Source organism: Aegilops tauschii, chromosome 5, assembly GCF_002575655.3.
Source record: "Aegilops tauschii subsp. strangulata cultivar AL8/78 chromosome 5, Aet v6.0, whole genome shotgun sequence".
In the NCBI taxonomy this organism is placed as follows: domain Eukaryota; kingdom Viridiplantae; phylum Streptophyta; class Magnoliopsida; order Poales; family Poaceae; genus Aegilops; species Aegilops tauschii.
The window spans coordinates 111,081,452-111,153,540 of NC_053039.3; positions in this window are offsets into that span (position 1 = coordinate 111,081,452).

Sequence of the window (72,089 nt, forward strand, 5' to 3'; positions counted from 1 at the left end):
CTGTACCTAGGGTTGGGTCCTAGGCCTGACCTACATGCCATATCTAAGGACACTACACAAAGAAACCAAGACCTATAAAGTTAGAAAGGAGGTGTCGACTAGAATGACCGCAGCGCGGAAGTCACTCGACAGAAGACCCACTCGGTTACCCCACCGCCACTCGACTGTCGTTATTCACTCGGAGTATCTGCTTTCACTCGAAGACAGGAGAACTAGAGACACTCCGGAATGGCAACGGTCAGGCAACCAGTTCGTTGCTGTAAAGATCATTAAATATAGGCGTTACCAGTAATGCTCGCTGAAGGAAATATGCCCTAGAGGCAATAATAAAGTTATTATTTATTTCCTTATATCATGATAAATGTTTATTATTCATGCTAGAATTGTATTAACCGGAAACACAATACATGTGTGAATACATAGACAAACAGAGTGTCACTAGTATGCCTCTACTTGACTAGCTCGTTAATCGAAGATGGTTATGTTTCCTAACCATAGACATGAGTTGTCATTTGATTAACGGGATCACATCATTAGGAGAATGATGTGATTGACTTGACCCATTCCGTTAGCTTAGCACTTGATCGTTTAGTATGTTGCTATTGCTTTCTTCATGACTTATACATGTTTCTACGACTATGAGATTATGCAACTCCCGTTTACCGGAGGAACACTTTGTGTGCTACCAAACGTCACAACGTAACTAGGTGATTATAATGGTGCTCTACAGGTGTCTCCGAAGGTACTTGTTGGGTTGGCGTATTTCATGATTAGGATTTGTCACTCCGATTGTCAGAGAGGTATCTCTGGGCCCACTCGGTAATGCACATCACTTAAGCCTTGCAAGCATTGCAACTAATGAGTTAGTTGCGGGATGATGTATTACGCAACGAGTAAAGAGACTTGCCGGTAATGAGATTGAACTAGGTATTGAGATACCGACGATCGAATCTCGGGCAAGTAACATACCGATGACAAAGGGAACAACGTATGTTGTTATGCGGTTTGACCGATAAAGATCATCGTAGAATATGTGGGAGCCAATATGAGCATCCAGGTTCCTCTATTGGTTATTGACCGGAGACATGTCTCGGTCATGTCTACATAGTTCTCGAACCCGTAGGGTCCGCACGCTTAAAGTTTGATGACGGTTATATTATGAGTTTATGTGTTTTGATGTACCAAATGTAGTTCGGAGTCCCGGATGTGATCACGGACATGACGAAGAGTCTCGAAATGGTCGAGACATGAAGATTGATATATTGGACGACTATATTCGGACACCGGAATGGTTCCGGGGGTTATCGGATATATACCGGAGTGCCGGGGGGTTACCGGAACCCCCCGGAGGTTATTGGGCCTCATGGGCCCAAGTAGTGGAAGAGGAGAGGCGGCCAAGGGGCAGCCGTGCGCCCCTCCCCCCCAAGTCCGAATTGGGCAAGGAGGGGGGCGGCGCCCCCCCTTTCCTTTCCCCCTCTCTCTCCTTCCCTCTGCTCTCCTACTCCAACATGGAAGGGGGGAATCCTACTCCCGGTGGGAGTAGGACTCCTCATGGGGCGCGCCAAGGGTGGCCGGCCTCCTCCCCCTCCTCCACTCTATATACGGGGAGGGAGGCACCCCCTAGAGACACAACAATTGATCCCTTGGATCTCTTAGCCGTGTGCGGTGCCCCCCTCCACCATAATCCACCTCGGTCATATTGTAGCGGTGCTTAGGCGAAGCCCTGCGTCGGTAGAACATCATCATCGTCACCACGCCGTCGTGCTGACGGAACTCTCCCTAAAGCTTGGCTGGATCGGAGTTCGAGGGACGTCATCGAGTTGAACGTGTGCTGAACTCGGAGGTGCCGTGCGTTCGGTACTTGATTGATCGGATCGTGAAGATGTACGACTACATCAACCGCGTTGTGCTAACGCTTCCGCTTTCGGTCTACGAGGGTACGTGGACACACTCTCCCCTCTCGTTGCTATACATCACCATGATCCTGTGTGTGCGTAGGAATTTTTTTGAAATTACTACGTTCCCCAACAGTGGCATACGAGCCTGGTTTTATGCGTAGATGTTATATGCACGAGTAGAACACAAGTGAGTTGTGGGCGATACAAGTCATACTGCTTACCAGCATGTCACACTTTGGTTCGGCGGTATTGTTGGATGAAGCGGCCCGGACCGACATTACGCGTACGCTTACGTGAGACTGGTTTTACCGCCATGCTATGCACACAGGTGACTAGCGGGTGTCAGTTTCTCCAACTTTAGTTGAACTGAGTGTGGCTACGCCCGGTCCTTGAGAAGGTTAAAACAACACTAACTTGACAAACTATCGTTGTGGTTTTGATGCGTAGGTAAGAACGGTTCTTGCTCAGCTCGTAGCAGCCACGTAAAACTTGCAACAACAAAGTAGAGGACATCTAACTTGTTTTTGCAGGGCATGTTGTGATGTGATATGGTCAAGGCATGATTCTATATTTTATTGTATGAGATGATCATGTTTTGTAACCGAGTTATCGGCAACTGGCAGGAGCCATATGGTTGTCGCTTTATTGTATGCAATGCAATCGCCCTGTAATTGCTTTACTTTATCACTAAGCGGTAGCGATAGTCATAGAAGCAATAGTTGGTGAGACGACAACGATGCTACGATGGAGATCAAGGTGTCGCGCCGGTGACGATGGTGATCATGATGGTGCTTCGGAGATGGAGATCACAAGCACAAGATGATGATGGCCATATCATATCACTTATATTGATTGCATGTGATGTTTATATTTTATGCATCTTATCTTGCTTTGATTGACGGTAGCATTATAAGATGATCTCTCACTAAATTTCAAGATAAAAGTGTTCTCCGTGAGTATGCACCATTGCCAAAGTTCGTCGTGCCCAGACACCACGTGATGATCGGGTGTGATAAGCTCTACGTCCATCTACAACGGGTGCAAGCCAGTTTTGCACACGTAGAATACTCAGGTTAAACTTGACGAGCCTAGCATATGCAGATATAGCCTCGGAACACTGAGACCGAAAGGTCGAGTGTGAATCATATAGTAGATATGATCAACATAGTGATGTTCACCATTGAAAACTACTCCATTTCACGTGATGATCGGTTATGGTTTAGTTGATTTGGATCACGTGATCACCTAGATGATTAGAGGGATGTCTATCTAAGTGGGAGTTCTTAAGTAATATGATTAATTGAACTTAAATTTATCATGAACTTTGTACCTGATAGTACTTTGCATGTCTATGTTGTTGTAGATATATGGCTCATGCTGTTGTTCCGTTGAATTTTAATGCGTTCCTTGAGAAAGCAAAGTTGAAAGATGATGGTAGCTATTACACGGACTGGGTCCGTAACTTGAGGATTATCCTCATTGCTGCACAGAAGAATTACGTCCTGGAAGCACCGCTAGGTGCCAAACCTGCTGTAGGAGCAACACCAGATGTTATGAACGTCTGGCAGAGCAAAGCTGATGACTACTCGATAGTTCAGTGTGCCAGCTTTACGGCTTAGAACCGGGACTTCAACGACGTTTTGAACGTCATGGAGCATATGAGATGTTCCAGGAGTTGAAGTTAATATTTCAAGCAAATGCCCAGATTGAGAGATATGAAGTCTCCAATAAGTTCTACAGCTGCAAGATGGAGGAGAGTAGTTCTGTCAGTGAGCATATACTCAGAATGTCTGGGTATAACAATCACTTGATTGAACTGGGAGTTAATCTTCCAGATGATAGCGTCATTGAAAGAATTCTTCAATCACTGCCACCAAGCTACAAGAGCTTCGTGATGAACTATAACATGCAAGGGATGGATAAGACGATTCCCGAGCTCTTCGCAATGCTAAAGGCTGTGGAGGTAGAAATCAAGAAGGAGCATCAAGTGTTGATGGTCAATAAGACCACCAGTTTCAAGAAAAAGGGCAAAGGGAAGAAAAAGGGGAACTTCAAGAAGAACAGCAAACAAGTTGCTGCTCAAGAGAAGAAACCCAAGTCTGGACCTAAGCCTGAGACTGAGTGCTTTTACTGCAAGCAGACTGGTCACTGGAAGCGGAACCGCCCCAAGTATTTGGCGGATAAGAAGGATGGCAAGGTGAACAAAGGTATATGTGATATACATTTTATTGATGTGTACCTTACCAGAGCTCGCAGTAGCACCTGGGTATTTGATACTGGTTCTGTTGCTAATATTTGCAACTCGAAACGGGGACTACGGGTTAAGCGGACACTAGCTAAGGATGAGGTGACGATGCGCGTGGGAAACGGTTCCAAAGTCGATGTGATCGCCGTCGGCACGCTACCTCTACATCTACCTTCGGGATTAGTATTAGACCTACATAATTTTTATTTGGTGCCAGCGTTGAGCATGAACATTTAATCTGGATCTTGTTTGATGCGAGACGGTTATTCATTTAAATCAGAGAATAATGGTTGTTCTATTTATATGAGTAATATCTTTTATGGTCACGCACCCTTGAAGAGTGGTCTATTTTTGATGAATCTCGATAGTAGTGATACACATATTCATAATGTTGAAGCCAAAAGATGCAGAGCTGATAATGATAGTGCAACTTATTTGTGGCACTGCCGTTTGGGTCATATTGGTGTAAAGCGTATGAAGAAACTCCATACTGATGGACTTTTGGAATCACTTGATTATGAATCACTTGGTACTTGCGAACGATGCCTCATGGGCAAGATGACTAAAACGCCGTTCTCCGGAACTATGGAGCGAGCAACTGATTTGTTGGAGATCATACATACTGATGTATGTGGTCCAATGAATGTTGAGGCTCGCGGCGGGTATCATTATTTTCTCACCTTCACAGATGATTTAAGCAGATATGGGTATATCTACTTAATGAAACATAAGTCTGAAACATTTGAAAAGTTCAAAGAATTTCAGAGTGAAGTTGAAAATCATCGTAACAAGAAAATAAAGTTTCTGCGATCTGATCGTGGAGGTGAATATTTGAGTTACGAGTTTGGTCTACATTTGAAACAATGCGGAATAGTTTCGCAACTCACGCCACCCGGAACACCACAACGTAATGATGTGAACGAACATCGTAATCATACTTTACTAGATATGGTGCGATCTATGATGTCTCTTACTGATTTACCGCTATCGTTTTGGGGTTATGCTTTAGAGACGGCTGCATTCACGTTAAATAGGGCACCATCAAAATCCGTTGAGACGACGCCTTTTGAACTGTGGTTTGGCAAGAAACCAAAGTTGTCGTTTCTTGAAGTTTGGGGCTGCGATGCTTATGCGAAAAAGCTTCAACCTGATAAGCTCGAACCCAAATCGGAGAAATGTGTCTTCATAGGATACCCAAAGGAAACTGTTGGGTACACCTTCTATCACAGATCCGAAGGCAAGACATTTGTTGCCAAGAATGGATCCTTTCTAGAGAAGGAGTTTCTCTCGAAAGAAGTGAGTGGGAGGAAAGTAGAACTTGATGAGGTAACTGTACCTGTTCCCTTATTGGAAAGTAGTTCATCACAGAAACCGGTTCCTGTGACGTCTATACCAATTAATGAGGAAGTTAACGATAATGATCATGAAACTTCAGATCAAGTTGTTACTGAACCTCGTAGGTCAACCAGAGTAAGATCCGCACCAGAGTGGTACGGTAATCCTGTTTTGGAGGTTATGTTACTAGACCATGACGAACCTATGAACTATGAAGAAGCGATGGTGAGCCCAGATTCCGCAAAATGGCTTGAGGCCATGAAATCTGAGATGGATCCATGTATGAGAACAAAGTGTGGACTTTGGTTGACTAGCCCGATGATCGGCAGGCCATCGAGAATAAATGGATCTTCAAGAAGATGACTGACGCTGACGGTAATGTTACTGTCTATAAAGCTTGACTTGTTGCAAAAGGTTTTCGACAAGTTCAAGGGGTTGACTATGATGAGACTTTCTCACCCGTAGCGATGCTTAAGTCTGTCTGAATCATGTTAGCAATTGCCGCATTTTATGATTATGAAATTTGGCAAATGGATGTGAAAACTGCATTCCTGAATGGATTTCTGGAAGAAGAGTTGTATATGATGCAACCGGAAGGTTTTGTCGATACAAAGGGAGCTAACAAAGTGTGCAAGCTCCAGCGATCCATTTATGGACTGGTGCAAGCCTCTCGGAGTTGGAATAAACGTTTTGATAGTGTGATCAAAGCATATGGTTTTATACAGACTTTTGGAGAAGCCTGTATTTACAAGAAAGTGAGTGTGAGCTATGTAGCATTTCTGATATTATATGTGGATGACATATTGTTGATCGGAAATGATATAGAATTTCTGGATAGCATAAAGGGATATTTGAATAAGAGTTTTTCAATGAAGGACCTCGGTGAAGCTGCTTATATATTGGGCATCAAGATCTATAGAGATAGATCAAGACGCTTAATAGGACTTTCACAAAGCACATACCTTGACAAAGTTTTGAAGAAGTTAAAAATGGATCAAGCAAAGAAAGGGTTCTTGCCTGTTTTACAAGGTGTGAAGTTGAGTAAGACTCAATGCCCGACCAATGCAGAAGATACAGAGAAAATGAAAGATGTTCCCCATGCTTCAGCCATAGGCTCTATCATGTATTCAATGCTGTGTACCAGACATGATGTGTGCCTTCCTATTAGTTTAGCAGGGAGGTACCAAAGTAATCCAGGAGTGGATCACTGGACAGTGGTCAAGAACATCCTGAAATACTTGAGAAGGACTAAGGATATGTTTCTCGTTTATGGAGGTGACAAAGAGCTCGTCGTAAATGGTTACGTCGACACAAGCTTTGACACTAATCCGGACAATTCTAAATCGCAAACCGGATACATGTTTATATTGAACGGTGGAGCTGTCAGTTGGTGCAGTTCTAAACAATGCGTCGTAGCGGGATCTACATGTGAAGCGGAGTACATAGCTACTTCGGAAGCAGCAAATGAAGGAGTCTGGATGAAGGAGTTCATATCCGATCTAGGTGTCATGCCTAGTGCATCGGGTCCAATGAAAATCTTTTGTGACAATACTGGTGCAATTGCTTTGGCAAAGGAATCCAGATTTCACAAAAGAACCAAGCACATCAAGAGACGCTTCAACTCCACCCGGGATCAAGTCCAGGTGGGAGACATAGAGATTTGCAAGATACATACAGATCTGAATGTTGCAGACCCGTTGACTAAGCCTCTTCCACGAGCAAAACATGATCAGCACCAAGACTCCATGGGTGTTAGAATCATTACTATGTAATCTAGATTATTGACTCTAGTGCAAGTGGGAGACTGAAGGAAATATGCCCTAGAGGCAATAATAAAGTTATTATTTATTTCCTTATATCATGATAAATGTTTATTATTCATGCTAGAATTGTATTAACCGGAAACATAATACATGTGTGAATACATAGACAAACAGAGTGTCACTAGTATGCCTCTACTTGACTAGCTCGTTAATCGAAGATGGTTATGTTTCCTAACCATAGACATGAGTTGTCATTTGATTAACGGGATCACATCATTAGGAGAATGATGTGATTTAATTGACCCATTCCGTTAGCTTAGCACTTGATCGTTTAGTATGTTGCTATTGCTTTCTTCATGACTTATACATGTTTCTATGACTATGAGATTATGCAACTCCCGTTTACCGGAGGAACACTTTGTGTGCTACCAAATGTCACAACGTAACTGGTTGATTATAAAGGTGCTCTACAGGTGTCTTCGAAGGTACTTGTTGGGTTGGCGTATTTCAAGATTAGGATTTGTCACTCCGATTGTCGGAGCGGTATCTCTGGGCCCACTCGGTAATGCACATCACTTAAGCCTTCCAAGCATTGGAACTAATGAGTTAGTTGCGGGATGATGTATTACGCAACGAGTAAGGAGACTTGCCGGTAACGAGATTGAACTAGGTATTGAGATACCGACGATCGAATCTCGGGCAAGTAACATACCGATGACAAAGGGAACAACGTATGTTGTTATGCGGTTTGACTGATAAAGATCATCATAGAATATGTGGGAGCCAATATGAGCATCCAGGTTCCGCTATTGGTTATTGACCGGAGACGTGTCTCGGTCATGTCTACATAGTTCTCGAACCCGTAGGGTCCGCACGCTTAAAGTTTGATGACGGTTATATTATGAGTTTATGTGTTTTGATGTACCGAAGGTAGTTCGGAGTCCCGGATGTGATCACGGACATGACGAGGAGTCTCAAAATGGTCGAGACATGAAGATTGATATATTGGACGACTATATTCGGACACCGGAATGGTTCCGGGGTTTATCGGATATATACCGGAGTGTCGGGTGGTTACCGGAACCCCCCCGGAGGTTATTGGGCCTCATGGGCCCAAGTGGTGGAAGAGCAGAGGCGGCCAAGGGGCAGCCGCGTGCCCCTCCCCCCAAGTCCGAATTGGACAAGGAGGGAGGGGGGCGGCGCTGAGGGAGTTCTGGATTAGGGGGTCCTCGTACTGCCGGACTATATACTTTGGCCGGACTGTTGGACTATGAAGATACAAGATTGAAGACTTCGTCCTGTGTCCGGATGGGACTCTCCTTTGCGTGGAAGGCAAGCTTGGCAATTCGGATATGTAGATCTCCTCCCTTGTAACTGACACTGTGTAACCCTAGCCCCCTCCGGTGTCTATATAAACCGGAGGGTTTAGTCCGTAGGACAACAACAATCATAATCATAGGCTAGCTTCTAGGGTTTAGCCTCTACGATCTCGTGGTAGATCAACTCTTGTAATATTCATATCATCAAGATCAATCAAGCATGAAGTAGGGTATTACCTCCGTCGAGAGGGCCCGAACCTGGGTAAACATTGTGTCCCCCGCCTTAGACGCATAGTTCGGGACCCCCTACCCGAGATCCGCCGGTTTTGACACCGACATTGGTGCTTTCATTGAGAGTTCCACTGTGCCGTCATCATAAGGCTTGATGGCTCGTCTTGTTTTCAAGGACAACATCACCTCTGGGGAGCCTTGGCTGTAGGCCAAACCCTCCGACTTGGCGGCTTCGTCATGACCGCCCGTTCGGCTTTTGCGCCGACGATGACTTCTCGGGTCATCAAAAACGGCTTCCACGTCGGCACGGGATTCGCCGAGCAGATGGATCCATTGGAGCTCTCTTCCCTGAATGAGCTCTTGGATCACATTGCCGCCTTGGGATCGCTACGGCTATGATCGGATTAGGCTTAAACCCGACCAAAGGGAGATTAACTCTCCGCCGGTCACCCATCAGATAGCGGTGGTGGAGGAGCAACGCATCGATTCTTCCTCTATCTTGAGGACGAACTATGTCCGGATTCCCGAGCTCTCCGAGCCGGATACCCGTCTACGGGAGGACATGGCCCCAGTTTTGAACCTAGAATCAGACAGCGGGCCGGACCTATTGGGTAACATCCCGGAGCCCGAACTTCCAAGATCGGAAACTTCTCCGCCCCTGGGTCTCAGATCGGGTCAGGGTTCGGACCTAAATATACCCACCCACCCAGATATAAGTGATCTTTCCCACATTAGACAAGAGCCCCAAGAGACAGTACATCACTATTGGGCCAGATTCGTCCTTGTAATGAACAAGGTAAAGGACTGTCGAGAGGAAGACGCAATTTCATTCTTTTGCAATAATTGCACGGACTAGGGAATTCTGACCGCCTTAAGTCGACGTGACATAGCACACTTCGCTGACTTGGCAGCCATAGTACAGAAGTACTGTGCGATGGAAAGCGCCTGGAAAACCCATACAAAATTCTAGGATCCTCCGGCTCTCACTAGACCCCCCCGTCCGAACTAAAAGGGTATACTCTAGTAAGTCACCCAATACAATCACAAAGAAACCAAAGCCCAATACAGGGCGTGGAACTATATTGGAGGGATGGCTCAATGGGCCATGCAAAATTCACAGTACACCGGATACCACGCCAACACATAGCCTTAGAGCATGTTGGATACTCCGGCAGGTGGCCAAGAGCGGTGAGAATCTCCTCATCAACAATACCCCAGAGCACCATCCCATGGACAATAACAATACAGTATTAACAGTCTTCGAGACCTTCGCCTCAAATAATAGGCGCAAGCGAGCACTCCGCAGCCTTGTTGAAGTCTGCCACGCTGCAGCAATAAATCCATGGAACGACACGGCCATAACCTTCAATGCCAGTGACGAACCTCAATTCAGAACAGCCCGAGCACCAGCCGCTTTGGTCCTTAATCCAATCGTGGATGGCTTCCGGCTTACTAAAGTGCTCATGGACGGCGGCAGCGGGTTAAACCTCATCTACGAAGAAACTCTTAGCAAAATGGAAATAGACAGGAGCCGCATTGAGCAAAGCAGCACGACCTTTAGAGGAATCATCCCTAGTCGGGAGGCACGCTGTGCGGGAAAAATCACACTAGATGTGGTATTCGGCACGCCGGAGAATTATATGTCCGAAGAAATCAGATTCCAAGTGGCCCCGTTCAGTAGCAGATACCACACCCTTTTAGGGCGGGAGGCATTCACGATCTTCCAAGCTATACCCCATTACGGGTACATGAAGCTCAAAATGCCCGGGCCCAAAGGAATCATCACTCTAGCTTGTGATCCAGACATAGCATTATCCGAAGCCCTCACGGCCGAAGAACTAACTGTGCTGCGCTCCACAGTGGACAGGGACGACGTGATACTCGGGAAAAGATCCAAGTCCACCTCCTTTAAACCAGCGGATGAAATAGTCAAATTCCAGGTCCATCCAACGTACCCCACAAAAACAGCATCCATCAGGGCGCAGCTGAACCCCACAACAGATGCCGCACTACGGGTGTTCTTGCGCGAGAATTGGGACATCTTCGCCTGGCATCCTTTAGACATGCCACGAATCCCACGCAGGCTGGCTGAGCATAGCCTTAACAGTCTAAAGGGGTTCAAGCCAGTCAAGCAGACTCTTCGGCGTTTTTCTGAGCCTAAGCAACAAGCCATGGGAGAAGAGCTAGCCAAGTTACTCGAGGCCGGATTCATTAGAGAAATAAAACATCCGGACTGGCTAGCAAACCTGGTGATGGTACCAAAGTAGGACAAATCCTGGCGCCTGTGTGTCGATTTCAAGGACCTTAACAAGGCTTGCCCCAAGGATCCCTTCCCCCTCCCCCGCATCGATCAAATTATTGACGCTACCGCGGGACACGACTCATTGTGTTTCCTCGACACATACTCCGGATACCATCAAATTAAGATGGCGGAGTCCGATCAAACCGCAACGACATTTATCACTCCATACGGCCCCTTCTGTTTTAACACCATGCCTTTCGGGATCAAAAACGCCGGTGCAACCTATCACCGCATGATTCAGACATGCCTGGAAACACAAATTGGCAAAACAGTGGAGGCATACGTAGACGACGTGGTCATTAAAACCAGACACATCAAATCCTTAATAGACGACTTGAGGCTCACGTTCGACAATCTCCGAACATATGACATCAAGCTCAATCCGGAAAAATGTGTTTTCGGCGTGCCCGCCGGAAAGCTCTTAGGCTTCATCATCTCCAGTAGAGGAATTGAAGCACATCCGGCTAAAATCCGAGCTCTGTCATAGTCGGCTATCCCAACAGACCTCAAGCAAATCCAGAAATTAACTAGATGTGTGGCTGCCTTAAGCCGCTTTATCTCCCGATTAGGAGAAAAGGCACTACCCCTTTATCGCCTTCTTCGACGCACCAAACACTTCGAGTGGACGGACGCGGCCACGGCCGGATTGGAAGAAATAAAAGCCGTTTTGGCCACCAACCCAATCTTGGCCGCACCAAATGTCGGCGAACCAATGCTGATATATATAGCGGCTACACACCAAGTTGTAAGCGCATTGCTCGTCGTCGAACGAGAGACGGACGGAGATAAGTTCCCGCTTCAAAAGCCGGTATACTATGTATCCACTGTCCTCACTCCATGCAAATCACGGTACCCACACTATCAAAAGATAGCATACGCGGTCTTCATGGCATCCCAGAAATTACGACACTACTTTCAAGAGTGTTCAATTACGGTGGCCTCCGAAGTACCACTCAATGACATAATAAATAACCGCGATGCCACGGGCCGGATTGCTAAATGGGCTATTGAGCTCCTCCCGTTTGACATAATATACAAACCACGGCAAGCCATTAAGTCACAAGTACTGGCTGACTTCGTCGCCGAATGGACAGAAGCCGAACTCCCTAAAGAGTACGGCGCGTACTCCAATTGGATCATGCACTTTGACGGCTCTAAGATGCTGGCTGGTCTGGGGGCAGGCGTCGTCCTGACATCCCCCACCGGAGATACAGTCCAATACGTACTCCAAATATTATACACAGACTCCAACAACGCAGCAGAATATGAGGCCCTGTTGCATGGTCTCCGGATGGCAGTCTCCATGGGAATTCAACCCCTATAGGTGCGTGGGGATTCGAACCTCGCAATATCTCAGATTAATGGAGACTTTGACGCCAAGGACCCAAAAATGGTGGCTTACCGCAACGCCGTCCTCAAAATGTCAGCTCGGTTCGAGGGGCTTGAATTCCACCATGTGGTCCAGGAAAACAATCAAGCAGCGGATATCCTCGCCCGCATCAGCGCTAAGCGCGACCCTGTCCCACCTAATATCTTCTTGGAAAGGCTGTTTAAGCCATCCGTGGTATGGGAAGGAGAGACCGGCAACAACAGTCCGGACCTGGCCACAACACCAGATACCGAACACCCCGACATAATCGGAGGCTCTGCCACCGAAATAACGCCTTTGGCCCACGTGATTATGGCTGTCATCGCCCCGTGGACAGAACCCTTCTTGGCCTAGCTAACTAGGCAAAAACTCCCTGAGGACCCAAATGAGGCACATTGCATTGTGCGGCGGTCTAAAGCCTACAAGGTCCACGAGGGAGAGCTTTATAAGAAAAGCGCTACCGGAGTACTTCAAAGGTGCATCTCCGAAGAGGAAGTATGGCAACTTTTGGCAGAAATTCATGCTGGACTGGGCGGCCACCACGCCGCAGCTCGGGCCCTTGTAAGCAAGGCCTTCCGCATAGGTTTTTACTGGCCGACGGCCCGAGCAGACGCACAGGACCTCGTTCAATGTTGCGTCGGTTGCCAGCTTTTTGCAAACCAAAGCCATATGCCACCTACCGCTCTCCAAACAATCCCCATTACTTGGCCCTTCATGGTCTGGGGACTTGATATGGTCGGACCCCTTAAAGGGGGAAGCCATCAGAAAAAATACCTATTGGTCATGGTGGATAAATTCACCAAATGGATAGAAGCCAAACCAGTTAAAATGGCCGAGTCCGGACCAATGATAGACTTCATATCCGGGGTTGTACACCGTTACGGCGTCCCCCATAGCATCATCACCGATAACGGCTCGAACTTTACAGCCGACGAGGTAAAAATTTGGTGCGGCAACATGGGCATTAAGCTCGATTATGCCTCTGTTTATCACCCTCAAACTAACGGTCAAGTCGAGCGAGCTAATGGTCTTATCATGAGCGGCATTAAACCCAGATTAGTGCGATCCTTGAAGGAATCAGATACGCACTGGGTCGAGGAGCTCGACTCCGTACTATGGGGGCTGCGGACCACGCCGAATCGCACTACTGGATACACACCATTTTTATGGTGTACGGCGCAGAGGCGGTACTGCCCTGCGACATCATTCATGACTCACCTCGAGTGCGCATGTACGAAGAGAAAGAAGCCGAGCTTGATCGGCAAGACAGTTTGGACGCCTTGGAGGAGGAGCATGACGTGGCAAAAGCTCGCTCCGCATTCTATCAGCAACAGGCTCGACGGTATCAAAGCAGAGAAGTACGGGCCAAAACTTATAACATTGGCGAACTCGTTCTACGCCTACCAGAGAAGAAAAAGAACAAGCTCAAGCCCAAATGGGAAGGTCCCTTCATTATTGACAAAGTTCTGACCGGTGGAGCGTACCGTCTGCGGGATGCATCGGACAATCGACTCGAGCCAAACCCATGGAACGCGGCCAGACTCCGAAGGTTTTACGCCTAGTGCCGGACTCTCTGTTCATCTCCTTACCTCCGTCAATTTTTTTTATCTATATCCGTTATCTGTCTTTTCTTTCTTTCTTCTCCCTTTTTCTTCACGGCCTTAAAAGGTTAGAATGTGTCTTGATTACACACCCTTGACGCGCTAGACGAGCTCATTATACCTGGGGGCTTCTTATAGAGAAGCTTAATATAACTATGTTCCGGGCTCTATGCCCCCCGCACATGTGTTACTTTTCCACATGTGCCTTTTCTTTGCCATTATATGCATCTATATGACTTAAGTTTTGGCCAGGCTGGGTTGCCTGGCTCTTGTGTTTATGCCCTACGTTCCCGTTAATTCGGCTAGGGCATAAGGGGAGCACCTCTGCGATTGTTACTGCCGGGTCAGCTGGATGTGTACCTCAGACTGGGTGAAGCCGAAAGCTAGCGTTCTTAAGGGAATATTAGATCGGTGAACGAAAGATGACTCTTACTTATTGTACCACATACCCCCAGATGTTTATATCCTGCGTCTCCTTTCGCAGATCGGACATGCACATTAATGCATGCGTACCCAGGGAAAGGAACCCTTAACGGAACTATTCTCCCTGGAAGATGTTTCTTACTATCCATGTAATATAACATACTAGTTGGGTACTTGTCTGTTCAAGCACTTATGACCCCTACGCTTGGTTGCCACGCGTACCCCGGTTTTTACATAACTGAGCGGGTATTTGGATACACTCCAGACTGTCGGGTCCGGAGGTCGAAGCGAAAAGGTCTGCCATGACAAATGATTTACAATCCGGCTAGGGACAATATATGTCAATTGAAGTACAAAGTCACTTAGACTGACTAAATTCTTCTTCTATACCATCCAACAGGCTGTCTAGCCTACAATCCTATTGGAAATACTTTGCGGCTAATTTCGCCTGGTCATACACCAAACTAACGGGGATCTCTTTCCCGTCAAACCCCACAGGTCCGACTTCAGCCATATGGTTCGGGTCACCCTTGGTATATCGAGTCTTCACCATAGCCTAGGCTTCCCTCGCACCTTGTCGGCAGGCAGATATCTTCCTTAATCGGAAGCGCCGCCGCACTCCCTTGAGCATCTCTACGAGCTCCCCCATGCCTCCTGGCAGGGAGGCGGATGTCCACAAGGCCTGGGCAATGCCTTGCATCACCTGCCGAACTTGTTCGTGCAGTTGTGAGAGCTCGGGTAGAAGATCACCTGCAGACCCGGGCATCTCCTCTACGGGACGACCCGTCAGCATACCTATAGATAAAACTCTTTTAGCTGATTTCTTCGCCGAACTCAATAAAAAGTTTGTTCAAGCACTTACTAAAAATGCCGCGTCGAAGCCTGTTATTCTCCTTTACGGAGTCAGCAAGTTGGGCCCGAACATCTTTCAGTTCAACACTCAGCTGGATATTGGCATCTTGGAGATCGTTTTTCTCCCGCCTAACCTGCTTAAGCACGCGCTCGCCAGCCTTTAACTGTCGTTGAGCATGTTGCTCATCCCCTTGCAGTACCTCCGGATTAACCCCGGGATCATCTGCAGAATCTATTGTTAGATTTGCATGCATGCCGCATACTAACCGGTACATGTCATTCTTTTTGATAGAGACAAGTGTTACTAGAGGGGGCCTTCTCGGACTCCTTCATTGCGGCAACTGTGGCCCGTAGCTGGGCTTTGCACTCTTCCAGCTCTTGAGACAATTGGGTATTCTTCTCCGTAAGAACCTACACAAATAATGATCCTTAAATCAGTTGTGTCAACTGTTTCAAGTCTCAGGGGCTACTGATATACGTAATTATCAAATTTTCTTACCCGTATCCTTTACATACTGGTCCGTGGCTCTGGCAAGACCATTTTGGGCAGCTCGGATGTACGCGTCTCCTGAGTTGAAGGCATCGAACGCCTCTTGAGAGAAACAAGCGTCACGGAGTATGGCCCGGCGACGCCTGTGATTCATGGCACTCTCTAGTTCGGAATTCGTAGCGGACAGCCTATCCGCATCCTCTGTAGGAGGAACATCCGGTTTTGGCCCCACGTTAGCGTCCGCCTCTAAGTCCGGCGCTGGAGCCCGGCTGGTGGAGGCGTGGCCGGCAGGCTCTCCGGATATAGTCCGGCGAGCATTTTTTCTGCTAAAGAAACATGGATGTTATTATATTATGAAAGACGATAACCACGAAGCGGGGTTCTTTTTCATACCTCTGCGACGGCGTCTCAGTCCTGTCCGCCTTCCTTTAAGCCTACCCGGTTTCGGTGCCCGTTGTTGGTGGGCCACTGCGGGTTCGGCATGGCGTCCAGAGGGCCTTCCCTGTAAGACACCAAATGTGTGCGGTAGGTGAAGTGCAAAAAATGGGATCCTTCTCGGAAGTTGGGACTCCGGTTTTACTTACATGCGATGCAGGGAGCAGTCCGGGATAATCGGCTATGATGGCCACCAAGGCACCGTCGCAGCTCAATTGATAGAACATCCTGTCGATGAGTTCCACAAATGTGTCCGGATCTTCTTCGAGTCCGGGGTCGAGGGCCCGGTCAGGGTCCTCTGGCTGTGGACCTCCCTCACGGCTTTTCGCAGTTCCTACTATGAAATAGAAAGGTAAATATTTACGATAAAGAATGCGGGAAGGTCTGGAGTAAAAAGTAGCAGCTCACCCAGTTTGGGGGGTTGTACATGGAGAATCCATCCCGTGGCTTAATGCGGATGAACTCCTCTTCCTCTCCTTTATATAAATCAGACAGTATTTTCGCTAGAGCAGCGACTGAGTCCGGACCTTTACGACCGCAGCGGGTGGCATCGTCTTCTCCATTGAAGTGCCACATGGGTTGTCCCCGATATTGAAGTGGCTGCACCCCCCGCATTATACATATTGACATAACCTCGATTATTGTCAATCCTGATTTGGCCAGCATTTGTATCCGGCCCATCAGGTACAGGACCTCCCTGTTATCTTCCTCCTTGGGCTCCGAGGGCGCCATCTGCGGCGTTTCTTCAAAGGGGCGTTATCAAACTCAGGAAGGCCCCTCCGAATAGGGCCTGGAAGGGGGACGTCCTCCATATAAAACCATTCCGAAGGCCAGTCTTCGGATGTCTTCTTCGGAGTACCGGACAGATATCCGGTCCAGGCGATGCGCCATATTTCGGCTCCGCCTACTTGATATATTGACCCCTCCTGTGTACGGGGCACGAGGCAGAATAGCCTCTTCCATAGCTCGAAATGAGCTTCGCAGCCCAAAAACAGCTCGCAAAGGGCAACATAGCCTGCGACGTGTAATATGGAGGCAGGAGTAAAATTATGCAGCTGGAGGCCGTAGAACTCCAGGAGCCCGCGGAGGAACGGATGGATTGGAAATCCAAGTCCCCTTAATAAGTACGGGACAAGGCATACCCACTCCCCCATAGATGGGTTGGGAAAGCTCCCTGCTTGCTCCCCGCCATTGTAAGTGGCTAGTCCAGCTCGGACGGGGACCATATACGCAGGAGGGAGAAACCCCTGGGTCTGTAACTCTACTAACTGTCTGTGGGAGACGGAACACTTCTTCCAGTTGCCTGGCTTAGGGCTACGGGAGCGAGAGGAGGAGCTGCGATGACCGGCCATGATAGGATGGAATTTTTCGGGCGCGCTCCGATGGATACTCGCTATGGGAGGATGGTGTGATCTGGATCTGAGGATCCCCGGCTCTTTAAATAGACAATTTACTCACATGGCTAGGGTGGAAAATGTAAAAATGCCCTGGCTTCTCGCATTCGCTCGACACGTGGAAGATAGCCATTATTAGGCGCGGAAGGCAAGGAGTGCAACATTTATGGGAAGCTGGACACTACTCAACAGGTACTCAGAATTTGGAGAAGAACCCGCCTTGCAATGCCGTAGACAATTTGCACGCCGGACTCGTCGTCATTGAAGCCTAGTTCAGGGGCTACTGAGGGAGTCCTAGATTAGGGGGTCCTCGGACCGCCGGACTATATACTTTGGTCGGACTGTTGGACTATGAAGATACAATATTGAAGACTTCGTCCCGTGTCCGGATGGGACTCTCCTTTGTGTGGAAGGCAAACTTAGCAATTCGGATATGTAGATCTCCTCCCTTGTAACCGACTCTGTGTAACCCTAGCCCCCTCCGGTGTCTATATAAACCGGGGGGTTTAGTCCGTAGGACAACAACAATCATAATCATAGGCTAGCTTCTAGGGTTTAGCCTCTACGATCTCGTGGTAGATCAACTCTTGTAATACTCATATCATCAAGATCAATCAAGCAGGAAGTAGGGTATTACCTCCGTCGAGAGGGCCCGAACCTGGGTAAACATCGTGTCCCCCACCTCCTGTTACCATCCGCCTTAGACGCATAGTTCGGGACACCCTACCCGAGATCCGCCGGTTTTGACACCGACAGGCGCCCCCCTTCCTTTCCCCCTCTCTCCCCTTCCCTCTCCTCTCCTACTCCAACATGGAAGGGGGGGAGTCCTACTCCCGGTGGGAGTAGGACTCCTCATGGGGCGCGCCAAGGCTGGCCGGCCCCCTCCCCCTCCTCCACTCCTTTATATACAAGGAGGGAGGCACCCCCTAGAGACACAACAATTGATCCCTTGGATCTCTTAGCCGTGTGCGGTGCCCCCTCCACCATAATCCACTTCGGTCATATCGTAGCGGTGCTTAGGCGAAGCCCTGCATCGGTAGAACATCATCATCGTCACCACGCCGTCGTGCTGACGGAACTCTCCCCCAAAGCTCGGCTGGATTGGAGTTCGAGGGACGTCATCGAGTTGAACGTGTGCTGAACTCGGAGGTGCCGTGCGTTCGGTACTTGATCGGTCGGATCATGAAGACGTACGACTACATCAACCGCGTTGTGCTAACGCTTCCGCTTTCGTTCTACGAGGGTACGTGGACACACTCTCCCCTCTCGTTGCTATGCATCACCATGATCCTGTGTGTGCGTAGGAATTTTTTTGAAATTACTACGTTCCCCAACACTCGCACCTTTTACAGTCTCATTGAACCCTTGCATAACGGAAGTTGATGAGGGGTCAACATACTGTTTATAAGCTGCCCCTCTCCTCCTTCACAAGGGTTCGCACCCCCCTGTAACTCAACCCTCCATACAACAAAGCTCCCACAGCACCGAGACATAGGGTCTTCACCTCCTCCGAGAGGGGCTTGAACTCGTAAGTCTGAGTGTACAACTTCGCCGTAGCTAGGCTCTGCCTCTCAAACGTACCCCTAACATCTGCTGTGAGATCTGTTCCCACGACAGTTGGCGCCCACCGTGGGGTCATACATCTCCAATGTATCTACAATTTTTGATTGTTCCATGCTATTATATTATCTGTTTTGGATGTTTAATGGACTTTAATATGCTCTTTTATATTATTTTTGGGACTAACTGATACGTCTCCAACGTATCTATAATTTTTGATTGTTCCATGCTATTATATATTCTGTTTTGGATGTTTAATGGGATTATTTATACACTTTTATATTATTTTTGGGACTAACCTATTAACCGGAGGCCCAGCCCAAATTGCTATTTTTTGCCTATATCAGTGTTTCGTAGAAAAGGAATATCAAACGGAGTCCAAACGGAATGAACCTTCGGGAGAGTTATTTTTGGAACGAACGTGATCCAGAGGACTTGGAGTGGACGTCAAGAAATCACCGAGGAGGCCACGAGGTAGGGGGCACGCCTACCCCCCTGGGCGCGCCCTCCACTCTCGTGGGCCCCTCGTGGCTCCACCGACCTACTTCTTCCTCCTATATATACCTACGTACCCCCAAACCATCGAGGAGCACCACGAAAACCTAATTCCACCGCCGCAACCTTCTGTACCCGTGAGATCCCATCTTGGGGCCTTTTCCGGCGCTCCGCCGGAGGGGGCATTGATCACGTAGGGCTTCTACATCAACACCATAGCCTCTCTGATGATGTGTGAGTAGTTTACCTCAGACCTTCGGGTCCATAGTTATTAGCTAGATGGCTTCTTCTCTCTCTTTGGATCTCAATACAAAGTTCTCCTCGATTCACTTGGAGATCTATTTGATGTAACTCTTCTTTTGGGGTGTCTTTGTTTGGATCCGATGAATTGTGGGTTTATGATCAAGATTATCTATGAACAATATTTGAATCTCCTCTTATGTATGATTGGTTATCTTTGCAAGTCTCTTCGAATTGTCAGTTTGGTTTGGCCTACTAGATTGATCTTTCTTGCAATGGGAGAAGTGCTTAGCTTTGGGTTCAATCTTGCGGTGCTCGATCCCAGTGATAGTAGGGGAAACGACACGTATTGTATTGTTTCCATCGAGGATAAAAAGATGGGGTTTATATCATATTGCATGTGTTTATCCCTCTACAACATGTCATCTTGCTTAAAGCGTTACTCCGTTCTTATGAACTTAATACTCTAGATGCATGCTGGATAGCGGTCGATGTGTGGAGTAATAGTAGTAGATGCAGGCAGGAGTCAGTCTACTTGTCACGAACGTGATGCCTATATACACGATCCTACCTAGATATTCTCATAACTATGCTCAATTCTATCAATTGCTTCTTATGCTCTTGAGAGAAGCCACTAGTGAAACCTATAGCATATTAATCTTCCAACAACAAGCTATTTCTATTACCATTTATTTTGCTTTCTTTACTTTTACTCTTTATCATAAAAATACCAAAAATATTATCTTATCATCTCTATCAGATCTCACTCTCGTAAATGACCGTGAAGGGATTGACAACCCCTTTATCGCGTTGGTTGTGAGGTTCTTATTTGTTTGTGTAGGTGCGTGGGACTTGAGTGTGGCCTCCTACTGGATTGATACCTTGGTTCTCAAAAACTGAGGGAAATACTTACGCTACTTTACTGCATCGCCCTTTCCTCTTCAAGGGAAAACCAACGCAGTGCTCAAGAGGTAGCAAGAAGGATTTCTGGCGCCGTTGCCGGGGAGTCTACGCACAAGTCAGGACATACCAAGTACCCATCACAAACTCTTATCCCTCGCATTACATTATTTGCCATTTGCCTCTCGTTTTCCTCTCCCCCACTTCACCCTTGCCGTTTTATTCGCCCTCTCTTTTCGTTCGCCTCTTTTTCGCTTGCCTCTTGTTTGCTCATGTGTTGGATTGCTTGCTTGTCACGATGGCTCAAGACAATACTAAATTGTGTGACTTTGCCAATACCAACAATAATGATTTTCTTAGCACTCCGATTGCTCCTCTTACCGATGCTGAATCTTATGAAATTAATGCTGCTTTGCTGAATCTTGTCATGAAATATCAATTCACCGGCCTTCCTTGTGAAGATGTCGCTACCCATCTAAATAGCTTTGTTGATTTGTGTGATATGCAAAAGAAGAAAGATGTGGACAATGATATTGTTAAATTGAAGCTATTTCCTTTTTCTCTTAGAGATTATGCTAAAACTTGGTTTTCGTCTTTGCCTAAAAATAGTATTGATTCATGGAATAAGTGCAAAGATGCTTTTATCTCTAAGTATTTTCCTCCCACTAAAATCATCTCCCTTAGAAACGATATTATGAATTTTAAGCAACTTGATCATGAACACGTTGCACAAGCTTGGGAGAGGATGAAATTAATGATACATAATTGCCCTACTCATGGTTTGAATTTATGGATGATTATACAAAAAAATTATGCCGGATTGAATTTTGCTTCTAGAAACCTTTTAGATTCAGCCGCGGGAGGTACTTTTATGTAAATCACTTTAGGAGAAGCTACTAAACTCCTAGATAATATTATGGTTAATTATTCTCAATGGCACACTGAAAGATCTACTAGTAAAAAAGTGCATGCGATAGAAGAAATTAATGTTTTGAGTGGAAAGATGGATGAACTTCTGAAATTATTTGCTAATAAGAGTGTTTCTTCTGATCCTAATGATATGCCTTTGTCTAATTTGATTGAGAATAATAATGAATCTATGGATGTGAATTTTGTTGGTAGGAATAATTTTGGTAACAACGCGTATAGAGGAAACTTTAATCCTAGGCCGTTCCCTAGTAATTCGTCTAATAATTATGGTAATTCCTACAACAATTCTTATGGAAATTTTAATAAGATGCCCTGTGAATTTGAGACTAGTGTTAAAGAGTTTATGAATTCACAAAAGAATTTCAATGCTTTGCTTGAAGAAAAATTGTTTAAAGTTGACGAATTGGCTAGGAACGTGGATAGAATTTCTCTTGGTGTTGATTCTTTGAAGCTTAGATCTGTTCCACCTAAGAATGATATCAATGAGTCTCTCAAATCTATGAGAATTTCCATTGATGAGTGCAAAGAAAGAACCACTAGGATGCGTGCTAAGAAAGATTGCTTTGTAAAAGCGTGTTCTTCTAATTTTTATGAGAATAAAGATGAAGATCTAAAAGTTATTGATGTGTCCCCTATTAAATCCTTGTTTTGCAATATGAATCTTGATGATGATGGGGCTGGAGATGAGTCAACTTTAGTTAGAAGGCGTCCCAAAAATTTGGAGTTTTTAGATCTTGATGCTAAAATTGGTAAAAGTGGGATTGAAGAAGTTAAAACTTTAAATATCAATGAACCCACTATCTTGGATTTCAAGCAATTTAATTATGATAATTGCTCTTTGATAGATTGTATTTCCTTGTTGCAATCTGTGCTAAATTCTCCTCATGCTTATAGTCAAAATAAAGCTTTTACTAAACATATCGTTGATGCTTTAATGCAATCTTATGAAGAAAAACTTGAGTTAGAAGTTTTTATCCCTAGAAAACTTTATGATGAGTGGGAACCTACTATTAAAATTAAAATTAAAGATCATGAATGCTATGCTTTGTGTGATTTGGATGCTAGTGTGTCCACGATTCCAAAAACTTTGTGTGATTTGTTAGGTTTCCGTGAATTTGATGATTTTTCTTTAAACTTGCACCTTGCGGATTCCACTATTAAGAAACCTATGGGAAGAATTAATGATGTTCTTATTGTTGCAAATAGGAACTATGTGCCTGTAGATTTCATTGTTCTTGACATAAATTGCAATCCTTCATGTCCTATTATTCTCGATAGACCTTTCCTTAGAACGATTGGTGTAATCATTGATATGAAGGAAGGAAATATTAGATTCCAATTTCCGTTAAGGAAAGGTATGGAACACTTTCCTAGAAAGAAAATAAAATTACCTTATGAATCTATTATGAGAGCCACTTATGGATTTCCTACCAAAGATGGCAATACCTAGATCTATCCTTGTTTTTATGCCTAGCTAGGGGCGTTAAACGATAGCGCTTGTTGGGAGGCAACCCAATTTTATTTTTAGTTTTTTGATTTTTGGTTCTGTTTAGGAATAAATCTTTGATCTAGCCTCTGGTTAGATTTGTTTTTATGTTTTTATTAGTGTTTGTGCCAAGTTAAACCTATAGGATCTTCTTGGATGATAGTTATTTGATCTTGCTGAAAATTCCAGAAACTTTCTGTTCACGAAAACAATTGTTAAAAATCACCAGAACGTGATAAAATACTGATTCCAATTGCAGTAGATCAATAAACAAATTATCTAGGTCGTCCTATTTTGGTAGAGTTTTCTGAATTCCAGAAGTTTTATTTAGTTACAGATTAGTACAGACTGTTCTGTTTTTGACAGATTCTGTTTTGCGCGTGTTGTTTGCTTATTTTGATGAATCTATGGCTAGTAAAATAGTTTATAAACCATAGAGAAGTTGGAATACAGTAGGTTTAACACCAATATAAATAAAGAATGAGTTCATTACAGTACCTTGAAGTGGTGTTTTGTATTCTTTCACTAACGGAGCTCACGAGATTTTCTGTTAAGTTTTGTGTTGTGAAGTTTTCAAGTTTTGGGTAAAGATTTGATGGATTATGGAACAAGGATTGGCAAGAGCCTAAGCTTGGGGATGCCCAAGGAACCCCAAGGTAAAATCCAAGGACAACCAAAAGCCTAAGCTTGGGGATGCCCCGGAAGGCATCCCCTCTTTCGTCTTCGTCTATCGGTAACATTACTTGGAGCTATATTTTTATTCACCACATGATATGTGTTTTGCTTGGAGCGTCTTGTATGATTTGAGTCTTTGATTTTTAGTTTACCACAATCATACTTGCTGTACACACCTTTTGAGAGGGACACACATGATTCAGAATTTGTTAGAATACTCTATGTGCTTCACTTATATCTTTTGAGCTATATAGTTTTTGCTCTAGTGCTTCACTTATATCTTTTAGAGCACGGTGGTGGTTTTGTTTTATAGAAACTTTTGTTCCCTCATGATTCACTTATATTATTTTGAGAGTCCTACAAAACAGCATGGTAATTTGCTTAAATTGAGAAATTAGTCCTAATATGATAGGCATCCAAGATTAGTAAAAACTTTCTTATAAGTGCGTTGAATACTAAGAGAAGTTTGATACTTGATAATTGTTTTGAGATATGAAGATGGTGATATTAGAGTCATGCTAGTTGAGTAGTTGTGAATTTGAGAAATACTTGTGTTAAAGTTTGTGATTCCCGTAGCATGCACATATGGTGAACCGTTATGTGATGAAGTCGAAGCATGATTTATTTATTGATTGTCTTCGTTATGAGTGGCGGTCGGGGACGAGCGATGGTCTTTTCCTACCAATCTATCCCCCTAGGAGCATGCGCGTAATACTTCGTTTCGATAACTAATAGATTTTTGCAACAAGTATATGAGTTCTTTATGACTAATGTTGAGTCCATGGATTATACGCACTCTCACCCTTCCACCATTGCTAGCCTTTCTAATACCGCGCACTTTTCGCCGGTATCATACACCTACCATATACCTTCCTCAAAACAGCCACCATACCTACCTATCATGGCATTTACATAGCCATTCCGAGATATATTGCCATGAAACTTATCACCGTTCCGTTTGCTATGACACGCTTCATCATTGTCATATTGCTTTGCATGATCATGTAGTTGACATCGTATTTGTGGCAAAGCCACCATCCATTATTTTCATACATGTCACTCTTGATTCATTGCATATCCCGGTACACCGCCGGACATTCACATAGATTCATATCTTGTTCTAAGTATCGAGTTGTAATTCTTGAGTTGTAAGTAAATAGAAGTGTGATGCTCATCATTATTAGAGCATTATCCCAAGTGAGGAAAGGATGATGGAGACTATGATTCCCCCATAAGTCGGGATGAGACTTCAGACGAAAAAAGGAGAGGCCATAAAAAAGATAGTCATATTTTTTATACATGTCACTCTTGATTCATTGCATATCCCGGTACACCGCCGGAGGCATTCACATAGAGTCATATTTTGTTCTAAGTATTGAGTTGTAATTCTTGAGTTGTAAGTAATAAAGGTGTGATGATCATCATTATTAGAACATTGTCCCAAGTGAGGAAAGGATGATGGAGACTATGATTCCCCCACAAGTCGGGATGAGACTCCGTACGAAAAAAGAAAAAAGAAAAAAAAAGAAAAATAAATAAAAAAGAGGCCATAAAAAAGAGAAAAGGCCCAAATAAAAAATATATGAGAGAAAAAGAGAGAAGGGACAATGTTACTATCCTTTTACCACACTTGTGCTTCAAAGTAGCACCATGATCTTCATGATAGAGAGTCTCCTATGTTGTCACTTTCATATACTAGTGGGAATTTTACATTATAGAACTTGGCTTGTATATTCCAATGATGGGCTTCCTCAAAATGCCCTAGGTCTTCGTGAGCAAGCAAGTTGGATGCACACCCACTTAGGCCCTGTTTGGTTAAGCTTTTATCGATGGATTCCGCTGCCGCGCAGCAGAATCTGAACCAAAGGGCGAACCCAGCATAATCCGATTCCAGAAATCCGCTGCCAAAATCTGAACCAAAAGTGGAAGCTGCCCAGGACGTGCTTTCCAAAATCTGATTCCGCTGCGGGCCAAAATATGAAAAAGCTGTATCAGCTGGTTTACCAAATGACCTACATCTTTTTCACATCAGATTTTCTACAGCTGTTTTTCCATAGCAGATTTTTCACAGCTGCTTTTAGAAATCCACAGCCGAACCAAACAGGGCCTTAGTTTCTTTTGTTGAGCTTTCATACATTTATAGCTCTAGTGCATCCGTTGCATGGCAATCCCTACTCACTCACATTGAGATCGATTAATGGGCATCTCCATAGCCCGTTGATACGCCTAGTTGATGTGAGACCATCTTCTCCTTTTTTATCTTATCCACAACCACCATTCTATTCCACCTATAGTGCTATATCCATGGCTCACGCTCATGTATTGCGTGAAGATTAAAATAGTTTGAGAACATCAAAAGTATGAAACAATTGCTTGGCTTGTCATCAGGGTTGTGCATGATTTAAATACTTTGTGTGGTGAAGATAGAGCATAGCCAGACTATATGATTTTGTAGGGATAACTTTCTTTGGCCATGTTATTTTGAGAAGACATGATTGCTTTGTTAGTATGCTTGAAGTATTATTATTTTCATGTCAATATTAAACTTTTATCTTGAATCTTTCAGATCTGAACATTCCTTCCACAATAGAGAAAATTACATTAAGAATTATGCTAAGTAGCATTCCACATCAAAAATTCTGTTTTTATCATTTACCTACTCGAGGACGAGCAGGAATTAAGCTTGGGGATGCTTGATACGTCTCCAACGTATCTATAATTTTTTATTGTTCCATGCTATTATATATTCTGTTTTGGATGTTTAATGGGCTTATTTATATACTTTTATATTATTTTGGGACTAACCTATTAACCGGAGGCCCAACCCAAATTGTTGTTTTTTTGCCTATTTCAGTGTTTCGCAGAAAAGGAATATCAAACGGAGTCCAAAAGGAATGAAACCTTCGGGAGAGTTATTTTTGGAACGAACGTGATCCAGAGGACTTGTAGTGGACGTCAAGAAATCACCGAGGAGGCCACGAGGCAGGGGGCGCGCCCTCCACCCAGGTGGGCCCCTCGTGGCTCCACCGACCTACTTCATCCTCCTATATATACCTACATACCCCCAAACCATCGAGGAGCACCACGAAAACCAAATTCCACCGCCACGACCTTCTCTACCCGTGAGATCCCATCTCGGGGCCTTTTCCGCCGCTCCGCCGGAGGGGGCATTGATCATGGAGGGCTTCTACATCAACACCATAGCCTCTCCAATGATGTGTGAGTAGTTTACCTCAGACCTTCGGGTCCATAGTTATTAGCTAGATGGCTTCTTCTCTCTCTTTGGATCTCAATACAAAGTTCTCCTCGATTCTCTTGGAGTTCTATTTTATGTAACTCTTCTTTTGCAGTGTGTTTGTCGAGATCTGATGAATTGTGGGTTTATGATCAAGATTATCTATGAACAATATTCGAATCTCCTCTGAATTCTTCTATGTATGATTGATTATCTTTGCAAGTCTCTTCGAATTATCAGTTTGGTTTGGCCTACTAGATTGATCTTTCTTGCAATGGGAGAAGTGCTTAGCTTTGGGTTCAATATTGCGGTGCTCGATCCCGGTGATAGTAGGGGAAACGACACGTATTGTATTGTTGCATCGAGGATAAAAAGATGGGGTTTATATCATATTGCATGAGTTTATCCCTCTACATCATGTCATCTTGCTTAAAGCGTTACTCTGTTCTTATGAACTTAATACTCTAGATGCATGCTGGATAGCGGTCGATGTGTGGAGTAATAGTAGTAGATGCAGGCAGGAGTCGGTCTACTTGTCACGGACGTGATGCCTATATACATGATCATACCTAGATATTCTCATAACTATGCTCAATTCTATCAATTGCTCGACCGTAATTTGTTTACCCATCGTAATACTTATGCTGTTGAGAGAAGCCACTAGTGAAACCTATGGCCCCCGGGTCTATTTTCCATCATATTAATCTTCCAACAACAAGCTATTTCTATTACCGTTTATTTTGCTTTGTTTACTTTTACTCTTTATCATAAAAATACCAAAACTATTATCTTATCATCTCTATTAGATCTCAGTCTCGTAAGTGACCGTGAAGGGATTGACAACCCCTTTATCGCATTGGTTGCGAGGTTCTTATTTGTTTGTGTAGGTGCGTGGGACTTGAGCGTGGCCTCCTACTAGATTGATACCTTGGTTCTCAAAAACTAAGGGAAATACTTACGCTACTTTACTGCATCACCCTTTCCTCTTGAAGGGAAAACCAACGTAGTGCTCAAGAGGTAGCACTAACCTATTAACCGAAGGCCCAGTGCCAGTTTCTGTTTTTTTTGCGTATTTCAGTGTTTTGCAGAAAAGGAATACCAAACGGAATCCAAATGGAATGAAACCTTCGCGTTGATCTTTCTTGGAACAAACGCAATCCAGAAGACTTGGAGTTGAAGTCTGGAACTCCGCGAGGCGGCCACGAGGCAGGAGGGCGCGCCCCCACCCTCGTGGGCCCCATGAAGCTCCACCGACGTACTTCTTTCGCCTATATATACTCTTATACCCTAGAAACATCAGGGGGAGCCACAACACCACTTTTCCACCGCCACAACCTTCTGTACCCGTGAGATCCCATCTTGGGGCCTTTTCCAGCGATCTGCCGGAGGGGGAATCGATCACGGAGGGCTTCTACATCAACACCATTGCCTCTCCGATGAAGCGTGAGTAGTTTACGACAGACCTTCGGGTCCATAGTTATTAGCTAGATGGCTTCTTCTCTCTCTTTGATTCTCAATACAAAGTTCTCCTCGGTGTTCTTGGAGATCTATTTGATGTAATACTTTTTGCGGTGTGTTTGTCGAGATCCGATGAATTGTGGATTTATGATCAAGATTATCTATGAATATTATTTGGTTCTTCTCTGGATTCTTATATGCATGATTTGATATCTTTGCAAGTCTCTTCGAATTATAGGTTTAGTTTGGCCTACTAGATTGATCTTTCTTGCAATGGGAGAAGTGCTTAGCTTTGGGTTCAATCTTGCGGTGTCCTTTCCCAGTGACAGTAGGGGCAGCAAGGCACGTATTGTATTGTTTCCATCGAGGATAAAAAGATGGGGTTTATATCATATTGCTTGAGTTTATCCCTCTACGTCATGTCATCTTGCTTAATGCGTTACTCTGTTCTTATGAACTTAATACTGTAGATGCATGCTGGATAGCGGTCGATGTGTGGAGTAATAGTAGTAGATGCAGAACCATTTCGGTCTACTTGACACGGACGTGATGCCTATATTCATGATCATTGCCTAGATATTCTCATAACTATGCGCTTTTCTATCAATTGCTCGGCAGTAATTTGTTCACCCACCGTAATACATGCTATCTTGAGAGAAGCCACTAGTGAAACCTATGGCCCCGGGGTCTATTTTACATCATATTAGTTTCCCATCAACTTGCTAATTTCTGTTGCCGTTCTTTTATTTTGCAATCTTTACTTTCCAATCTATACAACAAAAATACCAAAAATATTTGCATTACTATCTTTATTAGATCTCACTTTTGCGAGTGACCGTGAAGGGATTGACAACCCCTTTATCACGTTGGTTGCAAGGTTCTTGATTGTTCGTGCAGGTACTAGGTGACTTGTGTGTTATCTCCTACTGCATTGATACCTTGTTTCTCAAAAACTAAGGGAAATACTTACGCTACTTTGCTGCATCACCCTTTCCTCTTCAAGGGAAAACCAACGCATGCTCAAGAGGTAGCAAGAAGGATTTATGGCGCTGTTGCCGGGGAGATCTACACTCAAGTCAAGACATACCAAGTACCCATCATAAACTCTTCTCCCTCGCATTACATTATTTGCCATTTGCCTCTCGTTTTCCTCTCCCCCACTTCTAAAACGATTTTCGAAAACCTTTGCCTTTTCTTCGCCTCTTTTCCGTTAGCTTGCTTCTTGTGTCCTTGGGTGTTTGTGTGCCTGTTTACTCTGATGGCTTTACCAAAAAGCGTTGATCCTCACCTTAGAAGGTTGGAAGAAATTGAAAACAACGTTAGAAGCTTTATGTCTTTGCAGTTTGAGCATAATAATTTCTTGAGAAACGAGCTCAAAGAACAAAAAAGTTTCATGGAGTACATGAATAAAGAGCTTGATGATATGTCTAAGGAATTTTATGGTTTAAAATCTCAGTTTGCTCATCTTGAAAATTTAGTAGTCCAAATTTCGGATAAGCAGGCCACCTTAGTTAATAAGATGGCCGCTAAACTGGAAGATCTAGATGTTAATAAAGATGAAAATCTAAAAGTGATTGATGTGACTCCTATTAAATCTTTGTTTTCCAATATGAATCTTGATAAAGAAGGGACTGTAGATGAGTCAACTTTAGTTAAAAGGCGTCCCAATGATTCGGAGTTTTTAGATCTTGATGCTAAAATTAATAAAAGTGGGATTGAAGAGGTCAAAACTTTACATAGAAATGAACCCACTATTTTGGATTTCAAGGAATTTAATTATGATAACTGCTCTTTGATAGATTGTATTTCCTTGTTGCAATCCGTGTTGAATTCCCCTCATGCTTATAATCAAAATAAAGCTTTCGCTAAACATATCGTTGATTCTTTAATGCAATCCTATGAAGAAAATCTTGAGCTAGAAGATTCTATCCCTAGAAAACTTTATGATGAGTGGGAACCTACTATTAAAATTAAGATTAAAGATTGTGAATGTTGTGCTTTGTGTGATTTGGGTGCTAGTGTTTCCACGATACCAAAAACTTTGTGTGATGTGTTAGGTTTCCGTGAATTTGATGATTGTTCTTTAAATTTGCATCTTGCGGATTCCACCATTAAGAAATCTATGGGAAGGATTAATCATGTTCTTATTGTTGCAAATAGGAATTATGTGCCCATAGATTTCATTGTTCTTGATATAGATTGCAATCCTACTTGTCCTATTATTCTTGGTAGACCTTTCCTTAGAACGATTGGTGCAATTATTGACATGAAAGAAGGAGATATTAGATTCCAGTGTCCGTTAAGGAAAGGCATGGAACACTTTCCTAGAAAGTAAAATTAAATTGCCTTATGAATCAATTATGAGAGCCACTTATGGATTGCATACCAAACATGACAATACCTAGATCTATTCTTGCTTTTATGCCTAGCTAGGGGCGTTAAACGATAGCGCTTGTTGCGAGGCAACCCAATTTTATTTTTGTTCTTTGCTTTTTGTTCCTATTTAGTAATAAAAAATTCATCTAGACTCTGTTTAGATGTGGTTTTATGTTTTAATTAGTGTTTGTGCCAAGTAATACCTTTAGGATAGCCTACGGTGATAGTTAATTTGATCTTCCTGAAAAACAGAAACTTTTGCGCGCATGAAAATAATTTTCATAAATCACAGGAACGTGCTTTTTAGTTGATTCTTTTTGCAGAAGATTAATAAACAAATTGCTTAGGACTTCCAAATTTCCCAGGAGTTTTGGAGTTACAGAAGTATTCGGAAGTTACAGATTGCTACAGACTGTTCTGTTTTTGACAGATTCTGTTTTTCGTGTGTTGTTTGCTTATTTTGATGAATCTATGAGTAGTATCAGGGGGTATGAACCATAGAGAAGCTGGAATACAGTAGGTTTAACACAAATATAAATAAATAATGAGTTCATTACAGTACCTTAAAGTGGTGGTTTGTTTTCTTATACTAACGGAGCTCATGAGATTTTCTGTTAAGTTTTGTGTTGTGAAGTTTTCAAGTTTTTGGGTAAAGATTTGATGGATTTTGGAATAAGGAGTGGCAAAAGCCTAAGCTTGGGGATGACTGTAACACCCACGATGCGGCTATATCTCCCTCGTGTCGAGGCACGACTTAGAGGCATAACCGCATAGTGGTTTTGTCGCAAGAAGGGTCATCTTCACACAATCCCATGTAATGAACAAGAATGGGATAAAGAGTTGGCTTACAATCGCCACTTCACACAAAACATAAATATAATTCATACATCATCCAAAATACATACATATAGACCGACTACGGTCAAAAACCAGATGAAAATAAGACAAGCCCAAATGCTAGATCCCCAATCGTCCCAACTGGGCTCCACTACTGATCATTAGGAAAAGACACATAGTAACGACCACGTTCCTCATCGAACTCCCACTTGAGATCGACCCCATCATCTGCACTGGCATCGTCGGCACCTGCAACTGTTTTGGTAGAATCTGTGAGTCACGAGGACTCAGCAATCTCACACCCGCGAGATCAAGACTATTTAAGCTTATAGGAAAGGATGGTGTAATGAGGTGGAGCTGCAGCGGCAATAAGCATATATGGTGGCTAACATACCCAAAAGAGAGCGAGAAGAGAAGCAACGGAGCGGTCGTCATCTAGCAATGACCAAGAAGTGATCCTGAACTCCTACTTACGTCATACATAACACAAACCGTGTTCACTTCCCGGACTCCGCCGAGAAGAGACCATCAGGCTACACACGCAGTTGATGTATTTTAATTGGGTCAAGTGACAAGTTCTCTACAACCGGACATTAACAAATTCCCATCTGCCTCATAACCGCGGGCACGACTTTCGAAAGATAATACCCTGCAGGGGTGTCCCAACTTAGCGCATCATAAGCTCTCACGGTCAACGAAGGATAAACCTTCTCCCGGAAAGACCCGATCAGTCTCGGAATCCCGGTTTACAAGACATTTCGACAATGGTAAAACAAGACCAGCAAAGCCGCCCGAATGTGCCGACAAATCCCGATAGGAGCTGCACATATCTCGTTCTCAGGGCACACCGGATAAGTCAAGCTACGAGTAAAACCAGACCTCGAGTTTCCCCGAGGTGGCCCCGCAGGCTGCTCGGTTCGGACCAACACTCGAAGGAGCACTGGCCCGGGGGGGTTAAAATAAAGATGACCCTTGGGCTCGCGAAAACCCGGGGGAAAAGGCTTAGGCGGCAAATGGTAAAACCAAGGTTGGGCCTTGCTGGAGGAGTTTTATTCAAGGCGAACTGTCAAGGGGGTCCCATAAATCACCCGACCGCGTAAGGAACGCAAACTCAAGGAACATAATACCGGTAAATCAGTAACTAGGGCGGCAAGAGTGGAACAAAACACCAGGCATAAGGCCGAGCCTTCCACCCTTTACCAAATATATAGATGCATTAATTAAATAAGATATATTGTGATATCCCAACATAACCATGTTCCGACATGGAACAAACTTCAACTTCACCTGCAACTAGCAACGCTATAAGAAGGGCTGAGCAAAAGCGGTAACTTAGCCAAACAATGGTTTGCTAGGAAAGGATGGTTAGAGGCTGACATGGCAAAATGGGAGACATGATATAGCAAGTGATAGGTAGCGCAGCATGGCAATAGAGCGAACAACTAGCAAAGCAAAGATAGAAGTGATTTCGAGGGGTGGTCATCTTGCCTGCAAGATTCTCAGAGTTGTCGAAAGCTTGATCCTCGTAAGCGTACTCGACAGGTTCCTCGTTCACGAACTCGTCTCCCGGATCTACCCAAGACAAGAACACAAACAAACGGAACCACAATCAACCACGAGAAATGCACAAGCAACGTGATGCAAAACATGTATGATATGCAAGATATGATATGCGATGCATATGCGTGCTCCGGAAGGAAAATGATGAACAAGGCAGTAACTTGGCAAACCAAGCATTCCACTGGAAAGATGAGATGATTTCGGTCGAAATCGATATAAAGATCACCGGAAACGGATGCACGGTTTGCAAATGGCAAGCAAAACAAGAATGACACGAAACTGCGATTAACAGCATGATAGCACTTAAAATGCAACAAGAAACAAAGCTACAGCACTCCAACATAGCAACAAAGCATATGACAGTAATCTACAGGAGATGCTTGACAAAATATGAACACTGAGCTACGGCTAGTTCACAACATATCAAGCTCAAACAAGCATGGCAAAAGTGCAAAAGATAACAGGATCACAGACTTGGTAAAAAAACTGGACATGGCAGAAAACAGCATCAGGTAGCAATGTTCAGAGCACGAAATCAACATTCTACAAGAAGTTAACATAGCAAAACAAGGCATGGAAGTATTCTACTAAATGCATATGACAAAAGTCCCTTACTGACCATAAGCCAAAAAGGAACAGAAGATATGATGGGAAGCATGTAAACATAGCAAGTTTCGTTATCAGGTTTCAGACTTAGCAGAAAACAGAGCATGGCAGAAATAATAATATGAAGGCCTCTTTGTGAGCTTGATGCACTCACTACAGAGTAATGCATGACAAAACAAGCATATCTACAGCAATATGGCATATTTATGAAGCTATCCATGGCAAGAACAAGAGCATAGCATGTATGGATCAACTACAACAAGCTTGGCAAAAAAGAATATCATGTTAAGAATCTGCCAGAAATATTTTATAGCAAAAGTAGATCAAGATTGCGTCATGCTATGGCACTCTATAATTGCAAACAAGGGCAGGAATGGATTCATTACAACAATAGATACAAAACATCCTTACTGAATATCTCCAAAATATGCATGGATCTCTCGATAGCATCAAGTTTACATGGCAACAAAATAACAGCAGACAAGGACTTAGTGAAGTCCCTGAAATCAGAAACATTACGGAGCCTACTTTGCATGCTTGTGCTAGTCACCACAGAGATCACAAAAATACATGGCATACACCCTTGGGAAGATGGCATGGCATACAACAAAACACATGTAGAGCTCATGCCCATAAGATGCACAGATTAAATGATGCAAAAATGACAAATCTCCAAGTTCTGATAAGAACCAGAGGATAACAGCAACTAGCCCTCTTGCAACAGAGATTTGGGCATCAAGATGACCTCTAATTAACATGGTGCAATTGAACAAAATGTAGAGCATCACGAGGCGAACAATTTGACGTATTACACGCACGAATTGGAGCTACATGCAAGGAGTTGTGTAACGATGAACAGGGCAATATGCTGTAAAAATTTGAGGACTTAGGAATTTGGGGGGTGAGGAAAAAGTCTAACTACCCACGATCTCGATCTGTCCCGAGCTCGGGCGCCGGGCTGTTCGCCGGAGAGGGTGCGGCGGTGGCCGGAGGAGGCCGGGGAAGGAGGCGCCGACCGGATATGGAGCCGGCGGCGGCAATGGAGGAGAGGGCGGCGCGGGTCGCCGGAGTGGGCGGCAGCCCCGGGCGCGGCGGCGGAGAAGGCCGCGGCGGCGGATGGCGGCGGCGGCGGGCGGCGGCCGGTAGCGAGCGGCGAGGCGGCGGCGCGGAGGCGCGGGGCGGCGCGGTGCGGGTGCGCGGCGACGGCCGGGCCGGGAGGGCCGCGGGCGGGCCCCGGCGCGGTACGGGCGGCGGCGGAGGAACGGACGTGTCCGGCTCTGCCCGGACGTGTCCGGCGGCGGAGTGGGACGAGGGCTAGGGTTTGACTGCGTTTCGTTTTCGGGAAGGGATGCTCTTTTATAGCTAGAGGGAGCTAGGAGGCTCCAAATGAGGTGCGGTTTTCGCCCACACGATCGTGATCGAACGACCTAGGACATGGAAGAGAGTTTGGTAGGTTTTGGGCTGGTTTTTAGGGGGGGTTTTCTGGACATTCAAATGGACTTTGCGGATGCCCGATTAACCGTTGGAGTGCCAAACGACCTCCAAATGGACCGAAACTTGACCGATGGTCTCCGGGTGGTATAATAAGGCCACTTGACAAGCCTCGGTCCATTCCGAGAACGTTAGACACCCGCACACGAAAGAAAACAAGAGGGGTGCACCGGAGGAGATAGGAGCGCCGGATTGCAAAACGGACAACGGGGAAAATGCTCGGATGCATGAGACGAACACGTATGCAAATGCAATGCACATGATGACATGATATGAAATGCATGACATGAACAAAATGCAAAAACGGAAAACAAAACCCGACCACGGAGGAAATATCATAACACATAGCCGAAAATGGCAAGAGTCGGAGTTACAATTATGGAAAGTTACATGCGGGGTGTTACAATGACCAAGGCACCCCAAGGTAAAATTCAAGGAAAACCAAAAGCCTAAGCGTGGGGATGCCCCGGAAGGCATCCCCTCTTTCGTCTTCATCTATGGGTAACTTTTTGAGGCTATATTGTTATTCACCACATGATATGTGTTTTGCTTGGAGCGTCTTGTAGGATTTGAGTCTCTGATTTTTATTTTACCACAATCATCCTTGTTGTACACACCTTTTGGAGAGACACGCATGAATCGGAATTTATTAGAATATTCTATGTGCTTCACTTATATCTTTTGAGCTAGATAATTTTTCTCTAGTGCTTCACTTATATCTTTTTAGAGCACGGTGGTGGTTTTATCTTATAGACATTATTGATCTCTCATGCTTCACTTATATTATTTTGAGAGTCTTTTAGAACAGCATGGTAATTTGCTTTGGTTATAAAACTAGTCCTAATATGATGGGCATCCAAGATGGGTATAATAAAAACTTTCATATAAAGTTTGTTGAATACTATGAGAAGTTTGATGCTTGATCATTGTTTTGAGATATGAGGGTGGTGATATTAGAGTCATGCTAGTAGAGTAATTGTGAAATTGAGAAATACTTGTGTTGTGGTTTGCATGTCCCGTAGCATGCACGTATGGTAATCATTGTGTAACAAATTTGAAGCATGATTTATTCTTTGATTGTCTTCCTTATGTGTGGAGATCGGGATCGCGCGATGGTTAACTCGTACCAACCCTTCCCCTAGGAGCATGTGTGTAGTACTTTGTTTTGATGACCTATAGATTTTTGCAATAAGTATGTGAGTTCTTTATGACTAATGTTGAGTCCATGGATTATACGCACTCTCACCCTTCCACCATTGCTAGCCTCTCTAGTACCGCGCAACTTTCGCAGGTACCATACACCCAGCATATAACTTCCTCAAAACAGCCACCATACCTACCTATTATGGCATTTCCATAGCCATTCCAAGATATATTGCCATGCAACTTTCCACCGTTCCATTTATTATGACACGTTCCATCATTGTCATATTTCTTTGCATGATCATGTAGTTGACATCGTATTTGTGGCAAAGCCACCATTCATAATTTTTCATACATTTCACTCTTGATTCATTGCACATCCCGGTACACCGCCGGAGGCATTCATATGGAGTCATATTTTGTTCTAAGTATTGAGTTGTAATTCTTGAGTTGTAAATAAATAGAAGTGTGATGATCTTCATTATTAGATCATTGTCCCATGTGACTAAAAAAAGAGAGGCCAAAAGAGTCTCCAAAAAAAGATAAAGAGTCTCCAAAAAAAGAAGGGAGTCTCTAAAAAAATGAGAGAAAAAGAGAGAAGGGATAGTGCTACTATCCTTTTACCACACTTGTGCTTCAGAATAGCACCATGTTCTTCATATAGAGAGTCTCTTGAGTTATCACTTTCATATACTAGTGGGAATTTTCGTTATAGAACTTGGCTTGTATATTCCAACGATGGGCTTCCTCAAATGCCCTAGGTCTTCATGAGCAAGCAGGTTGGATGCACTCCCACTTAGTTTCTTTTGTCGAGCTTTCATACATTTATAGCTCTAGTGCATCCGTTGCATGGCAATCCCTACTCACTCACATTGATATCTATTGATGGGCATCTCCATAGCCCATTAATATGCCTAGTTGACGTGAGACCATCTTCCTCTTTTTTGTATTCTCCACAATCTCCATTCTATTCCACCTATAGTGCTATGTCCATGGCTCACGCTCATGTATTGCGTGAAAGTTCAAAATGTTTGAAAATACTAAAGTATGAAACAATTGCTTGGCTGAAACCGGGGTTGTGCATGATTTGAATATTTTGTGTAACGAAGATGGAGCATAGCCAAACTATATGATTTTGTAGGGATGAACTTTCTTTGGCCATGTTATTTTGAGAAGACATGATTACTTTGTTAGTATGCTAGAAGTATTATTATTCTTATGTCAATATTAAACTTTTGTCTTGAATCTTTCGGATATGAACATTCATGCCACAATAAACAAAATTACATTGATAATTATGTTAGGTAGCATTCCACATCAAAAATTCTATTTTTATCATTTACCTACTCGAGGACGAGCATGAATTAAGCTTGGCAATGCTTGATACGTCTCCAACGTATCTATAATTTTTTATTGTTCCATTCTATTATATTATCTGTTTTGGATGTTTAATGGACTTTAATATGCTCTTTTATATTATTTTTGGGACTAACCTATTAACCGAAGACCCTGTGCCAGTTTCTGTTTTTTTGCCTATTTCAGTGTTTTGCAGAAAAGGAATACCAAACGGAATCCAAACTGAATGAAACCTTCGCGATGATCTTTCTCGGAACAAACGCAATCCAGAAGACTTGGAGTTGAAGTCTGGAACTCCGCGAGGCGGACACGAGGTAGGAGGGCGCGCCCGAGGGGTAGGCGTGCCCCCCACCCTCGTGAGCCCAACGAAGCTCCACCGACGTACTTCTTTCGCCTATATATACTCTTATAACCTAGAAACATCAGGGGGAGCCACGAAACCACTTTTCCACCGCCGCAACCTTCTGTACCCGTGAGATCCCATCTTGGGGCCTTTTCCGGCGATCTGCCGGAGGGGGAATCGATCACGGAGGGCTTCTACATCAACACCATTGCCTCTCCGATGAAGCGTGAGTAGTTTACCATAGACCTTCGGGTCCATAGTTATTAGCTAGATGGCTTCTTCTCTCTCTTTGATTCTCAATACAAAGTTCTCCTCGGTGTTCTTGGAGATCTATTCGATGTAATACTTTTTGCTGTGTGTTTGTCGAGATCCGATGAATTGTGGATTTATGATCAAGATTATCTATGAATATTATTTGGTTCTTCTCTGAATTCTTATATGCATGATTTGATATCTTTGCAAGACTCTTCGAATTATCGGTTTAGTTTGGCCTACTAGATTGATCTTTCTTGCAATGGGAGAAGTGCTTAGCTTTGGGTTCAATCTTGCGGTGTCCTTTCCCAGTGACAGTAGGGGCAGCAAGGCACGTATTGTATTGTTGCCATCGAGGATAAAAAGATGGGGTTTATATCATATTGCTTGAGTTTATCCCTCTACGTCATGTCATCTTGGTTAATGCGTTACTCTGTTCTTATGAACTTAATACTCTAGATGCATGCTGGATAGCGGTCGATGTGTGGGGTAATAGTAGTAGATGCAGAATCGTTTCGGTCTACTTGACACGGACGTGATGCCTATATTCATGATCATTGCCTAGATATTCTCATAACTATGCGCTTTTCTATCAAATGCTCGGCAGTAATTTGTTCACCCACCGTAATACATGCTATCTTGAGAGAAGCCACTAGTGGAACCTATGGCCACCGGGTCTATTTTACATCATATTAGTTTCCATCAACATGCCAATTTTTGTTGTCGTTCTTTTATTTTGCAATCTTTACTTTCCAATCTATACAACAAAAATACCAAAAATATTTGCTTTACTATCTTTATTAGATCTCACTTTTGCGAGTGACCGTGAAGGGATTGACAACCCCTTTAACGCGTTGGTTGCAAGGTTCTTGATTGTTTGTGCAGGTACTAGGTGACTTGCGTGTTATCTCCTACTGGATTGATATCTTGGTTCTCAAAAACTGAGGGAAATACTTACGCTACTTTGCTGCATCACCCTTTCCTCTTCAAGGGAAAACAAACACATGCTCAAGAGGTAGCATGGGGCAGGCGTCTAAGCGACTTCCAGCGAGGTTTCGTTCTTCGAAGTCCTTCATCATGGTTTCCGGCGGCGGACTGTCCCTGGGTCGCGAGATCCGTCTCGGCACTCTTAGTTTTGTCGCCGACGATTTGGCATGGCTCCAAGAAGCCCCTCTGGAGGGGCGGTGCACTTCCGGGCCAACTCCTGTGGCGTCCTCCTCTGGCAGCCGTCAACTCAGTACTAGTCGGCTCTGGTGGCGTTTCCCCTTCCCATTGCTCACCGTCGCAAGCGATCTGGTCGCTCTCAGCTCCAGCGATGGGTGAGATATGCAGCGGCTCATCAGTCGCCCACCTCGCAGATCGCAACAATCGAGCCCGATGAGTCTCTCTATGGCTTGTTCGATCCATCATCTAATCTCTCAGGTAGCCTTCCGAGTGCGAAAGCAACAACCCGGCGGTGGAAGTCGTCGTGATTGGCTCCTAGCGTAGCCCACCCGGATTTCCCCGTGGCGGGGGTGAAAGCGGTGGTCCGTCACACGCCAACGATGAGTACTACCCGCAGGCCCTCACTGCGGAACATAGAGAAGAGCTGCAGCACAGGAACGAGCAGGTCCTTCAGACCCCCATTGCTGGGGAGACTGCCGAGGCCCAGGCCTTGGAAGCCGCGCGCATAGCCACTCTGGCTGAACATGCGCATCTGGAAGATCTCCAGAAGACACTCGACGATCGTGCTCACAGACAGCCCCCAAATCCCAGTTGTCGACAGCGGCAACTATTCCCGAGTGGATCACATAATGAGTATCAGGTATTCTGCACTTCGATTCAGAATGTTGCAGCTGCTGGCGGATTGCAGAGTCTATCCAGCCGTCCCGATCCGAAGCTAGAGAAGGTCTTAGTCAGATTCGTGCGTTGCTGAGAGCGGCTGGGGAACAGAATTCGGCCGTTTCCTAGTCGCGCAGCAGGATTCATAGCAGGTCAGTAAGGGTGGACACAGTTCAATCGGCACACAGTCCAAGATCTCCTCTACGGCGTGAAGATCGTGGTTATCACCAAGATCAGTACCTGGATCAAGGCCAGGGTCAGTTCATTCCTCGACATCACCGCGATGACCGTCGTCGAGTGCCATCGCCCCTCCCGAGGGATGGGTTGTATGCGCCCCGGCAGTACGATGACATGCCCCTATAAGGTGACAAGCGGAGGGAGCCAATGGATCCCAGAGATCCGGGATTCAATGCAAGGTCAGTACTTGTACAAGGTCTAGTCGACAAAGGCAGAGCTCGCCGTGAAAGTTTGCATAGGGATCGTCCGAGTGGAAGTGGCGTGTTTGTTTCTGGACCCGAGTGTTTCAGCAGGGCCATACGGGCTGCTGAGATCGAACCCAACTTCAGGTTGGCCACAGGAGTGAACAAGTTCACTGGCGAGTCGAAGCCAGATACGTGGTTAGAAGATTACTGAGTTGCTGTGTAGATTGGTGGAGGAAATGATTATGTTGCAATGAAACATTTTCCCTTGATGCTTGAAGGGTCGGCCCAGGCATGGTTGAACCAGCTTGTTCCTGCCAGCATATACTGCTAGGAAGATCTGGCCCGAGTGTTCATCAAGACATTCGAAGGCAGTTGCAATCGCCCCACCGGGTTGACTGAATTGCAGCACTGCATCCAGAAGCCGAATGAAATTTTGAGAGACTATTACAGCGTTGGACAATGCTTCACCACGTGGTGGAAAATGTTACAGAGCATCAAGCAGTGTGTGCCTTCAAAGAAGGCGTCAGGTACAGAGAGCTCATCCTGAAATTCAGGCGATCTGGGACCCTGACCATGAACCGAATGATGGAGATTGCCACTCAGTACATGAATGGTGAAGAAGAAGACCGCCTCTGTAGCGGCAAAGGAAAAGCCAATGAGCATGACCCCAACAATGCCAATACCAGTCGGAAACAGAAGCGCAAAGCTAAAGCCGCTGGTCAAGCCGAAGCGGCTGCCGTAGCTGCTCAGGGCAAGTTCAAAAGGAAGGCCAGAGAACAGTGGGTTCCTAAGAATAAGAAAGATCAGTCAGGACAAGATGTCCTTGACCAGCCTTGTGCCATACACACAAAGAAATATGAGGAGGGTAATCTGATTTTACCCAAGCATACCTCTCGGCAATGCAGGTTTCTGATCCAGAAGTTCTGTGATGGTCAGTCGAGTGAGAAGAGCCCTAAGGATGATGGAGAAGAAAAGGCTGAAGATTACCCCAAGGTCAATGCCACTCTGGTGATTTTCGCTGACGTTGAGAGCAAAAGCCGACTGAAAGTCATTAACCGAGAGGTGAATATGGTAGTTCCAGCAACCATGACATACCTCAAGTGGTCGAAGACCCCCATCACCTTCGATCAGTCGGATCACCCAGCTCACGTTGCTACCCCTGGGCGGCAGGAGCTGGTGGTTGATCCCGTTGTGGGCGGCACTCGGTTACGTAAGGTCCTCATGGATGGTGGGAGTGGTTTGAACATACTCTACGCTCAGACCTTGAAGGGAATGGGCATTCTGATGTCCCGACTCAGCAAGAGTAACATGCAGTTCCACGGAGTCATTCCAGGGAAGAAGGCAAAATCACTCGATCAGATTGCTCTGGATGTGGATTTTGGTGACTCGAAGAATTTTTGGAAGGAGAAACTGACGTTTGAAGTGGTGGACTTTCACAGTGCCTATCATGCTATCTGTGGTCGACCGGATTATGCACGTCTCATGGCCCATCCATGTTACGTGTACCTCAAGCTGAAGATGCCCGGACCCAAGTGTGTAATTACAATTACGGGGAATAGGTAAAGAGCTGAGGAGTGTCTTCAGCAAGGATCCAAGATCGCTGATGAGCAAATGGCCATGGTGGAATTGGAAGAGTATAAGAGAAATACGGATCTGACTGATTTGCTCCGTTCTAAGAAGCTAGCTTCTGAGTCCGCTTTTCAGTCGGCGCATGAGACGAAGCAAGTTCCCATTCACCCGGAAGATCCCACAGCTGCTCCACGACACTCGACAGCAAATAGAAGCCGCGCTCATCTAGTTCCTCCGTGAGAACTGGGACATATTTGCATGGAAACCATCCGACATGCCAGGTGCACCCAGGGGGCTGGCTGAGCACCGCTTGAGAGTTGACTCGAAGGCCAAACTTGTCAAGGAGCATCTCCGCCACTCCGCTGCAGAGAAGAGGAAGGCGATTGGTGAAGAAGTGGCTCGGCTCCTGGCGGCTGAGTTCATACGCGAAATATACCACTCTGAGTGGCTCGCCAACCATGTCATTTTCCCCAAGAAGGACAAGTCACTCCGTATGTGCATCGATTTCAAGCATATCAATCGGGGCTGTCCGAAAGATCATTTTCCGCTCCCCCATATTGACCAAATTGTGGATTCCACTATGGGATGCGAGTGTTTGTCTTTTCTTGATGCGTATTCCGGATACCATGAGACCCGACTGTATGGGCCAGATGAAATAAAAATTGCCTTCATCACCCCTTTCGGGTGTTTTTGCTATGTCACCATGCCATTCGGTCTCAAAAACGCTGGTGACACATTCGTGCGCATGATCCAAAAGTTCCTACTCACTCAGATCAGTCAGAATGTCGAGCCTTACATAGATGACATTGTGGTCAATGATAACCCACAAGTATAGGGGATCATTTGTAGCCTTCTTTGATAAATAAGAGTGTCGAACCCAACGAGGAGCTAAAGGTAGAACAAATATTCCATCAAGTTCTATCGACCACCGATAAAACTCTAGTCACACTTGACGTTTGCTTTACCTAAAACAATTATGAAACTATTTTGCAAGAATAAAACTACGATTACTTTGCAAGAATAAAACTACGGATAAATTGCAAGGTAATAAAAGTGGATAGCTTTGTCAACAAGAAAGTTATTTGTCCCTAGGCAATCGATAACAAGTACCGGTAATCATTCTTGCAATTTTACATGAGGGAGAGGCATGAGCTAACATACTTTCTCTACTTGGATCATATGCACTTATGATTGGACCCCTAGCAAGCATCCGCAACTACTAAAGATCATTAAGGTCATGAAACCCAACCATAGCATTAAGTCTCAAGTCCTCTTTACTCCCATACACCATAACCCACTTATCCGCGTTTAGGCTACTGTCACCCCCGCAACACCGACAATAAGCAAACCATGAACATATTGCAACACCCTACAGTAGGGGCCCCTCCGTTTGTGCGACACGAAGGGTACCGTAGGATAGCACCATAAATAAAATATACAATCATACCAACCAAGATCATGATTAACCCATATGACAAAACGGATCTACTCAAACATCATAGGATGACCATAGATCATTGGGAAATAATATATAGAGTTGAGCACCATGTTTAAGTAGAGATTACGGCGGGGAGAAGAGGTGTTACACCACTGTATAGAGGGGAGAGATTTGGTGTTGATGGTAGCAAGATTGTTGATGTAGATCGTCGCCACGATCCTTGCCCCGGTGGCGTTCCGGCGCCACCGGGAGAGAGGCTGAGAGAGCCCCCCTCCTTCTTCTTCTTCCTTGGCGTCCCCCCTAGATGGGAGGAGAGTTCCCCCTCTGATCCATGGCCTCCATGGAGGCGGAGGGGCGGGAGCCCCTCCGAGATTGGATCTCCCTCTCTATTTTCTTCTGCTTCGCCTTTCCCAGATCTGGCCCTTCACCGTTTCTTAAATTCCCGGAGATCCGTAACTCCGATTGCGCTGAAATTTTTACACGATTTTTTCCATAAATTATCTTTCTTGCGCCAGAAGAAGGGCCTCAACCGACTTTCGAGGAGGGCATAAGACACGTGGGCGCGCCAGGGGGTGCCCGGCGCGCCTTGGTGGGTTGTGGTCACTGTGGGCCCTTGTTTGCATTGATTCCAAGTCCCAAAAATCACATATATTCCAAAATAATTCTCTGTAAATTTTTATCATGTTTGGACTTTGTTTGATATGGATTTTCTACGAAACAAAAAACATGAAACAAACAGGAACTGGCACTTGGTATTGGATCAATAGGTTATTCCAATAAATCATATAAAAAGTTTCCAAAAATATGTGAAAGTTATATAATATTGGCATGGAACAATCAAAAATTATAGATACGACGGAGACGTATCAGCATCCCCAAGCTTAATTCCTACTCGTCCTCGAGTAGGTAAATGATCAAAAAATAATTCTTGATGTGGAATGCTACCTAGCATAATCTTGATCATATATCTAATCATGGCATGAATATTAAGACATAAGTGATTCAAAGCAATAGTCTATAATTTTACATAAAGACATCAATACTCAGGCATCCCAACAAACAATCATGTCTTTCAAAATATCAATGCTAAAGAAAGTTATCCCTACAAAATCATATAGTCTTTTCATGCTCTTTCTTCTTAACACAAAGCATTTATCATGCACAACCCCGATGACAAGCCGAGAAATTGGTTCATACTTTTTAACGCGCTTCAGCCTTTTCAACCCTGACACAATACATGAGCGCAAGCCATGGATATAGCACTACGGGTGGAATAGAGTATGATGATAGGGGTAAATATAGAGAAGCAAAAAAGTAAGAAAGTCACACCGACGCGGCTAACCAACGGGCTATGGAGATGCCCATCAATTGATATCAATGTGAGGAGTAGGGATTGCCATGCAACGAATGCACTAAGAGCTATAAGTGTATGAAAGCTCAATATGAAAACTAAGTGGGTGTGCATCTAATCCTATAATGAAAAATTCCCACTAGTATATGAAAGTGACAACATAGGAGACTTTCCATATGAAAAACATGGTGCTACTTTGAAGCACAAGTGTGGAACTAGCATGCCCCTTCTCTCTTTGTGTTTTTTTCTTTTCCTTTTTTTCTTTTTTCCTTTTTATTTTTTATTTTTTATTTTTTTCTCATTGTCCGGAGTCTGATCCCGACTTGTGGGGGAATCATAGTCTCCATCATCCTTTCCTCGCTGGGGCAATGCTCTAAGAATGAATAATGATGATCATCACACTTCTATTTACTTATAACTCGAAAGAAATAAAAATTACAACTCGATACCTATAACAAAGTATGACTCTATATGAATGCCTCTGACAGTGTACCAGGATGTGCAATGATCTAGCATAACAACGATGTCAAAAAATGGACAAGCCATGGAAATATCATGCTAGCTATCTTACGATCATGCAAAGCAATATGACAATGAATGCTCAAGTCATCAAAATGGAAGCGGTGGAAGTTGCATGGCAATATATCTCGGAATGGCTATGGAAAGGCCATAATAGGTAGGTATGGTGGCTGTTTTGAGCAAGATATAATTAGGCTTATGTGTGATAGAGCGTATCATATCATGGGGTTTGGATGCACCTGCGAAGTTTGCACCACATCTCGAGGTGAGAAAGGGAAATGCACGGCACCGTAGAGGCTAGCAAATTGCGGAAAGGTAAGAGTGCGTATATTCCATGGACTCACATTAGTCATAAAGAACTCATATACTTATTGCAAAAGTTTATTAGCCCTCGAATCAAAGTACTACTACGGCATGCCCCTAGGGGGAAGATTAGTAGGAAAAGACCATCGCTCTTCCTTGGCCGCCACTCATAAGGAAGACAATCAATAATAAATCATGCTCCAACTTCATAGCATAACGAGAGACTATACGTGCATGCTTCGGGAATCACAAACCTTAACACCAATATTCTTACTAACCACAACCGTTTACTAGTACCTCCCACATATTCCATCTCTATATCGCAAAACTATAGCAAGGAATCAAACATATCATATTCAGTGATCCACAAGTTTTATGTAGGATTTTATGACTAACCATGCAAATGACCAATTCATGTTGACTCTCTAAATAGATATAAGTGAAGCATGAGAGTTTAATTCTTTCTACAAAATATCATGCTCTAATAAGTATAAGTGAAGCAAAAGAGCATTCTACAAATAACGGTTTTCTATGTGAAGAGAAACAGGCAATCCAAACTTTTCCATGTCTTATAACACAGATAGAATCGATAGTTTCATCAAAACAAGCAAAACAATGCATCAAAAATAGAATCTGTCTTAAACAGGACACTCTGTAGTAATATGAACATTCACCACCTTTCGACATTCTAGTAAAAAAATTAAATTCAGGCACTACAGCCAAAGTTTCTGTTTTTGCACCGCACGTACCAACAAGCAATCTGCTCAGCCTAAAGGCAAATCATGGCACAATAATTTTACAATACAATGGATTTGTACAAGGGGATAATTATTTTTGTTGAAAAGTTTCTGTAATTAAGATTCACAAAGTTTCCATGGGCATGAACAAAGTTCAAGGCTAGCTCCCACTTTCACAATGCTCGTCCCTCTCACTTTCACTTTTCTTTTTGTGAAGTTTTTAAGTTCCCCTCTATATTTTTTTGTTTTTAAAATTTATAAAAGCACTCAATAGAATAAAATGACTCTCTAAAACTTCCGGGTTGTCTCCCTAGTAGCGCTTTCTTTAAAGTCATTAAGCTAGGCATAAAGTGCTCAAGTAGTGGATACACCTGGATCCCAAGGTATATCAAAGCCAATTTTAATTAACAATGACTTGGCATTTAGTAGTGAGCACAAAGCAACATATATCATGCAATGACGAAGTCTAACTCTCTTCCTATGCATCAGCATGTCATACAAGAACAATTCATGCACAACAAGTAAAGGCCAATACATAGCATAAGCAGTTTCTTGCAATTTTGTCATGTTGGAAACATAGAGAGGTGGAGATGTAGTTCCTCTCTCATAATAATTGCAAGTAGGATCAGAAAGCACATGCATATTATATTCATCAAAATCATCATGTGTAACGGTAAAATGCAACCCATCAATGCAATCCTTAATAAGTGCAAACTTATCCAATATAGTGTAGTTTGGAGAATTCAAAAAGATAATATGACTATCATGTGTGGGTGCAATAGCAACAATTTCATTCTTAACATAAGGAACTATAGCAAGTTCATCTCCATAAGCATAATTCATATTGGCATCTTGGCCACAAGCATAGCAAGCATCAAGTTCATCAAATCAAAAGAATCAACGGGGTCATCGCAATTATCATAGCATTCATCCTTCGATAAGAACGAAGGGACATTAAACAATGTATGACTTGGAGAGTTACTCTCATTAGAAGGTGGGCACGGGTAGCTAATCCGCTCTTCCTCCATTTGTTCTTCGCTCTCCTCCTCATCTTTTTCATCCAATGAGCTCACAGTTTCATCAATTCCTTCTTCCATAGACTCCTGCAAAATATTAGTCTCTTCTCGGACAACGGATATTTTCTCAATAAATTCATCAATATCGGAATTATATTTATAATTATCATACCAATATTTAAGGATGGCAAACTTTTCAGGTCTATAAACATCATCATCAAAAGCTTCATACTTTAAAAACAAAGATTCAATTTCATAAGCACCCTTAAAAGCAAGCAATTCTTCTATTCGTTGCACATCATAATAATCATATCTACCGTTGGCATAAGAAGCCAAGGTTTCATTATCATTAAATTTGCATGAAAAGGGAAGGTGTGGAGTGTTCATCCTAGAGCAACAAGTATAATCATATTTCTGGCATACCAATGCAATATATCAATTTGATCCCATAAAAGTTTTCCTTTTTCAGTGGAATGCATACCTAAAACAAGTATGCAACTATTTTGCAAGAATAAAACTACAATTACTTTGCAAGAATAAAACTACAATTACTTTGCGCTAATACAACTACGGATAAATTGGAATGTAATAAAAGTGGATAGCTTTGTCAACAAGAAAGTTATTTGTCCCTAGGCAATCGATAACAAGTACCGGTAATCATCATTCTTGCAATTTTACATGAGGGAGAGGCATGAGCTAACATACTTTCTCTACTTGGATCATATGCACTTATAATTGGACCCCTAGCAAGCATCCGCAACTACTAAAGATCATTAAGGTCGTGAAACCCAACCAGAGCATTAAGTATCAAGTCCTCTTTACTCCCATACGCCATAACCCACTTATCCGCGTTTAGGCTGTTGTCACCCCGCAACACCGACAATAAGTAAACCATGAACATATTGCAACACCCTACAGGACGGGCCCCTCCGTTTGCGCGACACGGAGGGCACTGTAGGACAACACCATAAGTAAAATATACAATCATACCAACCAAGATCATGATTAACCCATAGGACAAAACGGATCTATTCAAACATCATATGATAACCATAGATCATTGGGAAATAATATATGGAGTTGAGCGCCATGTTTAAGTAGAGATTACAACAGGGAGAAGAGGTGTTACACCACTTCATAGAGGGGAGGGAGTTGGTGTTAACGGTAGCAAGATTGTGATGTATATCGCCGTCACGATCCTTGCCCCGACGGAGTTCCGGCGCCACCGGGAGAGAGGGGGAGAGAGCCCCCTCTTTCTTCTCCTTCCTTGGCCTCCCCCTATATGGGAGAAGAGTTCCCCCTCTGGTCCATGGCCTCCATGGCGGCGGAGGGGAGGGAGCCCCTCCAAGATTGGATCTCCCTCTCTATTCTCTTCTGTTTCGCCTTTCCCAGGTCTGGCCCTTCACCGTTTTTGAAATGCCCGGAGATCCGTAACTCCGATTGCGCTAAAAGTTTTATATGATTTTTTCCATAAATTATCTTTCTTGCGCCAGAAGAAGGGCCCCAACTGACTTTTGAGGAGGGCATAAGACACCTAGGTGCGCCAGGGGGTGCCCGGCGCACCCTGGTGGGTTGTGGTCACTGTGGGCCACCGTTTGTGTTGATTCCAAGTCCCAAAAATCACATATATTCCAAAAGAATACTCCGTAAATTTTTATCATGTTTGGACTTTGTTTGATATGGATTTTCTACGAAACAAAAAACATGCAACAAATAGGAACTGGCACTGGGCACTGGATCAATAGGTTAGTCCAATAAATCATAAAAAAAGTTGGCAAAAGTATGTGAAAGTTGTATAATATTGGCATGAAACAATAAAAAATTATAGATACGACGGAGACATATCAGTCAAGTCACGCAATGGTTCCGACCCGCTGACTGATCTTGCTGAAACCTTTGCCAACCTAAAAAGGTACGACCTCAAGCTGAAGCCATCCAAGTGCACCTTCGTAGTACCTGGAGGCAAGTTACTCGGTTTCCTCATTTCCAATCGAGGGATAGATGCAACCCCGAGAAGATTAGTGCAATTGTCCGAATGAAGTGCCCTGCGTGTGTGCATGATGTTCAGAAGCTCACAGGCTATCTCGCAGCACTGAGTCGGTTCATTTCTCGTCTCAGTGAAAAGGCACTGCCTCTTTCACTACAAAAGAAAGACACATCCGTGACATTTTGGGCCAAACGATTTTTTTTTTCTGTCATGCTTGTGACACTTCTATGACGATAATTATGACAAAACCCGCTATCATCATAGATGTGGTGGCCTCCTACTTCTATGACAAAAAATCATGACAGAAAATGGGCTTTTCGTCCTGGGCGGGCCGGAGTCGCAGCTGCATGACATTCTTTGGGCCGTCCATGATGGAAAAAATCATGGTAGAAGCGAGAGCGAGGAAAATATCGTGGAGTTCCCAGTTACGGTGGGTGGTCGGGGCCTAGCGATGCACTATGGTTTGCTCGTTTCTCTCGTGTACGCGCGTGTGTGCAAGGCATTGGCTAACTGAACTCGAGCGATCGCACGTTACATACCCCGAGCGATCAATCCCTTGGCTGTTAACTGAACCCGAGAGATTCATTCGCTGCTGACTGAACCCGAGCAATTCCTTTGCCGCTGCTGCTAACTGAACCCGAGCGATCGATCACTGCTAGTGCTTACTAAAGCCGATCGAGCCCCCGTGTGAGATGTAGCCATCCGGTGTATTGCCTCTCGATGAGCAGTGACCGTTGCTACCGTGCGCGCGGTATGTAGAACGAGTCGAGACGTGGTGAGTCGAGCTGGTTGGTTGGCTTTGGATGAATAGTTCCCGATGGGGGTTGGATGAACAGGACCCCGTGGTAGTAGGCCGTTGCCGCTGGATGAACATGACCCCGAGGAGGCCGCCGCACCCCAGCCGGTTGGGGGTGGATGAACAGGACCCCATGCAGGCTGGATGAACAGTAGCCGGTGGAGGCTGGATGAACAGTAGCCGTGGATGAACAGTAACTGGTGGAAGCTGGAGGAGGTCGACGTTGGATGAACGGTAGCCCATGGAGGCTGGATCGAGGCAGTAGACGGTGGATGAACAAGACCCCGTTTCGACCATAGGCGCTCCAACACAAGTCTGTTTCCTTCATTTTGCAGTACGCCACACCCCTCCCGATCAACAAGACCCCGTTTCGACCATGGGTACTCAAACACAAGTCCGTTTCCTCTGTTTTGCGGTACGCCTGACCCCTCCCGATGGACAGGATCCTATTTTGACCATGGCCGGTCGAACAGAAGGTCGTTTCCTCTGTTCTGCGGTACGCCAGACCCCATTTTGGTTGTTCCGTCCAAGCCGGTTGGCTCCCGTTGAACATGACGCATTCCGACCCAGTCGGTTGCGTCTCGATGAATAGGACATTGTTTCTCCGTTCCTGCCGTAATTTCCGGTTCGCTGCCCGATTAATAGGATGCCGTTGCTGCCGTCCGTTGCCTCTCCATGTACACAAGCCCTGGCCATCCGTATATATGCGTGAGTACGCGCTCGAGACCCCGCCCGTATGTACGTACGTGGCCGTATTTTTTGCCCTGTGGCTATACGCACGTGTGCAGGAATTAGACGGGACTGCGTGAACTGCTATGTCGGGTGCTCTACAACTACACGTGCCGCTACTTACTCGGCCATGCTTCATACTTGCAGAGAGACCGGTCGACCAGTATGTACGTACACGTTCGTGACCATACAGACAACGCTACGTACGCTTTGACCGGGTGGGTCCTAGCGGTTAGGGAGGATAAGGATGCACTTCCTTGCGTGTGAAGATATAGTTGGTCGGTCCTAGCTGTTAGGGGGAGGAATCATTTTTATTTTGCGAGTAATAAGGAGTCACTTCCTTGTGTTCAAAGATGTAGCTGGTGGGTCTAGCTATCAGCCTCACCGCCTAAAGTCCTCTTCCGATGGTTGTCCTTCGTTGACCACGTTGACCATGCCGCGCCGAGAGCACCAAGGCCGTGGACGACGGCGAGGCCTGGGAAGGGAACAACGCGGAGCCGGGGAAGACGCGGCAGTGGATGCCCACGCATAGGGGAGTACGTGGGTTGACTGCTTTGGCTGCGGTGTGAGGCTGCCGTCACCGGAGAATAACAGGAGGTGTGGGTGAGTATAGAGGGATGGCATGGCCAGCGATGGCAGCACAGACGGACACGGGAGGCGGGAGCAGGCGGCACGGCCGGCACTGGTTTGGGCTGCTGGAGCAAGAAGACCAGAGGTTGAACAAGCACGACAGCCGTTGGATGGACATCGTACGGTCACTGCAGTTAGAATCGTTTGTATTGACTAAGTTGACAAAGCACTTAGTACGCGTCAACTTAGTAGGCCCATAGGCCAGCCTCCGAAAGGCTGCGCCCCAGATGTCAGGGGGAGGAATCATTTTTTGGGTGGCGGAAGCAAGAATATCCGAGATTGAAGAAGAATCACGACATCCGTTGGATGGACATCCAACGGCCACTGTTGCTAGAACCATGTGTTAACTATAAGTTGACAAAGCCTTGCGTACGCATCAACTTACTTGGCCCACAAGTGTGTGGCAGAGAACATATAGCCCATTTGCGATTTGTAAGTACGTACAACCCATTTTGAATTCTAATGGAATTTACTACAGACCATTTACAGTTTGTTAAAAGTACAGCCCATTTTCTAGCTTGGACAACGATTAATAATTTCAACCAACCGCTCAAAACAGAATTCAATAAAATTTCCCACATTTTGATGGGATCCGAAAAAATTATCCCAAAATTTCTAGTCAGATTAAATATAATTTCAAAATAAATTTGTATTACGTAAAAATCCAACGAAATATTGCGCACACAACAAGTAATGAAATTAAAAAATTCAAAATCCAAAAATAATATTTTTTTAAACTAATTACGTGTTTGGTGCATTTTTATAGTTACTGCCGAGTTTTTATAATTACATCCCATTTATTATTTTCTTAAAGCCCATGTTCTTGTTAAGCCTAATGAATCCCTCCTAGGAAAGGTTTGCAGCCCAGTGGGGCGGAGAATAACAAGTTAACCTTGTCTGGGTATTCCTAAAAAAAGTATAACTGGGCTAGCCATTTTCAGCTTGAAAAAAAATAATATCTTGGCTGGATATCTGGCCTGGGCTAGACGGGCCACAGCCCGCCCAGTTGATACCCTGCTCTCCTCTGAACAACAACAAAAACATCGCTCAAGAAAAACTCTACTCACACCTCAAAAACACAAATACTGCTCGAGCTGCTTGGTCCCAGTTGTCGGCCGCTCCTTGTGCAATTCTCTCGTTTATTGACTAAATAGGTTGCCTTCCGCTTCAATTCTGCAATATTTCCAAGTTTATTGACTACATAGGTTGCCTTCCACAACAAATATTGCGGAATTCAACATGAATGAAGGCTCAATATTCGCCTTCCGCTTCAGCAGTTTTCCAGATGAGATGCATCTGTCTATGTACCGTCTATGATGCTAATTTCGAAAGGTAATGTGGATTATTAATAAATGGATTATTAATAATAAGGAAATTAGCCCGCTAATTGGCTAATTAGCCTGCAAATTGGGTTTCCCTATTGCAAACGGTTATTAAGAAAACACCGTGGGCGATGACCTCGGGCAACACGCATAGTTTCTAGGAATAAACTGTGTTGGATCAATGAACAATCACACACGACATTCTCTTGAAAACTGTTTGCGTTACGGCACCTTGCGCAAACGTTTTCCTTGGAGTGACTGTGTGGGATGTATATACGAACGGAAACGTTTAGCGGGGACTGACTGTGTGGGATGTACTTATGACCGAAAATGATTTCTCCTGTATAATTGTATTTATTTAGCACTACTATACGTATAACCGTATTTGGTTGCTCACCGATCGCACACGACCTCATTTTGCTGAGCGTGTGTGCCAGGAGGGCATACCTCCGACGGTTTCTGGGTCGTGTGGGAAGGACCCCCCTATCGCAGTCACTCACTAGGTGACGGTTCCGAACGCCGTCATGGAAAGGGGTTAAAACCGTTTGTATAGCACCTCGCTGTACCAGTGGTGTGTGCGCGTGCGCACGCCTGAGGAGGTTTTGGTGTGTGTGTGTGTGTGTGTGTGTGTGTGGAGGTGGCGGGGGGTGTTTGAGGAAATGGCGCGGGTACTGAAAATTTTACTACGCGGGAGTCAAACGCGGGAGTGAAATGCCGGGGCTATTGAAATTTTGATGATGGTGCATCGCACACGGTCCGGAGATAACAACCGTGTGTTATGAAGCAAAATATATCCTCGAGGGGGGCAGATATTTTCAAGGGATGCAGGCGGGATTGGCAACAAGAAACATCACACACGATCGAAACATAATAACTGTGTGTTATCAAATAGAAAAAAGCTACAGGCGGGTAGATATTTTTGAGAGGGGAAGCCTCGTGGAGCCAAATGTACTGTGCGGATGTGCGTGACAGGGGCACCGGCGTGTCACACGGTTAGTTTGAGTGAACCGTGTCTGTTGCGTCTTCCGACTTGTCTAATATTCATAAATTTGCCGAAAAATGACGCGTGAGAGGGTCAGAACACGAGCACACTTGCATGTGGACCAAATTTATGCCTGAAAAGGGTGGTTTGATGTTCAAATACCAAATGCAATTTCAATGCGGCACCTATCTTGCAAAGCGCACGGTATTGCTTGCCCCCCTCGTGTCGGCATGAAGGGAATCCTAATCTATGAATGCATGCCCCCCAACCGAGGTTCACCTAGAAAAGTGCGAAGTAGTAGCCCCCCCCACACACACCCACTTTCAGTCGGCAGGCCAGAGAGGCATCTCACCAAGATGGATCGTCAAACGGACCAACAATAATCCACCTTGGTCGTACAACCTCTCTCTTGTTGTTGGTCAAAGTGATGGCCGTCCATGCGACCCCGGAGATGGGCTAGCTCGCCAATAATCATGCAAGTAGCTAGTCCCCGAAGACAACCACTGCATGCGTGTGGCCCAAACATATGTATGGAGAGGTGTGTTTTTGAATACACAATGGAACAACTTTGATGTTGCACCGTTCTTTCAAACTAGAAATCCCCACACCGAGTGAGGGTTAGGTTGACGATGCATATGTATGTCACACCACACTTCAAGCCGACGACGGGGATTCATGCATGCATGCGTGCATAGTATATGCGCTCAAACTTAATTAGGTCTGAATCTCACCATGACCTATACTATGATAACACGAACCAAAGAAATAATCCGCCATGGTAACCTATCTTGTTGTTGGTCAAGGTGATCATGGATGTCCACGCGGGCCCACGAATATATAGGCTTGTCGCCGATAACCACGCGAGGGAGTGTACCGTTCGAGGACAACCACTACATGCATATGTATGGAGGTGATGCGTGCATGCATGTTTGAATACCATTTCACAACATTGATGTGGCGCGTGTGCGTCGAAAATCGTACAGTCCCCACACATAGCGAGATCGGTTCATGACATGTCATTGTATTAGCCACTTCGACTCGATGGGAGGGATTCATGCGTACACATGCATGTGTGTGTGCTCAAACTGTATCATGTCATCCCAGAGCATATATATTGTATTACAAACAAAAAATAATCCCCTCCTAAGTCAAATTAACCTCCCTCGTTGTCAGGCAAAATGTAGTGATGGACCAAGCGGGCCCACAGATGGAAAGCATCGATATCGCTGATAACCGCTTAAGTGGGTGCGAGAGGACAACCACCATTGCTTTGCATGTGCACCAAACATATGTTGAATACCCAAAATGCACAACTTTGATGTGCCACATGCCATAAAAACCGTAAATCCCCCACACAGAGCGAGGTTCATGAAACGTACTACATATGATGGTCCCCTCCCCCTCTTCGACACATACTATATGCTCCTACCATAATACAACCCAAAAAGAATCCTCCTCGATGGTGAAATTAATTAACCTATCACGATGTAGGTCAAAGTGATGCATGCATCGGCGATGGCCTCGTGGGACCACAGATGGAAGCGGCACACATGAGTGTCCTATCTAGGATAACCACCGCCTTCATGCATGTGGCCCAAAGAGGTGTTGTGTGATGTTTGAATAGCCAATTTCACAAGTTTGATGTGGCACGTGCCTCGGAAACCGAAAAGTCCCAACACTGAGTGAGGTGTACTTGTTCACGAACGCGTACGTATAGTATATAAGCTAGTCCCCTCCCACCTCTTCTACACATACTATATATATACTCCCACCATAACACAAAAAAAAAGATTCTACCTTGCTGGTCAAATTAACCTCACTGCCGGTTGTTCGACAAAGTGATGGACAACGACCTCGCGGGCCCACAGAAAGCATCACACGCGAGTATCGAGTGTCGTGTAGGACAACCATCGACTGCATGTGGCCAAAACATGTATGTATGAAAGGGTTGTGTAATGTTTTAAATAACGAATTCACAACTCTGATGTGGCACCTGCTTAACAAAACGGCCAAACCACACGGTGGCTCACAACTCGTAGTCTACTGCGAGCCACCCGCCACCCCCCAAACGCACAGACCGCGAATCCACTGCAACTACGATGCATGTTAAATTATCCCGCGGTGAACATATGTTACCAAAGGAGGGACGTTTTAATTTTGAAAAAAAAACAGATATCATTAAGACGTTTTAGTACATTGATTGATTTTCTACAGGTATAATGTGCAAAAGTCAAATTTGAGCTACATGCACACGTGACAGTGCACCTAAATGGATTGCAAAAACACATGTCTCTCACTGGGTGCATGTCTACTCCCCGTGCAAGAAATTTCAAACATTGAGAATCTTGATTTTTAAATTCTAGTGCATCCAAAACTTATTTGAAGTTCATGAAACTTATCGTGTTGTCATATGGACACCAATACAAAGTGGCATTATACTTTTTTGTCAAATTTGAGACTAGTTTTGATGTAATCTTTATCTAATTACAAACTCGAGATTATTAATAATTGGGAACCAATATCCCAAATGGATTATTTATTCTAATCGTGAGCATTAGACCAACAATGGATACGTGCCATGCTTCGGTTAAGCAATAAAGCGGCAGCATTAATCAACCAAATAGAAAAACAATATACGTGCCACCATGCGACCCGTGTGCCGTGCGAGCAGGTGTGAGTTGACGGGACGCATGCGAGCAGTCCGCCACGCAGGCAGACCGGGAGACGTGCATGCAGGTCTGTGAATTGACGGAGCCATGCTCGCTACGCAGTGTCATCAGGAGGCGTGTGATACGTCTCTATCGTATCTATAATTTTCGATTGTTCCACGCCAATATTATACAACTTTCATATACTTTTGGCAACTTTTATACTATTTTTGGGACTAACATATTGATCCAGTGCCCAATGCCAGTTCCTATTTGTTGCATGTTTTTTGTTTCGCAGAAAATCCATATCAAACGGAGTCCAAACGGGATAAAAAATAACAGAGATTTTTTTGGAATATATGTGATTTTTGGGAAGAAGAATCAACAAGAGACGATGCCCGAGGGGGCCACGAGGCAGGGGGCGCGCCCCTGACCCTCGTGGCCACCCCGTAAGGCGGTTGGTGCCCTTCTTTCGCCGCAAGAAAGCCAATATCTGGATAAAAATCGTGTCCAAATTTCAACCCAGTCGGAGTTACGGATCTCCGGGAATATAAGAAACGGTGAAAGGGCATAATCAGAAAGTGCAGAAACAAAGAGAGACAGAGAGACAGATCCAATCTCGGAGGGGCTCTCGCCCCTCCCATGGCATGGACACCAAGGACCAGAGGGAGAACCCTTCTCCCACCTAGGGAGAAGGCCAAGGAAGAAGGAGAAGGAGGGGGGCTCTCTCCCCCTCGCTTCCGCTAGCGCCAGAACGCTGCCGGGGCCATCATCATCACCGCAATCTACACCAACACCTCCGTCATCTTCACCAAAATCTTCATCACATTCCCCCAACTATCTACAGCGGTCCACTCTCCCGCAACCCGCTGTACCCTCTACTTGAACATGGTGCTTTATGCTTCATATTATTATCCAATGATGTGTTGCCATCCTATGATGTCTGAGTAGATTTTCGTTGTCCTATCGGTAATTGGTGAATTGCTATGATTGGTTTAATTTGCTTGTGGTTATGTTGTTGTCCTTTGGTGCCCATCATATGAGCGCGCGCATGGATCACACCATAGGGTTCGTTGTATGTTGATAGGACTATGTATTGGAGGGCAAGAGAGATAGAAGCTTCAACCTATCATAGAAATTGATACATACGGGATTGAAGGGGGACCAATACATCTTAATGCTATGGTTGGGTTTTACCCTAATGAACGTTAGTAGTTGCGGATGCTTGCAAATAGTTCCAATCATAAGTGCAGAGAATTCCAAGTTAGGGATGACATGCTAGCAGTGGCCTCTCCCACATAAAACTTGCTATCGGTCTAGTAACATAGTCAATTGCTTAGGGACAATTTCACAACTCCTACCACCACTTTTCCACACTCGCTATACTAACTTTATTGCTTCTTTACTTAAAACAGCCCCTAGTTTTTATTTATGTGCTGTTTATATTCTTGCAAACCTATCTCGTTACACCTACAAAGTACTTTTAGATTTATAATTGTTCTAGGTAAAGAGAACGTCAAGCGTGCGTAGAGTTGTATCGGTGGTCGATAGAACTTGAGGGAATATTTCTTCTACCTTTAGCTCCTCGTTGGGTTCGACACTCTTACTTATCAAAAGAGGCTACAATTGATCCCCTATACTTGCGGGTTATCAAGACCTTTTTCTGGCGCCGTTGCCGGGGAGTTATAGCGTGGGGTGAATTTTCTCGTGTGTGCTTGTTTTCTTTATTACTAAGTAGGTTTTATTTTCTGTTCTAAGTTGTTTTCTATCTTTAGTTATGGGTAGGAAACAAAAAATACCAAAAAAATTAGTGGTACCAACTGAACCAATGGTTGAAGAACCACTCAAAATCTATCACACTCCTAAAGCTTTTTACTTGGATCATCTTCGATCCCTATGTGCTCGTGCTGAAACCCCAACTAGCTTAGTTGAGGGCAAATCTTTAGATGAGCATGCTTGTTATGTGCGACACCGCATATCTGAAAAAAGGGAAACTTAACTGGATCAAATTCATTGTTTGCAGTGCTATGCTTGGAATTTATGTGAAATATATGATTGTACTTGTTGTTCTAAAGACCCTAAGAAACACCTTCCTTACCAATGTGAGTTTAGTGATAATGGAATCGTATCTTCGTATACTAAGGGTGTTTATAATTACTATGATGTTCAACAAATTGAAGAATTTGTTGCTTTTAGGGGCAGTTGTGAAATTGCTTCTTTTATTGAAGAGTGTGATACTACTCTCTACAAATCTGAAAATTTGGCCATACTTAAATATTGCTATGATAATTTTTCTTCTAATCCTTATATTAAACCATATATTGAGGAATCCTCCGCTGTCCAAGAAGAGACTAATATTTTGCAGGAGTCTATGGAAGAAGAAATTAATGACATTGTGAGCTCATTGGATGTAAAAGATGAGGAGGAGAGCGAAGAACAAAAGGAGGAAGAGCGGATTGATCACCCGTTCCCACCATCTAATGAGAGTAACTCTTTATCCCATACATTATTTAATTTCCCTTCGAATTTACCGAAGGATGAATGCTATGATGATTGTTATGATCCCGTTGATTCTTTTTAAATATCCCTTTTTGATGATGCTTGCTATGCTTGTGGCCAAGATGCCAATATGAATTATGGTTATGGAGATGAACTTGCTATAGTTCCTTATGTTAAACATGAAATTGTTGCTATTGCACCCACGCATGATAGTCCTATTATCTTTTTGAATTCTCCCGACTACACTATATCGGAGAAGTTTGCACTTAAGGATTATATTGATGGGTTGCCTTTTACCGTTGCACATGATAATTTTGATGACTATAATATGCATGTGCTTGCTGCTCCTACTTGCAATTATTATGAGAGAGGAACAACATCTCCGCCTCTTTATGTTTCTAACACGATAGAATTGCAAGAAACTGCTTATGTTATGTATTGGCCTTTACTTGATGTGCATGAATTGTTCTTGTATGACATGCCGATGCATAGGAAGAGAGTTAGACTTCATAATTTCTTGATATATGTTACTTTGTGCTCACTACTAAATTACAAATCATTGTTGATTCAAATTGGCTTTGATATACCTTGGGATCCAGGTGGATTCATTCCTTGAGCACTTTATGCCTAGCTCAATGACTTTAAAGAAAGCGATGCCAGGGAGACAACCCGGAAGTTTTAGAGAGTCATTTATTTCAGTTGAGTGCTTTTATAAAGTTTAATAACAAAAAAATAAAGAGGGGAACCCAAAACTTTTCAAAAAGGGAAGTGAAAGTGAAAGAGACAAGCATTGTTGAAGTGGGGGAGCTCCTTGAACTTTGTTCATGCTCAAGGAAACTTTGTGAATCTTAATTATAGAAACTTTTCAAAAACAATAATTATCCCCTTGTACAATTCCATTGTATTATAAAAATAATGTCCCTAGATTTGCCTTTAGGATGTTTACATTGCTTGTTGGTTTGTGTGGTGCAGAAACAGAAACTTTGGCTGTAGTGCGTGATTTTCCTTTTTTTTACTGGAACTTCAAACGGTTCTGGAACCTTTTGCACTGTCTTTCTATACAATTTTTTTTGTAATTTTGTCAGAATGGTTGGAATACCAAAAGTATGGTTAATGTTTAGATTACTACGGACTATCCTGTTTAAGACAGATTCTGTTTTTGATGCATAGTTTGCTTGTTTTCATGAAACTATCGATTTCTATCAGTGGATTAAGCCATGGAAAATTTATATTACAATAGCTACAATGCAAAAACAAAATATGAATTGGTTTTCAACAGTACTTAGAGTAGTGATTTGCTTTATTATACTAACGGATCTTACCAAACTTTCTGTTGAGTTTTGTGTGGATGAAGTGATCAAGGATCGAGGAGGTCTTGATATGAGGAGAAGGAGGAGAGGCAAGAGCTCAAGCTTGGGGATGCCCAAGGCACCCCAAGTAAATATGCAAGGAGACTCAAGCGTCTAACCTTGGGGATGCCCCGGAAGGCATCCCATCTTTCTTCAACAAGTATCGGTATGTTTTCGGATTCGTTTCGTTCATGTGATATGTGCAAATCTTGGAGCGTCTTTTGCATTTAGTTTTCACTTTTCTTTGATGCACCATGCTGGTATGAGATAGTCCTTGGTTGATTTATAGAATGCTCTTTGCACTTCACTTATATTTTTTTGAGTATGGCTTAATAGAATGCTTCATGTGCTTCACTTATATCATTTGAAGTTTGGATTGCCTGTTTCCCTACACATAGAAAACCACCATTTGTAGAATGCTATTTTGCTTCACTTATATTTGTAGAAAGAAATAAAATCTCTTGCTTCACTTATATCTATTTAGAGAGTTGACAGGAATTGGTCATTCACATGGTTAGTCATAAAATCCTGCATAAAACTTGTTGATCACTGAATATGATATGTTAGATTCCTTGCAATAGTTTTGCGATATAAAGATGGTGATATTAGAGTCATGCTAGTGGGTAATTGTGAATTTGAGAGATACTTTTGTTGAGGTTTGCAAGTCCTGTAGCATGCACGTATGGTAACCATTGTGTAACAAATTTGAAGCATGAGGTGTTTCTTTGATTGTCTTCCTTATGAGTGGCGGCCGGGGACGAGCGATGGTCTTTTCCTACCAATCTATCCCCCTAGGAGCATGCACGTAGTGCTTGGTTTTGATGACTTGTAGATTTTTGCAATAAGTATGTGAGTTCTTTATGACTAATGTTGAGTCCATTGATTATACGCACTCTCACCCTTCCATCATTGCTAGCCTCTTCGGTACCGTGCATTGCCCTTTCTCACCTCGAGAGTTGGTGCAAACTTTGCCGGTGCATCCAAACCCGGTGATACGATACACTCTATCACACATAAGCCTCCTTATATCTTCCTCAAAACAGCCACCATACCTACCTATCATGGCATTTCCATAGCCATTCTGAGATATATTGCATGCAACTTCCATCATCATCATATACATGACTTGAGCATTTATTGTCATATTGCTTTGCATGATTGTAAGATAGCTAGCATGATGTTTTCATGGCTTGTCCGTTTTGGTGTCATTGCTATGCTAGATCATTGCACATCCCGGTACACCGCCGGAGGCATTCATATAGAGTCATATCTTTGTTCAGGATATCGAGTTATAATATTGAGTTGTAAGTAAATAAAAGTGTGATGATCATCATTATTGGAACATTGTCCCACGTGAGTTTATCAAAATAAAAGTGGCCAAAGAAGCCCCCATAAAAAAGAGAGAGGCCAAAGAAGCCTACAAAAAAAATTAAAAAAAAGAGATAAGGGACAATGTTACTATCCTTTTACCACACTTGTGCTTCAGAATAGCACCATGTTCTTCATATAGAGAGTCTCTTGAGTTATCACTTTCATATACTAGTGGGAATTTCCATTATAGAACTTGGCTTGTATATTCCAACGATGGGCTTCCTCAAATGCCCTAGGTCTTCATGAGCAAGCAAGTTGGAGACGCACCCACTTAGTTTTCAGTTTGAGCTTTCATAAACTTATAGCTCTTAGTGCATCCGTTGCATGGCAATCCCTACTCCCCGCATTGACATCAATTGATGGGCATCTCCATAGCCCGTTGATTAGCCGCGTCGATGTGAGACTTTCTCCTTTTTTGTCTTCTCCACATAACCGCCATAATCATATTCTATTCCACCTATAGTGCTATGTCCATGGCTCGCGCTCATGTATTGCATGAAAGTTGAATTTTTTTGGGAATACTAAAGTATGAAACAATTGATTGGCTTGTCATCGGGGTTGTGCATGATTTGAGCATTTTGTGTAACGAAGATGGAGCATAGCCAAACTGTATGATTTTGTAGGGATGAACTTTCTTTGGCCATGTTATTTTGAGAAGACATGATTACTTTATTAGTATGCTTGAAGTGTTATTGTCTTAATGTCAAATAATAGACTATTGCTTTGAATCACTCATGTCTTAATATTCATGCCATGATTAGATTACATGATCAAGATTATGCTAGGTAGCATTCCACATCAAAAATTATCTTTTTTATCATTTACCTACTCGAGGACGAGCAGGAATTAAGCTTGGGGATGCTGATACGTCTTCATCGTATCTGTCGGATCACGGAATCCGGCAAAACCCTCAAGGTTTGAACACTGGGGTGCGCACGAAGATCACCCCCTACCGATCCACGTCCTAGCTTCGCTGAGATCTCAAGGGCTAACTCGACGAACTCACAACACAAGGGACACAAAATTTATACTGGTTCGGGCCACCGTTGTGATGTAATACCCTACTCCAGTGTGGTGGTGGTGGATTGCCTCTTGGGCTATGGATGAACAGTACAAGGGGAAGAACGGCCTCCTGAGGTTGAGGTGTTCTTGTGCTCGATGTGTGGCTAAGGATTGGCTCAAGATCAGATGCCTCCTACGATGGTGGCTAGTCCTATTTATAGAGGCCCTGGTCCTCTCCCCAAACATTGAGCGGGAAGGGAGCCAACACCGGCCAATTTGAAAGGGGACAGCTAGTACAGCTTATCCTGACAAAAGCATCTTCGCCTGCAAAAGGCTCTGGTGGTGACGCCGCCTTGTGCTCCATGGTGACCTCCGTCTTGTCGTCCTGCTGGTCTTGGTCTTGTTGCACCGATATGGAAACCTTTGCTTGACGCCTCGGTACTCCGCGCCTGCGCTTGCTTCCCTAGCACCAAAGACGAAACAAGGACACTGTGCGCACTGGCGCCCGCCTGGTCTCGATCATCATGGCTCACGTCATTGGAACCTCGCGAGGTTTGCCTTGCCTTGAACTCTCCGCCCCTCGCGAGCCAACCTGGTGAGGCCGCTCCTGAGGAGGTCTTGTGTCGCCCGCCTCGCAAGGCTTGGCCCCTCGCGAGGGTCTTGGATGCCTTGTTAGTGAAGATGGGCCGTATGGGCCCGCTTGCAGAGCCACGCCATGGGCTGCAGGCAGGCAAGTCTGGGGACCCCCGTTCCCAGAACGCCGACAGTAGCCCCCGGGCCCAAGGTGCGCTCAGGCTTGGCTTCTAGGCGAAGCTAAAGGTCAAGTGCGGAGCGCCGCGGGCCCCAATAGCCTGCGGCCTTGGTCGACGCGTGGCGGTTGATTGGACGTGGGCATCTCCGCTTCCCCACGCAGCCTCGGCAACTGCCCCACTTGACAAGTCCCTGCGACATGCAAGGAAAAACCATCATTACCTGTGATCGTGGGGGGCGCCGGTTGTCCTTCTCCTGCTATAAATGAGGAGGGGGGCAGAGCCCCCGTCACCCATATCTTCTCACTCCGCTTGCTTCTTCTCCTCTGCTCTATCACCGACACCAATGGCACCCATCCTAAGGTTTTCCGCTGCGGAGAAAGGAAAGACTCCCCTCGACGGGCCGGTGCCGCTCCCGCCGAAGAAGAGGCCGGTCTACCGCTGCGACGCGGCGACGGTGCAGGTGGTGACGAGGCCATGGTGCGAGCGGCCTCCTCCTGGGTATCCGCTACCCTTGTACGCCCAAGCCGGGAGCTCAGGAGGGAGAGGCGATGAGCGTCGGCGCGCGTGTCGTGGCCATGGTCGCCGTGCCGCGGTGGCGCGCGCCACCGTCCTTGGAGTCCACACCACGGACTCCTCGCGCGAGCTCGTGCTGTGGGCGGTGATGCCCGAGCACTTGGATCCGCTTCACTTCCTTCTTCTCAGCAGAGATGCCGCCGAGGGGGCCCCTTGAGCTTTGGCTGCAGCACGCCGACTGCGACACGCCGGCGACTGGAGCGGAGGTTGAGGCCGTCTCCTCGGGGAAGGTCTTCATGACCCGAGGCTGGGGTGAGGTCGCCCGAGTGTGTCGCGCGGAGGGTGCCCTCACGATCCATTTCGTGTACGACGGCGCCTCCACGCTGTTCTTCAAGGTCTTCGACGCAGAAGGCTGCCGTCTAGAGTGTTGCCCCAGGTGGGGTCATCAGGCTGGTGCCGCGGCTGGGGCAGGGCCTGCTGCCTGCGTCGCCAGCGGCTCCTCTAGAAGCCGCAGCGACGCTTGGGAGTCCAGCGATTCTGCTGAGCTCTGCGAGACCCCGGAGACGAGCGACGACAGCTATGTGCCCCCAAGCTCTCGCCGAGCCTGGAGCAGGGCTGCAACGTCTGGCCGCCGCCGCCGCTGATCTGGATGGGGTTGGCGCCGGCCTCTGGCGGCCCACTGCTGATGATGGCGTCGTCCGCAGGGGCGCGTGTAGATAGGATTCCCTAAACTCTTTCCTTTTGTTCCCTACGAGGAATCAAGAAGTGCCACGTGGGGGTGTGTAAAGGTTTTGTAATGTCTCTTGTCAATATCGCCCTTATTATGAACTTGCGCGAGCGCAAGTCCTGCTTCAGCTCGGTCTCCCCTTTCTAACCTCGCGACGACTTGGTGCTCTACGCTGAGAGGTCCCAGTCCCCAGGCAGGCTACAGCCGTCGCTGCTATGCCAGGTCGCGTGCCGTGGTCAAGGGCAGGAGGTGAGTGGCCCGAGGTCCAGTAAGAGCCCCTAAGGCGCGATGCTCAGGAGGTCCCCTTTAGCACTCAAGCAGCCATTCAGAGGTAGGAAAGGGCGGTGACGTTGCGCAGCAGGTTTGCGGCTAGAGTGGTTCCTAGTCCTTAGCGGTTTAGCCAATTCGAGCTCGAGACTTATCTTGACGTTCCGTAGTCGGTTCCTCATGATGCACCAGATTCGGGCATAGGTGTCCGTTGCATAGCTAGGCCAGGCCCATACGAGCTTCTCCCTCTTATCCGCGCTCTCCTTTGTGCTCTATGTCCTCAGGTCCCGGCCCTCGAGCGAGCTCAGCCACCGCTGGTATGCCAGGTCGCGTGCCGTGGTCAAGGCCAGGGGGTGAGGGCTGGAGAGCCGGTAAGAGCTCCTGAGTCGCGATGCTCAGGAGCCCCCCTTTTAACACGCAAGCGGATTGCACGGGAGAAGAGGGAGCTCACGGTGCCACCTGCCGTCATCCTCCGGAGATTCCTGCAAACCAGCACAAGGAGAGACACGGTTTTCCGTCATGGTCGCCGGGCGGCCACTGATTGCTTTGCCAGAGGATGAGGGCACTGAGGGCCCGGTGAGGTGGCGCGCGTGGCCAGAGCTCGGCCGCTCAGATTTATCGACGTTGTAGGGACGGACCCAAGCACAAGCGTCGTGCCAGTGTGAGCAACTCCCTGGGTAGGCGTCAATCAAGCAGGTGATAGTCATAGGTAGATTAAGCATGGAAAGCATACTGGCTCAAGTAAATGCAGGGAAGATACATGCCACTGGCCCTGGCCCGAGCGGCTTTGGGATAATGCAGCCCGAGGGGCGCCCCTAGCAAGGTAAGCTAAACACATGAAAAGGGATGCATGCCACAGGGACAGACCCACGTGGCCTGGGAATGATGCAGCCCGGGGGGCGCTCCCAGCTAAATAAACCTGGAAAATGTCACCAGGTTCTGTTGATGAAGGGATGTTGGAGCAGCTGAAGGTGCGCGGCGAAGGGGTTGCTCCTCACAAGCCACCGGGGCCCTGAGCCTCGGGAGGCTCTGGGGGTCCAGGCGGTTCCTTGAGGACCATCTCCGTCAGGACGGCGTGGTGCCTGGCTTCCTGAGTCGCCAGGGCCCGCCGCAAGTTGCGCTGATAGGCGGACGCCACGCTCGGCAGGCCAAAAGGCATGCGAACGTAGCTGTGCGGTGGCCCCTTGCAGCATCCCACGTGCGAAGGCCAGAAGGGCTCCTGAGACGCGGCCCTGTTGAGCCCTGGGACGTCGATACAAACGCGCAACCCGACATCCTCGCCTGGATGGGGAGACTGCACCTGGTGAGCGGCGGTCGCCGCGCATGGCCCTTGCGTCTTGCAGTTCCTGAGTGGTCCTGGTGATGAACTCTTGAGCGGTGGGCGCTCCTCGCCCTATGTTCTCCTGAGGGAAACATGCCGTAAAGCACGCCTCCAAGTGGTGCCCGAGCGCGTCCCTCGTGATGTTGGCAAGGTCTGAGGCCCTCCAGAAGAGAGCCCCTAAGCCCTGCCCAAGAAGCGAGCCGGGCGCGCTTTCCTATGCGATGGAGGGAGGCGCCCCTGGCGCGAGCGCTGATCCTGACGAGGTTCCACTCACGACGCCACCCTCCTGAGGTCCGGCACGGCGTAGCTGCTTCTTCTTCTTGGGGTGACCTCAGGAGGGCACTCGCTCTTGCTGTCGGGGTCGTCGATTGCTGCAGCTTGGAAGGCACGCTCGAGGGAGCACACCACGTCTCTTTCTTCGCACGGGACTGTGATGATTCCGCCGCTTCCTGGCATCTTGAGGACATGGTAGCCGTGATGGGTCACTGCCATGAACTTGGCCAAGGCTGGATACCCGAGGATAGCATTGTACGGCAGACGGATGTGTGCGGCGTTGAAGTCTATGAGCTCGGTGCGGTAGTTGTTGCATTCTCCGAAGGTGACGGGGAGGCGGACCTGCCCGATCGGGGTAGTGGAGCCGTCGGTCACTCCTGAGAAAGGCTTGGTGGGCTGAAGCTGGTCATACGGCACTTGGAGGTTGTCGAACGTGTCGACGGACAGGACGTTGAGCCCTGCGCCGCCATCGATGAGGGTCTTGGTGACTTGCACGTTACTGATGACTGGTGAACAAAGCATCGGGAGGGCGCCAGCGATAGTCGCGCACTTGAGCTGATCTGCCGAGCTGAACGTGATGGCGCACTTGGACCATCTGAGTGGGCGCGTGGCCTCGAGCTTGGGGAGGACTGCATTCACTTCACGGGCAAACTGTGAAGATACGCTGCGAGGCTGGGGCCTGAGCTCCGCCCAAGATGCAGGCGATAGCACGCGGCTCCTGGAAGCCCCCAGACCCCTCGTCTTGATGGTGGTCGTCATTCCTTCTTGGTGGTGGCTGCAGTGGAGGAAGACCGGCGTTGCCCTGAGGACGATCCTCATGAGGCTGATCCCTCCAGGTGCCCTCGCGAGGCTGATCCTACCAGCGGTCCTCACGAGGCCGGTCGCGCCACTCTTGGCGCGGGCCACGGTCATCCCAGCGTCCGCCAGCACGTCCTCCTCCTCGGCTGTAGCCCCGGTCGTTGCGCTCGAGGCATCGACCGAAGCGTCCTTCTCGAATGGCTCTGAGTCTTGACAGTTGCTGGTGTTGTGGCTATGCAGGTTATGGAAGGAACAGAACGGTCGGCTGCTCTTGGATGACTCGGTCTGATCTCTGTCGCGCTTGGTGTCTGGCTCCGCCGCGAGCACGGCTGCTCCCTTGCGCTTCACGTCCTTGGCCTTGGCTTTCTTCTCCTCCGGGTCCGCAGCCGGGAGCTCGAGGAGGGAGAGGCGCCCTTCCTTGGCCCTTGCGCACTTGGTCTCCAGGTTGAATAGCTCCAGAGACGTGCACAGCTCCTCGTGGATAGCGAGCTCCTCCTTCATCTTGATGTCGCGGATGCCATCAGAGAACGCGGAGATGATGGCCTTGTCCATCACCTTGGGGATCTTGAGGTAAACGTTGTTGAAGCGCTGGATGTACTTCTGGAGGGTCTCTCCTAGTTGTTGCTTGATGCAGCGCAGGTCACCCGCGGCAGGTGGGCGGTCGCGAGTGCGCTGGAAGTTGGCAACGAAACGGTCGCGCATCTCGTTCCAGGAGGAGATCGAGCCTAGAGGCAGGTTCAGGAGCCAGGAGCGGGCACCATCCTTGAGAGCCATGGGGAACCAGTTCACCATGACTTTCTCGTCGCCATTGGCCGCCTCGATGCTCAGCTCGTAGAGCTGCAGGAACTCCGCGGGGTCGGGGGTGTTGTCGTAGCGAGGAGGCAGATCCGGCATTAACTTGCCCGGCCAGGCGACGCTACACAGCTCATGGGTGAAGGCGCGGCAGCCGGCCGTGGTCACCGGGGCCCGTCTTGGAGGTGGGGCTTGGTCTTGGCACCCGCGCGCCGCCACGGCAACCAGCGCGGGGCCCTGCCGCAGCAAGCAATCCTGGCGTGGCGGTGCGGGGAGTGGTGGAGCGTTCTCTTGCGGTCGAGGGACTTCTTGACAGCTTCTTTCTTCACACGCGGGCGCTGGACGCGGTGGGTCGCGCCTTGGCGCCAGGGCGCCGTCTTGGTGCAGAGGTGGTGGAGGTGCTCCCTGAGCTACGTCACCCATAGCTGGCGGTGGATGAGGCAGCGAGAGGGATGGTGCAGGGGAGCCCCCTGCGGCGCTGACGAGCTTGGCGATGCGGTCCAGCCAGTCCTCGTAGAGGTCATCGACTGGGCGGTAGCGCAAGAGCTCGTGCGCCATGAGGAGCGCGGCCCGCGCATCTGTGGGAGCACGACGAGCGTGAGACGACGAACCAGCGGGAGTCAGCGACGGAGTGGCGGTGCGGCCGTCCTGCCACACCGAGGGGTGCAACGAGGATGCTTGATGCTCGTTCCCCGCCGGGCCGGTGGCGGTGTTGGCGGCAGGCGACGGAGAACGATGGGGTGGCCCGCCGACGGGAGCCGTCTGAGCAACGCGGGTGGCGAGGGCAGCCCGGCGCTCGGCGCGGGCGCGGCGTGCGTCCGCCATGGAGACGATGAAGCGACGGAAGGGAAGCTTCGGCGCACCCCAACCTGGCGCGCCAAATGTCGGATCACGGGTTCCGGCAAAACCCTCAAGGTTCGAACACTGGGGTGCGCACGAAGATCACCCCCTACCGATCCACGTCCTAGCTTCGCTGAGATCTCAGGGGCTAACTCGACGAACTCACAACACAAGGGACACAAGATTTATACTGGTTCGGGCCACCGTTGTGGCGTAATACCCTACTTCAGTGTGGTGGTGGTGGATTGCCTCTTGGGCTCTGGATGAACAGTACAAGGGGAAGAACAGCCTCCTGAGGTTGAGGTGTTCTTGTGCTCAATGTGTGGCTAAGGATTGGCTCAAGATCAGATGCCTCCTACGGTGGTGGCCAATCCTATTTATAGAGGCCCTAGTCCTCTCCCCAAATATTGAGCGGGAAGGGAGCCAACAACGGCCAATTTGAAAGGGGACAACTAGTACAACTTATCCTGACAAAAGCAGTCTTCGCCTGCAAAAGGCTCTGGTGGTGACGCCGCCTTGGGCTCCATGGTGACCTCCGTCTTGCCGTCCTGCTGGTCTTGGTCTTGTTGCGCCGATATGGAAACCTTTGCTTGACGCCTCGGTACTCCGCGCCTGCGCTTGCTTCCCTAGCACCCAAGAGGAAACAAGGACACTTTGCGCGCTGGCGCCCGCCTGGTCTCGATCGTCATGGCTCACGTCATTGGAACCTCGCGAGGTTTGCCTTGCCTTGAACTCTCCGCCCCTCGCGAGCTAACCTGGTGAGGCCGCTCCTGAGGAGGTCTTGTGCCGTCCGCCTCGCGAGGCTTGGCTCCTCGCGAGGGTCTTGTATGCCTTATTGGTAAAGATGGGCCGTACGGGCCCGCTCGCAGAGCCACGCCGTGGGCCGCAGGTAGGCAAGTCTGGGGACCCCCGTTCCCAGAACGCTGACAGTATCTATAATTTTTTATTGTTCCATGCCAATATTATACAACTTTCATATACTTTTGGCAACTTTTTATACTATTTTTGGGACTAACATATTGATCCAGTGCCCAGTGCCAGTTCCTGTTCGTTGCATGTTTTTTTGTTTCGTAGAAAATCCATATCAAACAAAGTCCAAACGAGATAAAAACTGACAGAGATTTTTTTTGGAATATATGTGATTTTTGGGAAGAAGAATCAACGCGAGACGATGCCCGAGGGGGGCACGAGGTAGGGGGCGCGCCCCTGACCCTCATGGCCACCCCGTAAGGCGGTTCGTGCCCTTCTTTCGCCGCAAGAAAGCCAATATCTGGATAAAAATCGTGTCCAAATATCAACCCAGTCGGAGTTATGGATCTCCGGGAATATAAGAAACAGTGAAAGGGCAGACTCGGAAAGCGCAGAAACAAAGAGAGACAGAGAGACATATCCAATTTGGGAGGGGCTCTCGCCCCTCCCATGGCATGGACACCAAGGACCAGAGGGAGAACCCTTCTCCCACCTAGGGAGAAGGCCAAGGAAGAAGGAGAAGGAGGGGGCTCTCTCCCCCTCACTTCCGGTGGCGCCGGAACGCTGCCGGGGCCATCATCGTCACCGCAATCTACACCAACACCTCCGTCATCTTCACCAACATATTCATCACCTTCCCCCATCTATCTACAGTGGTCGACTCTCCCGCAACCCTCTGTACCCTCTACTTGAACATGGTGCTTTATGCTACATATTATTATCCAATGATGTGTTGCCACCCTATGATGTCTGAGTAGATTTTCGTTGTCCTATCGGTAATTGGTGAATTGCTATGATTGGTTTAATTTTCTTGTAGTAATGTTGCTGTCCTTTGGTGCCCATCATATGAGCACTCGCGTGGATCACACCATAGGGTTAGTTGTTTGTTGATAGGACTATGTATTGGAGGGCAAGAGTGACAGAAGCTTCACCCTAGCATAGGAATTGATGCATACGGGATTGAAGGGGGCCAATATATCTTAATGCTATGGTTGGTGTTTACCCTAATGAACATTAGTAGTTGCGGATGCTTGCTAATAGTTCCAATCATAAGTGCATAGAATTCCAAGTCAGGGATGACATGCTAGAAGTGGCCTCTCCCACATAAAACTTGCTATCAGTCTAGTAACATAGTCAATTGCTTAGGGAAAATTTCACAACTCCTACCACCACTTTTCCACACTCGCTATACTAACTTTATTGCTTCTTTACTTAAAACAGCCCCTAATTTTTATTTACGTGCTCTTTATATTCTTGCAAACCTATCCCGTTACACCTACAAAGTACTTCTAGATTTATACTTGTTCTAGGTAAAGTGAACGTCAAGCATGCGTAGAGTTGTATCGGTGGTCGATAGAACTTGAGGGAATATTTGTTCTACCTTTAGCTCCTCGTTGAGTTCGACACTCTTACTTTTCAAAAGAGGCTACAATTGATCCCCTATACTTGTGGGTTATCAAGACCTTTTTCTGGCGCCGTTTCCGGGGAGTTATAGCGTGGGGTGAATTTTCTCGTGTGTGCTTGTTTTCTTTATTACTAAGTAGTTTTTATTTTCTGTTCTAAGTTGTTTTCTATCTTTAGCTATGGGTAGGAAACGCAAAATACCAAAAAAATTAGTGGTACCTACTGAACCAATGGTTGAAGAACCACTCAAAATCTATCACACTCCTGAAGCTTTTTACTTGGATCATCTTCGATCCCTATGTGCTCGTGCTGAAACCCCAACTAGCTTAGTTGAGGGCAAAT